The sequence below is a fragment of the Hetaerina americana genome, unplaced genomic scaffold, assembly GCF_022747635.1.
Source record: "Hetaerina americana unplaced genomic scaffold, ioHetAmer1.1.p SCAF_14, whole genome shotgun sequence".
NCBI lineage: Eukaryota > Metazoa > Arthropoda > Insecta > Odonata > Calopterygidae > Hetaerina > Hetaerina americana.
The window spans coordinates 12,551,898-12,623,986 of record NW_027286514.1 but is presented as its reverse complement, the minus strand read 5'-3'; the positions used below and the strand labels follow the sequence as shown (position 1 = coordinate 12,623,986).

Genomic DNA, 72,089 nt, shown 5'->3' with positions numbered 1-72,089 from the left:
TGTGATCTCCCAGGTAGGGATATTTTGACACACAACCATTTTCACGGAGGTAAACGTGAAGATCAGCGTAATTTACATTTTAAATTAATACTTATGCATGAAATGTTTTGATGCAGTTCCCGTCGGATGTATGACGTGATGATATCGTTAATCAACATCTCCTGTTCAGGATAAATGAACCCTACCAGTCGTATATTCTTCGCTGTGCAACGTTCAAACTCTATATTATGAAAAAGGGTGCATTGCTTGGAGGGAAGAAGTTTTTGTGCGTTTTTTCAGCTCTTAATTCCTTGCATCGCATGCATATTACATGTGATGATAGGGGTAAAATAGGCAAACACTCAAGGATCTCAAAAAGCTTATAATTTAAACGTGTAAGTGCTTCAATTTCATAAATATGTTTTCCTGTATTAATTTAAGTGGCCCACTTTACAACGGCATGCAATCAAGTTCTTTCAAAATATTTCTATTAATCTTTTGAACTCCAGGGTGCGAATCTTTCTACATGCATTAAAAAAATAAGCATTTCGTTAAGCTAGTCATTAGTTCACTTCAAAAAACATGCCACTGTACATTTTACATTTTTATTGTAAAATTTTCATTTTAATGCTAATGAGCATCCTCATCTAAAGTCTACATTTCCCGTTATCCTAAGAGGTAGTTTCAGTTACAAGTCTGCACACGACGATTTTATTCTCATTTCGTCTGACAAGAACATATTAATCGAAGAATAAATGTAGTTTTAAAAGGAATATATAAACTTATAATTTTACATTTTTATTTTTTTTAAATTCAGATTCATTAAGGGCATTTTACGTTTAGCTGTCTCACCTGACGGCCTCTCAAGCCTTAATTAGCAATTGCATACATGCAACTGAAGCGCAGTGATGTGAAATAGTGCTCTGGCTCACTTTTTCTAGCTTCGCTGGAGTATACGCTTCACGTTCAAGTTATATTAGAGAGAATCAGAAAAAGGATGTAATGTGCGATTGGATTTCAGGAATAAGAAAAAACAAGTTTTTGTGATAATTATGTCAAAACAACAACAAAATATGACATGATAATTAATGAATTGTTATTTTATCAAAGGGTACCACTTTGAACTTGGATCAAAATCATTTACATCATATTTCACGGATTATCCATATTTAATATCGGGACCTGTACTGGAATTATTATATTTTATATTTAATGTCGATAAAAAGGCTCAAGGATCAATTATTTCTATCAGATTCAGTTTCAATATGTTTAAGAGAGATAAGGTGCACAATATACTTATATAACCTATTTAATGCCCCAGGAAATGGCATGCTCAGGGTGATAACTAAGATTGTATGACTAAAAAATGCATTTTTATATAAATGGCTCGGGAGGGCTTTCGATGGCAACATTTGCTGTCTATCTTATCTCTGGTGTTGGTTTCATCTCTGTAGTTTATACGGATTTTGCGTGATTCAAGTGATTTGGTTTTATAATTCATGCTAATCTATTCTCAAATCTTTTTATCTATTTATGTTGTAGTAGACGCCAAAGAACGTGATAAATTTAATATTGTAAATAAGTGTTTAATAATATATATTTTTGGTAGTAATCAACCCGCTATATCAAATGCTTCGAGGTTTGGATGGTGTACTGTGGATATCTTTGCCATCATTTTTCATCAAACCTAAGATCACTTTGCAGCAAATCTCCAGTCACTCAGTCCTTATATCGGCTATCCTCTTCTCGTCAATATATTTTATCTCTTTGGCGGCAGGCATTTTTTGCTATATGTACGTAAGTCATCGTGTGTATTTCTTCCAATCCACTTTACCCTCCTCGACGACTGCCTCCATTAGTCCGAAGTATCTCAAAATGTCTCCGATAAGCTTAACCCTTCCACTTTTCCCTGGCTTTTCCATTAAATGCTCAGAGTGGTAATATCTCTATGATAAATATCCTACACATTTGATGTCATCGTCCATTTAGAATCATGAAGAGTCCAATCTCACCTTTATAGTGCGAATTTAGTGTTTTTATATGAAATTCGATTTCGTTTAAAACACGTTGCAATGTTATTTATCGTCACTTCTCGACTTTGAATTAGCTTCTTACAGCCTAATAGCAGGCGCTCCGGACTGATTGTCGCGGAGTTGTTGTGTGAGAATTCGGTCTTTGGAGAAGAACCAGAAAATCAATTAAATTGTCAATTCCATTCCAGCGTCTATATACGCTCCGACAGCCGGAATGATGTTCTAATGTCAACCTTTTCAAAATACATATTCGAGAGGAGATCCCAACCCGCCATAAATACTTGAATAACCCTTTGAATTGCAGAAATGATTTAAACTATCAAGTCTTCAAAATACGTCCGATGGAAGTTCAGATTTATGGAAATTTTGAGATTAATTCTAAATAGTAGGAAAGAAACGTCTACAGTATATACATCACACGTGTTATTTACAAGTTTTTTGTTTTATACCTACATTGAATTAGTCTGAGCTTGGATTATTGCTTTGGAGGTAAGATGAGTTTTAGGACTTAAGATTCGAGGATATTAGGATTCCGATCGTTTCTCATCCAAGCAGACTGCACAACGTTTTTCATTTCTTTCCCAAAAAAAATTGAAAAGTTCCTCGGAAGTAAGATCCATAAAATAGTGTTGCTAGTTAGCGTGTATTGTTTTGATTCGCGAGCGAAAATTTGCTTTGTGGAAGTTAAGTTTCGATGGAATGAAAGAAAATGAACGGCGCGAAGGATTTCATTGGGAGAGGACAAACGTCATTAATTGTCAGATATCCCCCGTGAGGGAGAGAGAAGCGTGCCATTATTCACCACAGCGTCACGCGTTGACCATTCTTTCCGTTACAGGCGTAATCATATGTACACATGACACTCATCTCCCAGAGACCTCCGGAGAGATTTTTCCATTTTCCAGTTCGTTCGTCATCCTGTAACCACTTCATATATTTTACAGTACTGGACAGCCTGAAACCTTGCATAAAACAACTCTTCATGTATTCAGTATTTTTTAGCCACTCTAGCCATATATTACCGTACGCACACGTGATTGAAATGGCACACGTATCCACTCATGGAAAAGCACGCATGGTTGCAGGCATTTGTTTAGTAAGAGCTCGGATGACCCAGGGTGTTTTCTGGGCGCTCGCATTTGGGAGAGAGGCGGGAGAACGACTGTGAGCCGTGTAAGATCGAATTTTAAAACCCCTACTGATGGGTTTTTTAACTCAAATTCTGCAGCATTAGCATTCATATGCATACTCATGAATGTCGAGGTGAGATAACAGAACACGAAAGAAAATTTACAGTTTTCGGAACTTCACTCGGCCTTCAAGAGGCGGACCCCGAGCCAACACTTCTTTTGATAAGATCCTAACAAAGTGAGAAGAGAAGTGAACGGCACTGATTTTGTTTTCGACGGTCAATGAACGGCTATCTGCCAGTGGTAGTTAAAATAGAGGTTCTTGGAATGGATTTTCATTCCAATTCTAGCTTCCGTGGAGGCAAAAATAGATGGACCATGAGATTAATGAATTACGAGCGTGCTTAAAAATAATGGGTGAAGAGTGAATTCTAGGGTAGGGTCAGTCTGAAAGAATGGCTATTGACTGAAGACTTGAATTGTTCAACTGATTGCGATTGTTGTGAGAAAGTAAAATAGAATGGTGGATAAGCTCAGCAAGTTCTTCCCGAAATACATCAAAATTGGGGGAAAAAGGTAAATTACGAGGAAGCGGTGCGAAGAACTTTGGAGTGGGAATGGCACCATGCCCTCATTTTTCGAGGAGGGGAGAACGCATCAACCGGGAAACTCGGTGCCGGTAGGAAGAACGGTGATTGACTATACGACGCTTCACAATTAGACCCAAATAAACCTACTTATTCTCTCTCCCGTCATCCTAGTCGTTGGCCCTGCAGCGCATAAGTTCATTATTACAGGAAAATCAATCAAGTCAGTTTAGCTGAAACCCGTAGTATATAGTAAACTATAGTTTTATTCCCCGTCATGTCTTGAAATGTTACTCTTAGCGGGTTTCTCTTCTTAAGCGGGTTTCTCTTTTTTTCAACCCTTGGTTCTCGTTTGAAAATTCAAGCTGATTTCAACCACCAGACTAAGGCAAGTAAACTATGGAAAATCGGACGCCTAAATGAAATTTTAGAATTTATACACGCGTCATCGTGAAACCGAATTGCTCTTTTCACATTGAGAAATCACCTCCGTAAGAACAAGACAGAAGTTACTGTGTGACTGGGAGTAACGGGGTGTTTTAAGGGCATCGTGCAAAACTTCCGTCGGTGCAGTAGCCGTGGACCTTTCTAGTGAAGGCCATGCCACCTCTCTTCGAGGGCCATGCCACCTGAGGGCCATACCACCATGGTGCTCCTTTTTGAGAACCTGTTGTGTACCCATACACACACCGCATCATGGTGATCGGTGGCGGTAAAAGGTTCCCCGACACAGAGAGACTGCATACTTACATTAAGAGAAGAGGTGCAGCAAGAGGTCACTTAATGGATATCCACTCTACCTTGACTGTGACATGCGCGAACGGGTAGCTGAGCGCATCCGGAAACAACTTGGCGTTCTTGAAGGAATGCTACGATTGTTTGAGGAAATAACAGTTTGGAAGGATGCTACAAAAAAAATCTTGGATATGTAATCTGTGACGTCGATGACTACTGGGATAAATTACGTCAGTTAAAGTGTATTAGATATCTGCGGGTACGACGCAGGCAAGTTCACTCGCCAGGGAGAAGGATGGGGATAAATGACGTCCTTGTCACCTCATTGTCAAGATTGACATATCGCTCTGGGTGCTAGGCTGTTTGAGATCTCATATGAGAGAAAGAACTGTCTCCGGAAATTCCCATCCATTCTATATCCGAAATGAAACAGAAAAGTTTTTCCTTAGAATGCATTTTCATCCTGAATGTAATCTTCGACGTTAGTCACCCGTGGTTTCTGCACTGTATCGTGGATTTCAAGGGAAATTTGGGTTAATGGAGGCCAACGTTTAGGTTAAGCTTAGAAATAATAGCTTCTTTGGGAGTTTATTTTTAGAGTAGAGGATTTCTACATAAAGCCAGTGCACTTCCCGGGAAGATCAGCGATGGGTAAATATAAAGATTTCTTTTCAAGGCACGTTAATTCGTGAGAATTAGCGACCAAGGGCTCCCTCTAAGGCCCCATTTCATTCGTAATTAATGTCGACCATAGTCGAAACATTTCTGGTGCACAGCATGTCCTTATTCATCAACGTAAAGGGCGTAGATGGGCTACGCTACATCTAAGCTCCTCACAACCCGATCTTGAGTGATGATTTTCACCAATTCCCTCGCGCTCATTAGTGTGGATGGGAAAAATCGCATGCATTCGATTAAGGTTGGAACTATCGTTATGGAAGGTATTGACATCGAAATTATTATCAACCGTTTTTTATCCGAGGATTTGTAACTGATTCCCTCTATTATTCAACCTGTCCCCACCTTATTGGCCCCCATTCCCACGCCTATAATACGTAAGCTATAAGTATCTGTCTCTTGGATTTCCCCTTGTAGACCTCCCTTCCGTTGCGCTCCTGACGAATTCATCGAGTCCAAGGATGAGTTTCAAATAATTTTTTTTTCTTCTTTTCCAAATAGAATCATTCCATATTGCATTCTCCTCGTCTATATCCCTCCTTGTTTTTTTTAATTTTGATTCCCACTTTATTTTAAACTGTCATATCTATTAGCCTATTGAGAATCATTTTCACAGTTTAAATAATTCTAGGATTGTCCCCAGCAGTCCCTCCGTGATTTTGCCGAAACCTTAATCCTTGATAGGCAAGATGTTTCCAAAAAGCAGCCTTATTCGTTTAATATTCGGCCAATTTTATTGTAATATCTTCTTCAGCATCGAAACTCTATCGCTTGTGATCTTCCTTTTTATAAGATGATATTTTCAGGCATCACTTCGTGGCCCTTAATTTTGTGAATGACATAAATGCCCCACAACACTGTTTATTTCCGACCAAGGTTTCGGATTCTACGAAAGTGGTTTTCAAGTCAAAACGTGATCAGAAAATTATAAAAAATATGTTGTGCGCTTTACTAATTTTAGTTTATTCGCTTCAATTTTCTGTGAAAACTATGTTCAGCGTCTCAAAAAGTATAAGCAAGTAATGCCATAATTTTAGATAGCATGAACTGTTTTCAGAGGACATGACTAATATTGTTCATCATAATTAGCTATTACTTCTGCTTCCCTTGCTTTATTTTGCTCCAACTCTTCCGGTTTCCACTTTTTCAAATGGAAATATTTTTGATTCGTGAAACGAAGAGAGACATTTCCATATTCCGCTTAAAATGTTGAGATTTTACCTATTGCGCATGTTATTTCACTGTCTCTTTCTCAGGAAAAGAACCCCTTTCTTCAGGTTTCCCCATCTGAATATTCATCTGCACATTGAAGCTAGAAAGTATTTCTATTTCAAGTGAACATTGCGACAATTTCATTATTCTTCATGTCTCAGCAAAATAAATACAATTGAAAGTTAAATGCACCCGGATGGACGAGTTTGAGGTAATGAAAGTAAATGGAGAAAGGGAACGAGGAAGCCCAGATATTTTGAAAGACGAAGGAAATTGAGGCGAGACGACCCTTGGCCTAGCGATACGTGAGAACCGAGACCGTTCGCTAATATTCAAGGCTCAACCGTTAGATTGAAAACCGCATAGTATTAATTCAAACTTTAAGTTGGGCACAACAAAAAGATGCTGGTCGCAATTAATACTTCGATTTTGTCCATCCGTGCCGCGCTGAAGTCACCGCGGCAATTAAAACCTCCGTCGACGTGGTCACCATATTCTACTGACCCCCCCCCCCCCAGGCCCCCCGCGTCGTTTCCGCCGCTCGCCGTAATGTGGCGCTGCTGCTTCCCGCCCCCTCCCAACCACTCCCCCTTTCCCTGCGCACAGGGAGTCGCCACTTCCCCTCCTTCGGAAACCCTCCCCTCCCTCCGATCCCATTCCCCCTCCTTCCCCACTTCCCTCTTTCTCCATTAATTATGTGCTCTCGCCAGTTATAAATCGCGACCGCCAGGGGGTCGAGGGAGGGAGGGGTGCAGGGCAGGAGGGGGAGGGTAGGGGTCGGAAGGGGGCGGGTAAGTCGACCGCTATGAAATATGGCGGGACGGAAAGGAGATGGCCACGGGGCAAGTAATGAAGATCGAAGGGACAGCCCGGCGCGATGGATTCCGGGCAGGACAGTGTCCTAGACACACTCGGAATATGTTTTGTGGGTCGTATATATCCTCCCCGTTCCATCTTCCCCTCCGTCTTTTTTTTATGTTTCTGCCATTTGCCGCCGCGGGGACCCCTCCCAATCCCCCTCCCTCCCCACCCCAATGTCTCGCTGGCTCCTCGACGCCCTCCCCCCTACCATTCAGCTCCACGACGGGTGCTATCCTCGGGGAAGGGGGTGGGGGAGGAGGAGGGAAACTAGGGACGAGAGGGCGGGGGAAGGAGGCAAATGGGATTTCTGGAGGAGTGAATTTTCGAGAAAATTTGGATCCATCCTCCTCCTTCCCCGTGGATGGATGACCCCTTTGGTAGGGGAAGGGGGTGGAGGGAGGGTGAATGGGGGGGGGGTGAGAGAATGACGTGGAGCTGTGGGCGGCCTAATGGAATGCTGTAAAATAATTTGCGAGTTTTATTTGAGGTGGGCTTTTTTCGATTAGACGGTTGCTTGAGCGTTCCTCATCGTCAGTCAGGAATCACAGCATGTACTCTTGTCTAATTCCGTCTTCTCCTTCTGCTTCATCTCGCCATCCTTTGTTTAAACAATCTTATATGAACGGTTTAATTCAGGAGTGGCTGGTTGGAAAAATGTAACGTGCGGACACCATTACCACCAAAGCAGCCGTTAAGAGGTATTCTAAATCCTGAAACGATCAGATTAAGGTCATAAGTTTATTTGTCCCCTTTAATAAATGTTATCATCTGGCCTGTTGCCAAATAGTAACGCCAAATTTTATATAAATAAAAACATTCAAAGGAAGAACAAAGAATTCGTTCCATTTCGATCCTTTTCCTGCATTTTTACGCGTACGGCCTCCTTTTTTTCGTCTTCGATGAGTTCACGCTGTCCAATATTTCCCCTGAGAGTAACTCTTCTTTTCGTGGTTTTCCAGGGTCCTCCTCACACTGCGCAATACTCCCATCAATTCCACGCTTGATCCAGCCATTACATGATCCATCCATTTCACGATTTTCCCGGAGCGTCACGATCCCACCGCGTCCTCCCATCTCCTCGCCATCGTTACTTAAAGCCTGACAATAGTTTCTCTCTTCAAATTGAAGCGCCTCTGTTAAATTATGACCCGATTTAGGCACCCCTTGCAATTAATCCTCGCAAGAAACCTGGAGGGAGGAGTTGGATTCTACCCGAACAAGGTCCTACACGAGCCACAATCAGTGCATAGATAAAACGCTGGTCAATGAATTCTAATGTAAGCAAATCGGCGCGAAACCAGATCTCTACCTATACCTTTGCCTGAGCCCCTAACAACCTTTTCCTTTTTCCTTGGCCCATTAGACCGTCTGTAACCGTTGGAGATTAGTACGCGAATAACTCGATTTAAGCCGAACAGGAAAATAAAAAGCTTACTCTATAGAGTGAGCCGTCTGCCCCGGTGAAAGGGTTTTGGATGCTTGATAAACAGCATAACGATATCTAGACGGATTTAGGCGTAAACTGATGGGACAGAAGCACATTAATGAGATTAAAAATAACTTCGGAGATCTTATTCGGTTGCTTGCTTATTACTCGCCTACCGGTAATATCCGTCGGAGACATCATGCGCAAAAGCACACATTTGCCGAGAGTGAACAGTTGAGTTACGGAGGGAGTGATGACTTGATGAATACGATTACGGAAAAGATCAATATTAGTATGATTGTGACCTATCTCTGTTCGATGTTTTAATGGATAGAATACATACAGGGGGAACAAATCTCTGTGAAGCATTCAAGTGGAGTGAGTGATGGTGAAGAGGGCAGTCTTTGGCCATGTTTTTTTCTCATCTTGTACAAGGCTCCCATTTATTTCCTCACACCGGCGTCTTTCTGAGTGACTGAATCGGGCGGGGTCCCATATCTGACCTTGCTCGGTTGGGTGGCTCGGAGAATGCGATCCCTCAGTGCGGTCAGCGCTTCTCCCCCCTTTATTAGCTATTTCTTTTGTGGGGGTGGACGGGAGTTGGCGCCGGAGAAATTTCGACTTCACCCAGATGTGTGGGTATTTAGGAGACGAATGGAATAGGGGAAAGAAAATAGGAGGGAGGGGAATGTTGCTGAAACTGCAGACCGACGAAAACTTTCTCGAATGTCACGCTATGCGGAGTATACTATCCATTTGATAACAAGCCTAGCAATGTGGTATTCGTCGCGGTAGGTATTTTGCTTCATAGGTGGGACGTTGCGTGTAAAAAGTTTTTTGTGCCTAGTGGGCAATACCCACAACTTCTAAAGCAGGGCATCTTTCCTGATGAAAGCCATACACATTGACTTGCTGAGGAATTGAAGTCATGTGCTATTAATGATAAGAAACTAATGGTTTTACTAATGTGGGAAAGTATTCGTGAAAATATTGCCTATTATTTCTATATATACTACCTTGATCAAAAATTTCCCGGAATTTATTCAGAAAATTAAAAATACAAGTTTATTCATCTAAATCTATATTGTCCCCTTCAAAGTAATCCCCATCGACTGCAACACACTTATGCCAGCGCTTGATCCAATCCTCGAAACATTTTTTTATATTCGGTTTTCGGTATGTCCATCAGTGCTTCCTGCGATTTTTCCATTACTTCCTCTCGGCTGCTAAAACGCGTTCCCCGTAATGGTTTTTTAACTCGATTGAACAGAAAGAAGTCACAGGGAGCCAAATCAGGTGAATTCGGTGGCTGTTGAATGGTATTTGTTACATTTTTCGTCAAAAAATTACGAATAATGATAGCACTGTGCGACGGTGCGTTATCATGGTGCAAAATCCACGAGTTTTCTGCCCACATTTCTGGTCTCTTTCGGCGAATTGCTTCACGCAAACGTCTCATAACGCCCAAATAATACTCTTTGTTTACTGTCTGGCCTTCTGGCAAAAATTCATGATGCACTACACCGTTGTAATCCATGAAAACCGTCAGCATTGCCTTCTTTTTTGACTGAAAACGACGTGGTTTTTTTGGTCTCGGCTCATTTGGTGAACGCCATTCACTTGCCTGATGTCTGGATTGCGTGTCGTACTCATAAACCCACGTCTCGTCTCCAGTAATGATCCTTTTGATGAATGTGGGATCGGATTCAGCCTCGCAAATCATGTCTTTTGCGACGTCAACACGGTCTCTTTTTTGCATGAAATTGAGGTCTTTCTTTGCTGCTACACGACGGAAACCCAAATCATTAACCACAATGTCTTGGGCGGATCCATAGGCAATGTTCAAGTCCTCCGCTATTTCTCTGATGGTTAATTTGCGGTTATTGACCAACATTTCTTTTACTTTATCAATTTTTTCACCGACTTTCGATGTCGATGGTCTGCCACTGCTTTCATCATCTTCGATTGACTCACGACCACTTCTGAACCGCTCGTGCCACTGGTAAACGACCGTTTTTTTTAGAGAATCGTTGCCGAAACACTTTTCCAATATTTCCAACGTCCGTGCGCCACTAAATCCGTTTTTTACGCAAAATTTAATACAAGTTCGTTGTTGCAAATTTAAATCCATTTCTGAAATTGTAAAAAATCGCCAACACACACAGAGATAGATGTACTCTTGGCTACGTAACTTTTGCAAATGTCAAGTTATGACACTAAGATTTAAAGGGAATATCAACAACAGATGTACCAATTTAACAAAAAAAACAGAACTCAAATCGGAACGATGGGAGCGCCACACGGTGGTTATTCCGGGAACTTTTTGATCAATGGTATATATATATATATATATATATATATATATATATATATACACACACACACATATATGTATATGTGTGTGTGTGTTTGGGTCGCGGTAGCCCATGGGGTAGAGCTGACTTAGAGTTGGACTGCTGACCGGAGGGGCCCGGGTTTGATTCCCGGGCAAGGCACTCTAGGCACCTGCAGCTCCACCCGAGCTATGTGATTTTTCGGGTACCAAGTCTTCCTGGGAAATCATAACCGGCACAGGGAAAGGAACTGGCCCCTCTACCCTGCTGTGTGAATTTCACACGCCGTCGGGCTTAGTACTGGGTGAACTCTGCCATCATCTACCAAACTGAACTTCGGGTTGATTACTGTATTTGGTATTTATATATGGTATATATATATATATATATATATATATATATATATATATTCATTTCAATTCTGTTTGAAGGTAATAATGGAAAACCTTGTCCTTATCCCACTGTTCTTCCTGATTCTCCATCAGATACTCTCACTTGTGCGGTCTGAGATATACTATACAAGTCTTGTCTCTGTTTAGATTCCAAAGTGAAGCGTAATGCTTTCAGAGGCCCTCTGATCCCTATTCGACGGATGCGCCAGGACCAATGCCAGCACTCTTCGTTATTTTTCAAGATAATTGTCGGTCACCGATCACCTTTGGTTAAAAGTAGATCACATCTACATATCGAAGAATTGGAGTCGTCTCTTGAGCTAATAGTGTTTGGTTTTTGGTCTATTCGATTTTAATCATGTGATTTTTGAGAAATTTCAACATTTTTCAAAGAAATAAAAGACTAGAAAATGTTTTCTCAATCACAGGTGTTTGGGGGTTGGCCGTTAGTTTTTCCAGGATAGATACGGTGTTTGGAGATTTTAATATGTATCCATTCTTTTGTAGAGTGACGATGCAGTATGGCTAATTGACAGCTCACAGGAAGGGGGAGTCCAAGAGAACTTGACCGAAATAACGGAGGAAATGGGGTTGAGGACAAACGTAAACAAAAGCAGCTGCGTTTTTGATAATTTGATAATAGAAAAACTTATTGCTAATGGGTGTAAACGTTGAAATAATGAACGATTTGATGCTTTTGCACATTTTGGGAATTGTTCGCGAAATATCTTATGATAGGATAGATTAGGACATCGAAAGACGTATGGACAAGATTCCGGCTTATTCCGGCAGAAAATTTATTGATAGTATATTCGTGCAGCTCAATAAAAATGACGCTTTTTTGTATTTTACTCCGCACTATGTTTCAATATGGATGTACGAAGGTAAGCATAAATTGCGAATAAATGCTGGGTTTTATAGTATTTGATTGCGGAATGTTTGCGATCAAAATGTGAGAGAGGGGGTGAGGAACAAGTCTGTTAATTCCGAAGACTGGTAATTAAATGCACCGGTTATAGACCAATTTAAAATTAGAGTGCCACATTGCGTCATATTGAGAGAATTGATATGGTTCGAGTCACCAAACAGTTATGTGAGAAGAAAGCTAATGGCTTTCAAAGCGGAATGCGGACTGAGAAAGTCCTGGATGGATTTGGTCAAGTGAGCTCCCAAGACGAGTGATATTTGAAACCTCAGTAACAGAAGAGGAGGAAAAATAATGGAACACGAATACTTCAGGCGTAAAAAAAATTCATCGAACTTCGCGCAGCTCGATGCACATCAGCGGACGTCTCCGTTGAATTAATACCGCGACATTTCTAACAATTCTCAGATTTTGCGGAAGCAGTACGCGAGGATAGGCCAGTATGGAATATATTAATTAAAGAGAGCAAGTTTCCTTTCGTAACCTATAAAGATCTTTTCATGAGAGTGCCTTAATCGAAATAGTGACGGGTGAAGAATGTGTCGCGTAATCCACTTCTCTATTTTGATTTGCCGCATAGCCCTTCAGTGGTAGCCATTCTGGAAAATTGCTAATATATATTTTATTAATTTCCAATTTTATTTAAATAGACCGTAATGTATTAAAATCACAAGTATGTTCCACATGCTATTAGTATTAATATTATTAGCATGAATAATAAAAGGTTGTGGAGAATTATTCGGTGTGGTATTATGACATGATTGACCTTTCTAGCAATGTTACCCCTTTGGGTGTGGAAAGTACATAATTTAGTTTTTCAGGCAAATGGAGAAAATATATATTTCTAAAATTCATTTCGCTTTGGCTATGCTCTAGTCTCCTTTCATATAAAAAGTTTACAAGGTTTGTATAAAAAGAATTAGTGATATTTTTTTCCAAAAATGGAACACAAGTACAGGGTGGCACCCAAAAGTGGTAGGACTGATTTTCTCTGGCGCGAACGGAGCGGTGGAGGGGGGTTTGCCTGGCAGGGTAAGGTGGAGGGGGCTCTTAGCAACAGACCGACACCAACCTCAGTCGCCTGCGGGCTGTCGTTGAGTGAGGACACCGTTTTTAGTGAAGCAAGTTTTTTGTCCGCGTCGAAAAACAAAATGAATCTGAATTTAGAGCAACGTTATTCCGTGAAGTTTTGTGCGAAACTCGGGAAGACGGCAACTGAGACCCTCGATATGATCAAGCAGGCTTATTGGGACACTACCTTAAGCCGTTCCACAATATTTGAGTGGCACAAGTTGTTTAAAGAGGGTAGGGAGCTCGTTGAAGACCTCCATCGCTCCGGACGGCCGTCGACGGTAAGAACCGACACGAATGTGGACAGAGACATGAAAGACAGCTCAAGGGACGACGTTTTCACTCGATAAAGGCCGTTCAAGAGGCTTCGACGAGGGTCATCAACGGCATCCCCAAAGAAAATTTCCAGCGGGCGTACGGGGAATGGGAGCAACGTTTTACTAAGTGCGTAGCAGCTCAAGGAGCTTACTTTGAAGATTATTAAGTCGATGTAAGTATATCGTCAATAAAATTCTTGTAAAAAAATCAATCCTACCACTTTTGTGTGCGACCCTGTATATATCAACGTAGTTGTCCCTTCTTAAAATTCCATCCATCCTGTATTATTTTATCCTTGAAATTATACACATATTTTGACCTTAATTTCTTGGATTAAACAGTATATTGACGCAACAGCTCCTGAAATTACCTTTTACTCCTCGATTGAACTCTTCTTACACCTCCTCCCACTCTCCTCCAATTCCATCAGCTGAAAACTGAACATCGTTTAGCAGATTGCTACTACCTACGCTGGTAACGATGCAATCATCGACCATGGTAGAAAAACAAAAACAAATAGACACCAGAATTTCAACTCTTTCACGCCCATAAATTTAAAGGACTATACTCTCTAATCCCAGTTGACCTATTGAGGTACCTTCAGATCAAAAATTACGTATCTCAATCAAATAATTTTAATTACAGATTAACAATTTATAGAATCTCAAACCTTTCCTTTTTCTTGCAAAACTCCATCGACAGTTTGGACCTTTTTTTCGCGCTCGGAAGTGCGTTAGCTCCACTGCACGGATTGCAGTGTAGCGTATTGCGGCAGAACCGGACGCAATTCGCGAATCAGGGTTTAGGAGCTTCCACCCACTTTACACCCCTCTTCTTCATTCGCAAAACATTCATATGAATTCCACCACAGCTCTAATTTTACTACAACAATACTTCACTTCTTAAATCAGTAAAAAAACTCTCCAATTTCTAGAAGAAATGGAGATGGAGTGCTTCACGGCAAAAGTCTCTCTTTCTTACCGAGTGAATGAGTACATTTTCCCCCATTTTTCACCCCTTATGTGTCCCTCCCCCGTCACTAAACATGCTTACTGTCATCACCTACTGTCTCATCTCCCTTTTATCACCCCATTCAACGCCTGCTTCATAACCCTTCTATTACAGCAACTATTACCTCACCTCTGCTCCACCCTCCCCTACTCTCACCTCTCACTCCTGCTATTTTTATGCATATGAGCTGTGTTTAGAACGTATAGAAAACCTGATGATGACGATTAAACGTCGATTGAAGTTTCGTCCTAATATATACAAATTTTTAATTTTATTAAGTTGTAATATCGTTCCTCAAAACATGAGGTATTTCACTTCAAGGCTCCTGCAGTCGACCAGGAGCAATTTTCGCCATATTCCTCCCCTTCAATTTAATCAACATCCATTCCCCTACTTCAGTAACTTACGATGTATCGTGTTGCCTGCCCTAATTTTCTTTTGTTTGTCACCACAACCCAGCCTTTATACCCACCCCTGCCTTATCTTGCCCTCCCACTCCACTCCCTCCCACTTCTTGTTATTCTTTCTTCGTTTTTCCTAATTGGTCACCATTTCTCCATTTTCACTCCAAACATTTCCACACCAACTCTTTCGAATAAATATGCAGGAATTAGTGACAATTATAATCTGAATTCTATACTAATGCTTAAATTTTCAATGTTGAACACGAAAATATTATTTTCTGCCACTGTTTTGAGTGCATACAAACGTCGTTTAGAAAATATTATCAAACGACTATCCAGTCCAGCTACATTAAATCTGATTTCCATATAAAACTAAACACATGGCTAATTTTTCACTGCTGTTTTCTCTCTATACAATGTGGTTCTTTCTTAAAGGACTGTTCACATATTTTGTCATGCGTTTTAGGTTTTTTCAGCCTTATCCCCCCATGTCACACTTTGTCACTTATGTCAGCTACAACAACTCCTAAAACTGCATAAAACTCGTCAGTGTACCTTTCCTCCTTACCACTACAATTTAGGACAGTTATTATTGGTGTCAAATATAATATTAATCATATAATTGATTAATCGTCATTCCACGTCCTGGAGCATGAAATCAACATATTTAATTAGCTTATTGTGTTTATCGTGAAAAGTTCGAGTACTTTTCGTCGACATCACACTCCCTATACCCCTTCTGTTTTACCATTAGTCGTATTTTATATCTATATGTGACGGTAGGTGAATTCAGATAACTCATTGAAACCCACAAATCGTTTCATTTGTGTGTAAACCGCCCCTTACTGATCATCTATCCTAAGATTTGCTCGATGCAGTTTTACACTTAGTATCCTTCTCTCGGCTAATATCATCATTTCTCTGTATCAATACCCTTGGAAATATGACAGTACTTGTTCTATGTAGGCATATAATCTGAGGGTCTTCTTGTGTAGTTCACGAGCATTGACTATGCTCTGTACGACTTACTTCTTCAGACTACCGTGTCTCATGTGATCACATTTTCTTCATTTCAGAGATCGTATCTCTCATCTTCTACTCTTCGTAGGAACATTTACTATACGATCAGTTTATTTAATCATCATTATTGTCAGTAGCACAACATGGTCAATGTTTCCATTCTTTCACCTAAGTGCACTATTTTTTCTTACCACTGTAATAGTTTCCCAAATTAGTATTATTGTACCGAGCTACCTGTCCAAGTCTTAATCTCGTAGTGCATGTACTTTCATCGACTGGTGTCCAAATATTTCCATAAAACACCCTATACCCCGATATGGAGGTTAATATTTGCGGATCTAGATTCAACTCGAAGCTCACGAAGTGCTAATGTGGGTAAGTAACCCGGCTACCCCTGTCTCTTTGGCCTCCAGGGGTGTGTCCCATTTGCCACTCCCGATCCTTCTTCCCTCTTTCCCCGCCTCCTTTCCTTCCCCTCCCCTCCTGCGCCCTCTTCCCCCCACCCTATCTCCTCCCTATCCCAAAGCTCCCGCAATGGGAAGAATGATGGCCACTCACTTAGTGTTTCCACGATTTCTAAATCAAGTGGGTTCGTTTTCCCCGGACTAGGGATTTCGTTCTTTCTTCTCGAGGTCGTAACGTCTTAAAAAGAGAAGATGTATGGAAGGTTTTAAGAGGTCCCTAGCAATATCGGAAAATGTGCTGCGAAAACAGTCAGCCGGGCTTAAATAAGTTTTGGTGTGCTTGGAAGGGCGTGTTCTCGTAAGCAGTTCACTGGTAAGCCAGTACGTGAATGTACAATGTGGCGAATTATTGAAAGGGATTCGGATGAGAGATAGTACTCATCTAAGTACCCACTATAGTACCAACTATAGTACCCACTATTCTGTATTAATTGAGCCAATGAAAGTTGTCCTTTTTTCCCAATTTTATAGTTGTTTAGTCGTGGAATGCAATTGCAAATATTTTGATTATTATTTAAATTTTGCATCGTAACAGCGCCTCACTCATTTGCTAATGTAACTAGCGTCAGCTCTTTTTTTCGTTCTATCACCCACCAATTTGTAAATTATTACAGCGATATAAGCACATAAAGAGTACTGATGGGTTCTTCCAAACTGCACAGGATAGCTATTAGGAAACTTTTATTTTCTTAAACGCGTATTAGACCGATCATGGTGCTCTATTTTATCGGCGTCAGTTCAGTTTCTAAATATCTCATAACACTTTACATATGTCATTAGAAACTTGAATTGAGGCATTTAAAAAATTGCTTCAAATAATTTTTCATTAAAATTCTATCATTTCACGAATTGAACTGATTCTTCTGACCAATCGTAACGTCATCAAGTCGTTGGTTTCCTTGATTTTGAGTTCAGAGTTACTTTCTGGGATTGCGAGTCAATAAAAAATACCTATTGCATTACGCTCGGTCACAATTCTCGAAATCACTTGAAAAATATGTATTTAAAGGTTTTTGAATTGAAATTAGGATCAACAGAAAGAGAGAAAAGGAACAAAAAAGCTACACTTCAGGTAGGACTTTGCGATAATGCGATGAATTGAACGTTCACATGATTTATCGTAATGCCCCGATGGATTTCTAAGCAATGTGATTCATCGCATCGTGCTATTTTACATGGGGTTATTCTACATTCATCAATCAATGTAAGCTTTTGATACAATAAATAATATGCTAAGTATATAGCGCTGTTATATAGGATTCATTGTATACATTCTTCCAAGAGTCTTTGGAGACGAGCAAATTGGCATGCCATAGATATTTCGTTAATAATAACTTCCTAAGCCCTATTACAGACAAGACCTGACTCGTAACTAATCAATTTTGATTGATTCCAACACCAGATATATTCAAGTTTTAATAAAAAATCCTGTTTATGTATTCGATATGATCAACGGATGAGTATACATTACCTCAAGTAACTATGGTTCCACAGCGCAGAATCTACATAAAAAATTATATCCTTTATTAAATTATGATTAAATGAAGATGTAAAGGTATTTTACTTAATACTCGCAATGAAAAAATAACATTTTCATGTAAGTTCTGTTTACTAATCCAATCCGAAGAATTCGGTCTAAAATAAACGAGCTCACTCGGATAACCTCCAGAAAGCGACTTCTACGTCCAAGTATTGAACTCGAACATGATCGATAGTGCATTCAGATAGGAGTGGTTACGTAATACACGTAAAAGTCGATCTTCCAAGTGGATTGCTCAATGGGTAAACTCCTGTGCGCGCCGATTTATTGTGCGACATGCGATTTGATTCCGATGCCGTTCATAAATATCGCACCGTCCTTGCATCGACACCTTTGCGATATTCAATTCATCAATTTATTTAATTTGCGATATTCATCGCACGGCCCGAGTGTCACGTCGCACCGAGCTTTTCCAGTTGCGGTAATTGGAATAGGGAGGAGTGGGAGAGGGTGAGAGAGGGAGGGGAAGAGGGAGGGGGAGAGAGACGGAGTTGACGTAGTGCGTTGTCATGGCCAAAACGCCAAAGTCCACCAAAAAGGAGAAGGAGCCACGGCGTCCTCCCCTTTCCTCCCAACCCCTCCCTCCACCCCCAATCCTCGGGAGCGCCATGTTCTCCATTGGAAGCGAAAGATGATTAGAGGAGAAGGGCCAGATGGATGCCCAGGCGCGCGAAGTCCGATTGCCGTGTCCAGCTTGCGAGGAGACGAGGTGGGAGGGCGGGAGGAGGAGGTGGGGGTGTGGCATTGGGAGGGGACTCTGGGGGGGGGCGCAGGAGAGGAGAGAGATCGGTGGCGGTGGGAGAGATGAGAAAGACGGCTTTTTGGGTGGGAAGGGCGAGATGCAGTGGCCGTTCGGATATGGGGGAGGAGGGGGAGAGGAGGAGGAGGGCCCGCCGAGCGAGGACAAGGGCACTGCATCATCGCCGTAATCGGTTTAAGTCGGCCCCTCCAACGCCAGCCCCTTCCACCCTCCCCCTTCCGCCTACGCTGACCTCCCTGCGCTGACCCCAACCACACCCCATATCGACACGGGGGCCTCAAAAATTTAGCAAGGCCATCGATCCAACTCCGTGACTTCCCAGGAGCGGATACCACTCCTTACGACTGATGTCTCTGGAAGTGGGGCTCGAAGAGGCTGAAGAGTAGGGTGGGGGGGGGGTGGCCGGCACTCTTTTGTCTTCTTGCTCGAGACCAGGAGGGGACGGTCGAAACGTTTCGGATTCCTCCCGCGCAATTAACCCTCGAAGTCGGGCTCCCTCCTCTCGGGAAGTTTACCGTGAAGTGATGAGGGGTGATTGGGGTGGTGTCGTGTCAGGAATGTGGTGGGTTGATGTGCACGGACAGCTGTCGTCATATGTAGTTACACGGATATCAAACAGATGAGCCAAAAATTTGAAGGCTTCGGAGTGATGAGCCACTGTCACTTAATTCGGAGATGATCACAAATATAAATGTAATGTTTGCTTGAAAATCAGCAATCAAAACTGGAAACATTTTTATCGTATTATGTGATACTTTCATACGTGTTAACACATAGCATATGGATCGTTTTATTTATTCTTTACATAGTTTATATATTAGTTTATTTGTGTCCTGTAAATAATTTTTCGAGAATATAAAATTAATACTCATTTATTGAATACCATAAAACTGAATTGTAAAACTAATATGGAGAAAGCGGGAGTGGATTGGTCCGTGAGTGGTTGGTCTGGCATGAAGCATGGTCTGAATTAAGAATGAGCAATACCACCACGGCTAACCGTGGTTGTTCAATGTTTTTGGACAACTTTGAGAGTTAATTGATGCAAGACTATGAAGGGGCTAGAGATGTAAACAAATCTTATTGAAGAATGTGACCTTCACTTGCCCCAGAGTAATTTTTCCCATATTTCGTTGACCATATATACCATTAATAGGATGCTGGGCTGTCAACGTATGAATGAGAAACATTTTATTTTTACTCATTGCAATTATACTTGTACAGTAATCATATGAATGTTCCTAGGCTGTGAATCTAAAGCTGAATTTATCTTAAATATGCAATATTTATAAAATGTATTCTTAAGTGTATACCCATGAGAAAAAACAAACCTCTACTTTTTCGGGATTATCTCTGTGCTTTTCATCAAATAAATATTATAGGCCTCAGAATTTTTTATTTCCAACATATAATGAAATTTTCTCCTGCATATCTTACTATAAACGGTATAAAATTATTAGAACAATCGTTGGTAGTTTCTAAATGAACTACGTCAATGTTATTTGTTGTTTTGATTGCCACTTACTGCTGATGAATATATTGAATATATATTGTATTACGACGTAATTTGGCCTTCTTTCTTTCGCGTTTATCAAGTAGGATCTTAATTTTCATTATAAATGTGCTTTTTATGAGTCTTTGCATGTACTTTTAATTTCAAGCTATAATATTTAGAGCATTAATAATTATTCTTTTTCTTTATTTGAAAATAGTTTATATAAAATACGCAATGGTTTTTTTTATATTGTGAGCATGATTTACTGCATAGATTGCCACGTACTCCATCATGCATCGCGGTTGTTATTACGTCTTCTTTCATGCAACACTTTAAAGACAGTATTAATAATACAAATTGAATGATTTAAACATTACATTCACAACTAGTCCTCTTTGCATTAATTTTAGAAAACATTATTAAAGTATTATTATGTATGTCTTAAACCAGACATGTTATTCTACTGCCTCTTATTTAGGCTAATTACATGATTATTAAACTAGAAGGAATTGAGTAGCTTCAGGCGTGATGTGGTGGAAGTCGAACACAATGAAAAACTGATCGAAGCACTTTTCCACTTGATAAGTGGAAACTATCAAGTGGAAAAGTGCTTCGATCATTTATTCATTGAAGGTATTGCCTATAATTAAGTCTGAATATGTATATATTTTTATAAAAGTAAACTTGTGCAAAATGTATTATATTTTGCAATTGTTTGGGACTTGTGTGCCACCTGACAGTGTCTATTAGCACATGTGTATTTATAATAATAAAATAATAAAAAACATTTATATTCGTGCATGTAAACAATCATGTGTGTGCTTATTCATTTTTTTACACCTTTTTGAAAGTGTTGGCACAACATGTATTAGCCCCATAGAGTTCGCATGAGAAATGTACACATAAACATGTTGAACTTCTGATTGATTTCGCAAGAAATGTTTAAAAAAATGCTATTATTAAGACAAGCGTTCATATAATGTATTTCAGTTGCGAAATATCATATTGATGTACTTCAATTATTACAATTGGAGTAATTTCCAAAGGAAGAGAGAAAACGTCGACGCCATAACGGAATATTGGTAATCAGTAATACATTCATATATTTTACTTAGTAATGTGTCACTTGGACCAGAATGAGATGGCTATCAGGAGGTAGGTTTACGTCTACGAGCAAACCTTATCCAAGCAAGGGCGTGTGGCAGTTTAAAGATTGAAATGAAATAATTTCAGAAATGGCAAGAAGGTGGTTGATGGTTAATCGTAAATTGAATCAATTCAATACGCATATGATTTATAGAGAATACTATCCTTCAGGGACAATAAATCTCATGGGACGGTGATAAAATCTCATGGAATCTCATAGCGGTTGTAAGTATACCCGCCAGGAGTGCCCAAGCGCCGTGAAAAGGATCGGTTCGACCGATTCTCTGAAAAACACTTCAATGTCGCTTATTGCTTTGAATCTACGTCACAGATTGAAAAAGAGAAAAATATGGGTGTTTTTTTTGTTTTTTTTAGCTTTAAATAGGGTATACAAAGTAATGAACGAACGTATAATATTTACCTCAATACGTGTTGGCCCTTGCGGAGTACCTGATTTTTTTTTTGTTAAATGCTTGGTTGTGTTCTGAAAAATTAATAAATTGAAACCTGTTAAGTTTTTCGAAGAGTTCAAAGGAAGCTTTGATGGTCAAAAGTATTTTAAACGTGTTTGTTTTCACAGACTCGTAAATTCGTGGTGTAATCAGCCCAACCATTTAAGTGTTGGTTTTGAAATTTGGAGTTGGCATGTGAAATTCGCCCCAAAATTGTTTCTGATATCAGATTTTGTAGATAAATTTACGACATATGTGTACGTGCGGGGGAATTATTCTTATTCCTCAAAACGCCAAAGTTCTCAACGATGGGTAATTTTTACCTTCAAGCGGGTTGGAAAATATGAAAATCATTGAGCTCAATGCATGTATTTCCTTGCGTTTCATAGTATGTGCAGTCTCAAACTTGGTTTGAATAACTCTTATCTTAACCTGAGTAATTATGAAATCGATATAATACCTAAGAGTTGAAAATATGAAGTATCTTCACAATCCACGGAAACATCGGCATATCCACACTGTTGCAATTGGCTTGCATCCTCGGCCTGCTAAAATTTAATTGGCACCCATAATTTCCAAACGAACCATTGTTTACAAACAATCATTGTTGAAGCATCTTGGATGGAAATTGCAAAATTTTAAGTATGGAAACATGTTTCATTAATCTCATTTCCAAGCAGCCTTTGGTGAAGGTAGGCTATTCCTTTCTCTTTTTCAAATCGAAAAGTGTTGCGTATCTTACTCTCCAATTAATATATAGTCAAGATAAAAAACAGTATGTACTGTCTTATAGTATACATCATGTTGCCATTTTTGTTTTTGTTCTTATTGACTAATCATGACGCTATATTCGGTATAATAAAAGCGTTCTTAAACTATTCTCACTTCATTATTTATTAACATAAAATGATTACGAATTATTATTCATGTTTAAAGAAACAAGAAATATTGTGTGGTAGTTACGCATCTGAAATTTCCCTGTCCAACGTTTCTTTTGAATTGTGTTAGTTACCCGTCATAAACGAAGTTTGTTGCTTAATAAAATAAACTTTTGGGATGGACACCACCTAAAATTGAAATCATTTAGGTGTATATTTTTATGAAACACCATTCAGATCAACTAAATTAGCTTGTCAGGAAAGTAATCATTGATTAACATTATAATACTTTAAGAGCATGCATAGATATCCGTTGTGAATGGTCGATTGACACTGGATATACTATAGTAATAATACGTCTCTTCTCCTAAAAAGAAGTAAACGCTAATTCATTTTTCATCAATCTAGGAATTCCACATTATGTATATATCATTAGTACTCTCATTCCTTATTACTTTAGAAGTCATTAAATGCCTGCATGAAAAACTTAGATTAAGAGACTCTCGTTACTTAAGGGCAGATTAGCTGTTAATTTTTTGGAAACAGATAATAATTATCATTCGGCTTAGTCATTTTATTGATTAAAACTAAGTTTACGCTCGCACTTATTAATGTTTTTCTCGAGAAGTTTACATCTTGATTGTTGCAGCCGTGGTGTTTCCATATTTTCTCATGGGTAATGACTTCACGATTATATTTATGTAGTAAATATCATGAAAGCTTCGGTAGACACATCAGTCGTCTATACGATACATTAGAGGCGTGTCTTCTTAGTTTTTGAGTTCAGGAATTGAAGATTACTGAGTTTCTTTGGTGTTAATAGCTGTTTTGCTGGTTCCAATTATTCCATTCTTTCTCTCGAAGTGAATTTTTGCAACAAATACTTTGTTTAAATCTTGCTTTAGGTCGTTTATATCATGATTTAAAAGACTTTTACCTCTATATGTTTATAAGTATCCTGGCTATCTGGCAAAAGTCTTCTGTGTCTTTGAAAAATCAAAAAACTACTGCGTAAAATTTTGAGTATGCAGATAGCACAAGCAATATTTATCGTGAAATCTACACCGAGACTAAGTTTATACCTTCAGTGAATGAGAGGTTGACACCACTGGTTCATTATCATAAAATATCGACTCAAGGTGATGTTAGTTAGACTCTTTCAAAATTTTCGTGTACATGATCACGGTTATCGAAGTAAAATATGGAGTATTGTGTGTTTACTTAATATGTATAATTTATACATCTTCTGGTGTCATCGACAACGTTCACAAGTTTGAACATTGGATAAACTGCCCCTGTAACTCCTGTTACCGACCAGGGCCCTGATGTAAGTCTTGTCACAGTACCATCAGTTTCCTCTTTGAAGCATGAAACTGAAGGCATCATTGACGTAGACGGCAAACTGTAAACGGCTGGCGCTGAAGTCACACCCGTTCGATGGATGAGACTGTCCATCAGAGAAATATTTCAATGGCGCAATATCATTCAATGTATGTAATATAATTGGTGCCATTAGCGGCCTTGTTACCCGTTGAAAAGATCATAATTGTATCCTACAATCCGATCTTTATCATTCGAAGTTCGAGTCGTATTTGTGATTATTTATATTTTTTTGGTTCCTTTACGCCAGCCGTGTATTGTTTGAAAACTGTCCTTACCCTTATGGAGCACTCCATTAAATTTTTGGGGAATAGCCAATGCAAGAAACATCAACTCAAGCATCCTCTAAACTGCGGTGATTTCGACACCCATTGCTTTTAATGGAATCAATAACATATGTGATCATATAATTATTTTAGTGGAATTCCACTAATTTCGGTGGAGACTTTTAAATATGAGATCGTCTACTCCTCAATTTTATTTGAAATCCCCTAATGTACATGGATTCACTGAAATATGTGGCCACCTTCTACTTAAAATTTTGTGGCGTTTTCAGCGATTTTCCATTGAAATTAATGAAAATTTCATGATATATCAGTCAAATTTTTGCGTGGAGTTTAATCCATGGGTGGTGACGCTTTGATATGCTAGCGTTTGCGTCATTAGTGGGGGAAAAGAAACAAAAGTCCGGTCGTGCAATAATCATGCCAGCGATGCCTCGTTCGTCCTCCGCGACCGTGGGGAGGGGGAGAGGAGGCCATCGTTCTGTTTCCCCTGGTATTTCCGAACATCTTCCGTGAGAGTTAATCCATTGCGATTCAATTAGAGGAGGAGGGATGGGCGTTCGAAGGTGAACCAGGGGCGTGAGGATGAGGGTGGGGTAGAAGGAGGGGTGGGGTAAGGAGAAGAAGAAGAAAGGATTCGCTCCATTTCCGCGGAGGCACTCCCTCGTTCCGGGTTCTTGAGCTCTTCCCACCTCCCAGGGAACGTAGCGGGGAAGGTTCCGAGAAAGCTTTTAATGAACGAATCAGGCGAAGTGCCCACTTTACGACTCGCACATGCGATGAAGAGGGATAGAATGAAAGCTGCTGCCGCCTTGCGGCCAGGGGAGGAATGAGTTGGAAAAGAGGCAGGCAAGTCCGTTTCCCTTCGGGACAATTCATTCTCCCCGCCCCGTAATGCATTTCCAATAGTCGAAAGTGGGGAGGTTTTTCGATTCCACCGGTAGCACATCCTATCTAACATTTATAATCCAGTCTCACATAGTGCCTCTCCTGAGATTTCCGTAGTTTCACCCCTTGTCCCTTGACTAGAACATGAAAAAATCGATGTCCATGCATTGTCATTGTTCGTATTAACATTCCCTAATGTTTAATGATATTCCTCAATGAAAGGTGACTGCCTTTCACCCTAATTTCTGTAATATTATTGAGAACTTCAACATTCACTTTAACTTTTTTATAAACTATTTTAACTTTTATTTTACTATTTGAAGGGACATGATAGTTTAGTGGGTAGAGCGTTGGGTTTCTGACCAGAGGACCAGATTGGTTCCGAGTGATGTCTCTGGGAATCCTGTGGGGTTTTGTGGGTTTTAGATATTCCAGGGGCCGGTGGCTCAGGAAAAGGAACTAGCCCCCCCTACCTGCCACGTTGTGTAAATTTTACACATTATTGGGCTCAGTACCAGGTGCTCTCTCTCTCTCTCCTCACCTATTAAACTGACTTCCGGGTTAATTACTCTAGTGTTACGACAATAATTTATACTAACCCAATTACTTTTGTAACTCAAGCAAAGTTTTAAAAGGTGGTAATCTTTTTTTTTGGTCCTAGAAATTTATGGATAATCATAGTTTTTTAACTAAGCCATTTTTTCTTACTAAGAATATTTCGTAATTATTGCAATATAATTCTTCATAATGTATGAATAAGATTTTTACATGAAATAATTGATACACTTATGTGAGATTAATTATCAAGAAATGAATTAGGGAATTACATATGCAAATCTGTTACATGCAGCGGAGTCAATGTGTATGGGGACAGAAGGTGAAAATGATGCATAATAAAAACATAGTCCTTACTCCTATAAATCACTGATATATCATTCAGTATGTGATTGGCAGGTTCGGTTGGTGAGGACTGGTATTGAGAAGGCATTCTGGTGACATCAGGTTGGGTGGTCAGTAGGTGGTATCACCAATCAGGCTTATATATTCTTTGTGTTCAAATGAATAGATCACAAAGGAAATCTTGTAGTACTTCTATAGATGATAGTTTATATCACATTATTTGGTGATGGAGAACATTTTATTAAAACTTAGGGATGCCATTTTGAATTTATTTTTTCACTGCTATCAGCTTTACTACTTCTCTTAATTGTTTCAGGAAAATAACCAATAAAGTACCAATATATATATATCTATATATATATATATATATATATATATATATATATATATATATATATATATATATATATATATATATATATATATATATATATATATAGTTGTAAATAAAACATGTTTAATTGTTTCTTATACTTGATATAAGATTTTTGACCACCTGTTCAGTTATATAGCTGGAGGCATAATCTATAGGGACTAATTGATAGTTATTAGGGAACAATTAATTAAAAGGTATTATCAAAGTATTAAGTAAATTTTTCAGTTGATATAGCAATTCTTATTTGAGTGCCATGGGTGGAAGTCAATGCATTTGATTATCTCTTGGATGAAATGTTAGCCTTCCTCAATGAAATACACGATTCATTCAAAGTGGGCCAATGCCATCACTGGAGATTTGCTTTGCTGGATGCGATTTATTCCAAAAGACAGTAACTTAAAAGTGGTGAGCACTCCGGGCAGGCTCTGCCCTCTGGCTTCTCTGTTTAGGAGCACTATTTAGTGTATGCTCAAGTGACATTATCAATAGTACCATAAGAAACTAATGCATGTTTGTTTTCACATTGCCTGATTGATAGGAATATTTAATTGAATAAAGCAAATTAGCCAGTCCCTGATATTGTGTTGTATAAAAATTTGGTTTCTCTACAGCATTCAAATCTATTGGTATTTTTTGAGTGTTTGAGTTGATTTGATAATTTTATGAATGCATTCTTACGTGAAAAGTATTTTGGAATGTTTCTAATTAATAAAGGATTGAGCTGTCGGCAGTAGCCATGAATATAAGTTGGATTTCTCTTGGAAAAATTTTGCTTGGACTTGGAATCAATCATTTCCAAGGGTTGGACATTAGTCCATGCATTTGCCTGACAAGCAAAAGGGCTTTGCTTTGCTTCCTAACTTGATGACATTTTTGTCAATGTTTATCTAACCTTGATATTTTTTTTCTTTCTGCTTGGTGGTTAAGTACCTTATTAATGCTCAATGATAGACCTTAGTGGTGATTTAACTTCAGATAACTTGATGATGACCTTGCTAATACCTACTAACCAGGGCATGCCAGCAACACATATGTAGTATATTAGGAAGGGCATAATTTATAATTACCCTTACAGCATTAGTTTTAATATTTGCCTGAAACATTTCAAAAGTAAATTTTAAACAAATTGTTCTTGTTTTATTAAATCATTTCTTTTCCATGATCAGTGCATACTGTGGCAGAGAACTTCTGCTTCAATTGGGTGCTTGGGAGGAGGTGGAAAATGCTTGACAGAGGCACCCCACTTCATTTATGCCCCAAAAACTCCTTTTATATGTAAACTCAAACAGTATGAAACTCCAGAAGTAACTCCAACTACTGATTTGATAAAACACCCAGATCCATGGCAGAAACAGGTATGAAAAATGAAGATAGTGCATAAGAACACATTTCTTCAGGATCTCTTTCAAATTAAGAATGAATCTGGACTCAAAGATGTCATTTATTTATTAAGTGGTAGCTATTAGCTATATTAGGATCTAATCTACAGCTTGCAATTCCTGATAAGAGTAATGCGCATTTTTAACTTTTAATCTATATATATGATCAATCACTGAAAACTTGAATGTAAATTTAATGAAACAAAATATTTATTTTGGCTAAACATGTTATATCTTTGATTAAAATTGCTATGAGTATAAAATAGGTATTTGGCTTTTATATTCCTACAGTATAATATTTATGCAAACTGGATTATACTAGAATTGGGTTTTTAATTAACTATTGAGTCATTATTAAAAATGTATTTAGCTATTGCAAAATAATATTGCTAGAAGGAATCAAGTAGAAATATATTCAATAAAATATATTCTTTTCCTGGTTTCGGAACAGAAAATGGTATTGATTTCTCACAGTTTCAAAAAATTTGTCTGTACTAAATGACCAGTTGAAGAAGATAGGTATTGTACTTTCTCTCCTTTAGAATCATTGACCCATTAATGCTTATGTTCTATTTTCTTAGGAATCAATTTCTTTTCAAGTTCCTAATTATTTGAAACCCTTTTATTTTCAATTAAACTAAAAGATTTGCATATTATGCTGTGCAGTAATTTGTTGCATACTATATAGTAGATGTTATTCGATTTCACTTCAATAGTTGAATAATCTATTTCCTGACTTACAGAAACTTAGTGACTTAGTGCTTTAAAATATTCTACCCAGGTATTCTTTCAGAACCCAATTTGCGTTCTAATTCCTAACCTGGTCCAATTTTGATTTTCTTTAGATTTGCCTAAGTTTACCCTCTGTTCTACTATTCAGGTTAAGCTTTTCATGATTTTTACTTTACTCCTGATATCGTTCTGGGGATCATGTTGGTGTGATGGCTAATGTTATTGCTTCCCACCTCGCGGGCCCAGATTTGAATCCTGGAGGTGACAGGATTTTTCAGTGTTATCCCAATCCCTACTTGGGGTGCTTTGTGGAGAGCACCTCAAGTGAATATACCTTGATCAAAAAGTTCCCGGAATAACCACCGTGTGGCGCTCCCATCGTTCCGATTTGAGTTCTGTTTTTTTTGTTAAATTGGTACATCTGTTGTTGATATTCCCTTTAAATCTTAGTGTCATAACTTGACATTTGCAAAAGTTACGGTCGGTTTTCGGTATGTCCATCAGTGCTTCCTGCGATTTTTCCATTACTTCCTCTCGGCTGCTAAAACGCATTCCCCGTAATGGTTTTTTAACTCGATTGAACAGAAAGAAGTCACAGGGAGCCAAATCAGGTGAATTCGGTGGCTGTTGGATGGTATTTGTTGCATTTTTCGTCAAAAAATTACGAATAATGATAGCACTGTGCGACGGTGCGTTATCATGGTGCAAAATCCACGAGTTTTCTGCCCACATTTCTGGTCTCTTTCGGCGAATTGCTTCACGCAAACGTCTCATAACGCCCAAATAATACTCTTTGTTTACTGTCTGGCCTTCTGGCAAAAATTCATGATGCACTACACCGTTGTAATCCTTGAAAACCGTCAGCATTGCCTTCTTTTTTGACTGAAAACGACGTGGTTTTTTTGGTCTCGGCTCATTTGGTGAACGCCATTCACTTGCCTGATGTCTGGATTGCGTGTCGTACTCATAAACCCACGTCTCGTCTCCAGTAATGATCCTTTTGATGAATGTGGGATCGGATTCAGCCTCGCAAATCATGTCTTTTGCGACGTCAACACGGTCTCTTTTTTGCATGAAATTGAGGTCTTTCTTTGCTGCTACACGACGGAAACCCAAATCATTAACCACAATGTCTTGGGCGGATCCATAGGCAATGTTCAAGTCCTCCGCTATTTCTCTGATGGTTAATTTGCGGTTATTGACCAACATTTCTTTTACTTTATCAATTTTTTCACCGACTTTCGATGTCGATGGTCTGCCACTGCGTTCATCATCTTCGATTGACTCACGACCACTTCTGAACCGCTCGTGCCACTGGTAAACGACCGTTTTTTTTAGAGAATCGTTGCCGAAACACTTTTCCAACATTTCCAACGTCCGTGCGCCACTAAATCCGTTTTTACGCAAAATTTAATACAAGTTCGTTGTTGCAAATTTAAATCCATTTCTGAAATTGTAAAAAATCGCCAACACACACAGAGATAGATGTACTCTTGGCTACGTAACTTTTGCAAATGTCAAGTTATGACACTAAGATTTAAAGGGAATATCAACAACAGATGTACCAATTTAACAAAAAAAACAGAACTCAAATCGGAACGATGGGAGCGCCACACGGTGGTTATTCCGGGAACTTTTTGATCGAGGTAGTATGTCATCCTTTGGATGGAACATTAAACTATGAACTCCTTGGTACCTAATGAATAACTGATTGAAGCACTTTTCCACTTGATAAAATTTAAATATTTACGACCGGGTTTCGATGTATTACATCATCATCAGGCCTAGACCTGATGATGATGTAATACATCGAAACCCAGTCGTAAATATAAAAATTTTATCAAGTGGAAAAGTGCTTCAATCAGTTATTCATTATGTTCGACTTCCACCACATCACGCAAGAAGCTACTCAATTTATCCTCGGTACCTATTTTTAATGGTAAGTTAATGCTATTGCTGGGTTTCTCTCCACCCTTCCTACATGCCCTGAGCATCCTACCCTTACTAAATTAGCCAACTATCCCTAATGATGCAAATTACCTTTCCTAATGACTAATACTACTAATGCTGTCACTTAAGTTTACCATTAGCCAATGGTATATTCATACCAGCGGCTACTCATATCATGATTAGTGAGTGAAAACAGTGCAAATTTAGACAAAATTTCATGGTATTATTGAATGCCTTATCAAGCACAATTGGGACATGAAAACAAACATACGAGTGGCACAGATACAGTGACAGTTGCTTCTTCCTAACTGGCTTATTTTGGGCAAGGATGTCCTAGAGCTTCACTTAATTGAAAGAGCTGGAATAAGTGTCCTTCAATCATTATTCTGATGGTATATGATAGGACAAGATTCCCTATCTATTGCAAAGTGACCGATAACCCATAGAAATAGCACACAACTATGTTGTTGGTAAAATATAGGTAATAATTTACACACATTCTTTAAGCATTATTACTATTGATGGCATTGCAAGTAAATAATAGCATTGAAGAATCATTCTAGCAAGGTATAAAGAAGAATTTCAGAAATAGTTAAATGATATAGTATTATGCCCTTCTGTATGAATTGAAATTGACCTATAATCTTCATTTTCAGTATGCTACAGCAAACCCAGTCAGTCTCTATTCAACTTGTCTCATGTACAACTCACAATGTACATCAGGCAAGTGTTCAACCCCTTTTTATGAAACAATTGTTGGAGAGCCGCGTGCAGTTTTCCTTGATCAACCCACAATGGGTAGTTCTGGAGTTACAGATCTGGAAGATTTGCCTCCCTACACAATGGTAAGTTAAATGTATTAAAGTAATTTTTAAGACCCGTGAATTAAAATCAGAGCAGTAAGTTGACAAATAATTAAAATGGGAGAGCTTTAAGGAGGCAAACCAAAATGCTTTCAATTAGATGACTAGAATTTTGCAATACTTAATCTCATTTCCTTATTTCTTCACACCTTACATTGCCATCCATCTCATCAACCCATTATCTGCTCAGTGTATTCCATTCTCTCCTGTGCCTCATATCATTCTACCCCTCCATAGAGTTCTGATGAAGTTGGGAAGTTAGGAAGCATGTAAGGTTAGCTCTCAATATTTGCAATATTTCCAAAGAAACAAAATTCCAGAATCTCCTAATTTCTGAATGAGTTTAATTGGTGATTCATCCTGTTGATTTAGTTGTGATTGTTCTAGTGTTAAAATAAGTTCCTTATAATCTTATCTTTCTGCCTACTCCTGTCCTACGCACCTATCTCTCTACCATGGAATAGCTTATTTCATTTATATATTTTGTTGAGGCTTGTGTTCCAAGCTGTTGGTAGATTTTTCCTCTGGTAATATGCCTTTTTTATCAATTGATTTTGCTTACTATATACTTTAGATCATCTATCATTGTAGCTTAGTGAATTGGAAATTCAGTGCGAAAGGCATGGGATGAGAATCAATATTAATAAAACGAAGGTTATGCGATTTTCTAGAAAGAAAAAGGCTAAGCTTAACATTAAAATAGAAGGGAAAAAACTAGAGCAGATAGAACAGTTTACGCATCTTGGAAGTGTTTTGGACCAACACTGTCAAAGTAGTAGGGACGTAAGGAAAAGAATTGTGCTGGGCAAAGAGGCTTTCACCAGGAGGAGGGAGTAGATGACGGGGACGTTGAGTAAGGATGTTAAGAAAAGACTCGTAAAAACTTTGATATGGAGCTATGTACGGTGCAGAAAGGTGGTCATTGAAGCAGGAGGATAGATGTAGATTGGAGGCTTTTGAAATGTGGGTGTGGAGAAGAATGGAGAAGGTGAAATGGACAGAGAAGAAAACAAACGAGGAAGTACTTGGTATGGTGGACAAGGAGAGGAGTTTGTTGGGAGAAATCCTATGGAAGTAGGAAAAGTGGATGAAGGGGGTGTTGACTGGCAGTGGGATGTTGAAGATTGTGATAGAGGGGAGAATGTTAGGCAAACGAGGAAAGGGAAGGAACAGGATAGGGATGTTGGACGGGATGAAGGGAAGAAGAAAGTACTTGGAGATGAAGAGGGGTCTAATGTAGAGTAGGATACTGGATTTTGTATTTTGTTAGGAATCACAAAATATTTATTTAGTGGCTGTGTCAATCCAAAAACCTACCTTAACCGGTAGATTACCTAATAATAATAATAATAATCTATCATCGGCAAACTTGCTTCCTGGGGGACAAAATTCTTTTGTTCCAATTTTTGCCTCTGTAATCTCATCTAGACTTATCTTCTTCAAAAATCATTCATTTGATTTTATTGACAGTGATCCTGGTGTATTTTTGATCAGCTTTTCCAATGAGGTCAACGTTCTCATCACATCTTATTTATTCTCTTTCAAAACTGCTCATGTCATGGACATAACATGGTGATTTTTTCTTAATATATATAAATTATTCCAATTTTTACTTTCCTTCATTTCTGCAAAAACCTAATGCCAAACATGCTCTCATTTTCTTCCACCTTTTTTCCTATCCTCCAATATTCAATTCATCAAAAAAATATTATTCTGCTGTAAAGTTAGATGCTCTTAAATTTTCATATTCAACTGTCTCCTTCCTGGAAGTCTGTTTATATTTCTGTAATTAGGTTACTGTTGCATAGATATTTAGTACAATCTCCTCTAGTACATTGTTTCAGTATATTCGTAACTCCAAAAACATATATATTCAACTCCTGTGTTTCTGCTTTCGTATACATACTGAGTTTCCCTGAGGCATCACAATTTGATCTTAATATATGGCTATTTTTAATTTTCATCCATCTGTATTATTTTTTTCATGTATTTTCCATTGTTAGGGGTCTTTGAGTAACCATTCCACTTTTATTTCAGTGAGAAAAATACCCTTTACACACCATATGTTGTTGCCTCTTCCAAGGGATCCTTTAAAATTACATCTTAATTTAATAGGTGAGTTTAACTTTTCCTATGATAAGCCTTTTTACACTTCTTCATATATATATATATATATATATATATATATATATATATATATATATATATATATATATATATATATATATATATATATATATATATATATATATATATATATATATATATATATATATATATATATATATATATATATATATATATATATATATATATATATATATATATATATATATATATATATATATATATATATATATATATATATATATATATATATATATATATATATATATATATATATATATATATATATATATATATATATATATATATATATATATATATATATATATATATATATATATATATATTTTTTTTTTTTTTAAAAAGGACACAACTACCAAAAAAACATTTTATTATTCCTAACAAAACACAAAATCCATCATCCTACTCTATATCAGGTCCCTCTTCATCTCTGAGTACTTTCTTTCTCCCTTTATCCCGTCCAACATCCCTATCCTGTTCCTTCCCTTTCCTCGTTTGCCCAACATTCTACCCTCTATCACAGTCTTCAACATCCCACTGCCGGTCAACACCCCCTTCATCCACTTTTCCTACCTCCATAGGATTGCTCCCAACAAACCCCTCTCTTCGCCCACCATACCAAGTACTTCCTCATTTGTTTTCTTCTCTGTCCATTTCACCTTCTCCATTCTTCTCCACACCCACATTTCAAAAGCCTCCAATCTACGTCTATCCTCCTGCTTCAATGACCACGTTTCTGCGCCGTACATAGCTACGCTCCACATCAAAGTTTTCGAGTCTTTTCTTAACATCCTTACTCAACGTCCCCGTCATCAACTCCCTCCTCCTTGTGAAAGCCTCTTTGCCTAGCGCAATTCTTCGCCTTACGTCCCTACTACTTTGACCGTGTTGGTCCAAAACACTACCGAGATACGTTAACTGTTCTACCTGCTCTAGTTTTTTCCCTCCTACTTTAATGTTAAGCTTAGCCTTTTTCTTTCTAGAAAATCGCATAACCTTTGTTTTATTAATATTGATTCTCATCCCATACCTGTCGCACTGAATTTCCAATTCACTCAGCAATGCTTGCAGCCCCTTGGCTGACTGACAAACTAAAGCTTGGTCATCAGCAAACCTAACTGATTTTACGAATTCCCCGCACACCTTCATTCCTACCTCCAGTTCTTCCCATGCCTCTTTGATCATTTACTCTGCATACAGGTTGAACAGCAACGGTGATAATGGGCAACCCTGCCTTACACCCCTTCCTAACACTGCCCAACCGGACTCCCCGTTCCCCACTCGCACCTGAGCAGTCTGAGACATGTACAGGTTGCGGATTAGCCTCCTTTCCCTCCAATCTATTCCTATTTTCTGCAATATACTCATTAGTTTTTCCCAATTCACTCTATCAAACGCTTTTTTGAAATCTACGAAACAGGCAAATACCTCCTGGTTGTGTTCTATATCCTTCTTGATTAATAATCTCATTACTGCAATGGCATCAAGCGTACCTCTCCCCTTCCTAAACCCCAACTGATCATCCCCTAAGTAATCATTTGCCCTACTCTCTATCCTTTTGTTTATGATCCTGAGAACAACTTTAGCTGCGTGAGATATCAAACTTATTGTCATATAGTCCTCACATGACGTGGCCTTTACCTTTTTTGGAATAGGGACTATAACTGATCTCACAAAGTCTTCCAGCCAGATGCCCTCCTCATAAATACTAAGGATTAGCCCATATAGCCTCTTCCTCCCACACTTTCCTAAGCATTTTAAAAGTTCCACGGGAATGTTATCCACCCCCACGGCCTTATTTAGTTTCATCTCCCTTAATGCCCTTTCTATCTCATTGTCTAGTATGCCTGGACCTAAGCTGTCTTCCTCTACGTCATTTTCTTTTTCAATGTCTAACTTTGTTGGTCTGAGTTCTTTACTATACAGTTCTTCTATATACTCCTTCCATCTCTCTTGGATCTTTCCTGCATCAACTATTACCTTATCCGCCTTATCTCTAACTGTTAGCATAGGTCTTCCTTTCTTACTTCCCGATAACGATTTAACTTTTCTGTACAGCGCACCGATTTCACCCTTCCTCTGCAGACTTTCCATATCCTCACACTGCGTCTTCCACCATGCTTCTTTTGCTTTATTTGTTGCCCGCCTCAATTTATTGTTTAATTCTTTGTAATTAATTTTGCCTAATTCTGTATTTACATTCTTCCATTTTCGCCGCTCATCCATCTTTGTAATCATCTCATCCGTGATCCATGGTTTCCTAGTCCTTTTAGCGTTAACGGTTCCAATAGTGTCTTTTGCGGCATTAGACAGCCCTTTCTTGATCCTTTCCCATTTTTCTTCGATGGTACATAGCTCTTTACCATCCTCCATGATTTCCTCTACCGCCTGTTTGTATTCCTTCCTTTTCAAACCATTTAATGCTTCTACATTCCATTTTCTAGCTCGCCACCCCTGCCTTATCTTTTTGAAACGGACTCTACATTTCATAACAACTAAATTGTGGTCAGAGTCCGCATCCGCTCCGGGGAAGCTGTTCGAATTTATCACACACACACACATATATATATATATATATATATATATATATATATATATTTATATATTTATATATTTATATATTTATATATATATATATATATATATATACAAAAATTTTGATTAAGCTTTTTAAACCCAGAAAACCTGAGGCAGAACACTTACATATGTAGTTTTAAGGTATCGACACGGCTGTGGTAATCTCAGAGGAAGAGGGGAGAGAATATGTGTAGGGGGGACAAGGGTAGTAGAGGTAAGGAAAAATATAGAAAGTGCAAGGGGGTGGGCGGAGATTACTAGGCAGCTATTGGATGGATACAATGGGCTTGATTCAGCCTGGGAGGATTAAATCACTGGATGACCCAGATATGTAACATCTCACAGGTTCTCACCTCTATGATACTTCAATATTTTGGAAGGGTTTCAATCACTGAAACAGAGAAACAGTTATTTAAAGAGTGGTGGGAAGCAGTGTGGTAGGAATGGGATAATTAAGGAAGATGGGAGATTTAGTGGTTAGTCATACTGAGGGAAAGGGTGGTGTTGCATTCATCCACCCAGAAGTTACAGGAGAAGCAGTACATATGTTTTTGAGGTGCAGATGGCGTCGGGTTGGGAATTGGTAGTATGGGAGTTATGAATGTCTTGTGTATGAATGTGTGAATTTCACACGCCGCCGGGCTTAGTACTGGGTGAATTCTACCATCACCTTCCAAATCAACCTTCAGGTTGATTACTATGTTCATGGTTTTATTTATACATATATACATATACATATATATATATATATATATATATATATATATATATATATATATTGTGTATAAATATACATGTATCAATGATCTAGAAACACTCATGTGAGTAATATAACATTTGGACAGCACAGGAAAACACAAATATAAAATAGTTAACAAGTAAAAGGGCACTCACATTAGAGAACATTTAAGCTTTCGACTTTCTCTGAAGCCTTTATCAGTCATCAGTGGTATCATATTTCCAGTGCTTCCAGCCGTCTTCTTTCTACTGCTTTTGTAATGGTAATAAAAAAAGACTAATTTAATGCACATTGAATGGAAATTTTTGTTTTCCTACCCAATTCATTGATTAAATCTTAAGCAAATAGGACAAGTATGCAAGTATTTTCCCTTGCTTCTTGCTCATGCAATTTTCCTGGGACACACTACAGAGTAAAAAATAAATTCAGTATCTATATCAATGTAAGATATTATTTCCATTTAAAATTCATCACTCACATAATTTCACAAGGTAGCTCTCATTAATTTACTTTTTCTTTATTTTGATTATCTTAAATATTTGAAATAATATATTTTTACTATTGGAACGTTACACATGCATCTTACGTTTCCTAACACTTTATATTTATCCAAGAGAGTTAGATATGTCACACATTTCAAAGAATATGTTTGATATTAAACAGTGCTTTGAACTATGAGTGTTGATAATAGGTGGATGTTTATCAAGTAGAGTGGTACAAATGCTGCATTTGGTGTAATCACTGTCATTTCCACTGAAGATTACTTTGATTTCCACCATTCAGTACCTAGTTTTTCAGACAATTAGTTTTTGGAAAACAAGCATCTAATTTACCACTGATTTAATTCCACCTATATGGACCAAATACATGCATATTTTGGTCCATAAATGGCAATTTTTTGCAGCAAGGTACTAAATTATCAATTTTACATCAGTATGAACATTTAAGGAGGCACTGTAAGGAACATTGTGGCAAGCCCTTGTACGTACACCAAACAAATAATGAATAGTGCCTAATGTTTCCACTAGCTCTATTTCAATGTGATTCTCCATAGCTAATTTTTTATTTATATTCAGGTAATAATATAGTGTAATGTGGGTTTTCAGAAATTAACACTGCCATGTTTCCAGTCAAACGGAGCACTATCAAATCATGTATTGCATGTCTAAAGATAGCTAGATAAGAAGTTTTGGTGGTCCGATTGATGGCTAATCCTATTCCCATTATAAAATATCTTTGGATTTTTTCCTTTGTTATTCCTAAAAAGCTTGTTTAGGCAGAGGTTCCCTTAAAATCATGGCCTTGAAACAAAATAAAGAGCTTGGGGCAAAGCTAACACCAACCTTCAACATAATGGAAGATAATCAGCTAAATAGGTTATGGTGAAACATCATCCTATGATATGTAATCAAAAGCAAGGACTCGATTTTCAACAATTGTTACAAGATGCATGTTGTCAACTACAAAGGCTTTTGTTCTTCATAGTTCTTTGTTTCCCTTTTCATTACAACCTTCAAATGCATTGATCTAACCATTACCAATTGATATTAATAGATTTCATCTTTAAATTTGAGATAAATTTGCCTTTAATCTTGAATCTTAACAATTGTAGGAAAGTATTTTGAAAGCACTCAGTATCTAATATTATGTAAATCAAATTAATTATCCAATGGAATATTTTAATATTCTACCCTCTGGACCAGGTGTCCACATTTATTCAACCAATGACCAATGCTGGGTTTCCATATCTTTGTCGTGTGGAAATGACAACCATTAATCATCTTTTGGAGCTGATTCCGAGTATCAACACTCTCTCTTTGCCTTATTGCCATAGTTACAATGTAGCAATAATTAAGTTACTGTTGATTATATTTTTTAGAATTTTATCTTGTGGCATTCATTTTAAAACATTTTACGTAAATAGATCATATTATGCTACAAACATTGAATAGTGATAAATTTTCAAGAAGAAATTACAGAATCTATTTGCCAATAGAGTTTTTGGGATTCAATTTACCTTCACAATTTAGTTTGAGAAATCATAGTATTGATTTCACAATTTTATTAGCAGTACTTTATTAAACGTCCATTTTTTAAGACTTATGATGGAAGTCCAGGAGAACATGAAAAACTTTTTCAATTACAATGTAGTGGTATTATATCCAAATTTACGTTGATAAATAGAAATGTTTTCATTTAAACACAAATACGAATGTGTTTTTTTAATCTATTTTTGAAAAATGCTGCATGTTATATTATATTAGAGTATGAAAAAATATAGATGTTAATTTTTGAAAAATCAAATTTTTGAAAAAAAATATTATCACTTAACTTCCTTTTTTAGATAAGTTACCCTGTCAATGACTGAGGCTAAAGAATCCGCGAAGATAAAAAAAATCCAAACAGGCATTTTTGCAATGATGGGTGAAGTAACTTGATGCGATTTCAATATGGTTAATTGGCAGTAAAACCATTAAATGCAATATATATGAAAGTTGTTCACAGTTGAATATAATAGTTTTGAATTTCTCTTGTGCAGTGTAAAAAACTATGGCACATGCAAGATTATACAATTCTCACTTGAGAGTAACATTCTCGATGCTGTGAACAACCTCTGTGCTCAGTTGTCCATTTTATCTTGAGAATGATTTTTTGATACTGAAACTAAAGTTGACTGTCATGAAAATAAGCGGAGTACTCAGTAACTTTAGCTTCATCTTAATGCGCGAGACAAGTAGTTTACAAGCATTGGGTTTTCCCTCTGCCTCTCATTCCACTATTTGTATCTGGAAAAAAGCCTCCCCGGCCAAAGCCTAAGAGATGGTGGGAGACGTTCTGCACGTGCAAGTGGGGCGAGAAGGAGGAAGCCGAGGAACCTTGCGGGGAGCCCATATCCTTGACACCCGATCAGGTCGAGGGTGAAGTCCTCAGACTAGCGATGATCCAGCGAGAGACTAGGCACTGCCACCCGCTTGTCGAGAAGCTCGGCCACCGGACCAGCTTCTCCCCCAAAGACATCCCGCCGCCCTTCATCCCTAAGGCAAAGTACTACGACGAAACGCCGCTTCCACCCCCGCGGAAACTGTCCTTCTTCGAGAAGCTATTCCACAAGGAACCCAAGTTGGAAGTGGTCTACCCGGAGACCAATCCCCGCGCTAAGGTAATGTCCTTCAAGGAGGTCTGCACGTCCATCTCCAACTCGCTTCTCACGCCGCCCCGCTTCGAGTGCGCCATGAGGGACCCCTATCTCGTCTTCACCGCTGTCCCTCCACCCTACTTCTCGCATTGCCCGACCGGAGGCTCCCCTCCTTTCCAGCCTTGCCCATCTTCTTCCAAGACGCTGGCGCCGCTTGAAACCTGTGCCAACGCCCCAGGCACGCCTCAATCCCTCAAGCGTCGGACGTGTGTATCCCCGAGCCTGGAGAGAAACGCCCAACTGCCACCCGAGCCCAACTTCCCCTACCCAGAGGCGATGGGCCGTATGTCTCGAATCCAACCGCCGCCCCCGGTTTTGCCCATCATGCAGTCGGTGAAGCCCGTCGTTTCGCCGCCGGCGATGCCCGTCGTCGCGCCGCCGGTGATGCCTGTCATCGCGCCGTCGGCAAGTCCTGGCGCGCAGCCGGAGATGCCGCCCCCTCCGCCGAAGATGGTGTGCGGCGGAACGACGCCGCTCGATGAGATGCCGTCGCCCTTTTACTCGGAGTGCCAGGAGCCGGACTGCGAGTCACAGAAGGAGCCGGAGGTTTGCTACGAAGAGTCGACGGAGAAGCCGTGTAACGTAAACCGTTGCAAGAAGAAGGACTTCGAGGGGGGAGATGAAGAATTGGAGACGCAAGACGGCCTCCCGCAGCCCTTTTACTCGAAGTGTCCGCCCAAGGAACTAAAGAAATTCGAGGAGGCCGATGATTAATAAATTTTGGTCCAAAGCTAGAATTCGGGATGAATCCTAAAGATGTGCTTGAGCCTTTTACCAGCGGGCACTTTCTAAGTGCTTGTACATTCTAATCTTATTTTTCTTTAAAGAAAGAATTATGACATTGCGCATAGCATCGAATATCTTTGATGGTATTTTTAGATATTTTCTCCGTCGCCAAGCCATCTCGGATGCAGAAAGCTTAATGGGTGAATATTATAATTAACCGATTCAAAGTTAAAAATTAACCATTAAACCTATCTGAAGTGCTCCTGACCACCAATACCTTATTTCATTTTGACCTTGGAAAACGTTTATTGGCTGTCATCCATCGTATATACCATGGCGGTAATCTATCTCCCTTTCTTAGTGATCACCTTTTATTCCAGTGGAGAGTGCCAACACGTCCGCATATCATATTTTTATATTCGTCGGAAATACTAACAAAAGTCAACAATGTATGCAATTAGAATTTAAATTGAAATTGTCTTTATAAAAAGGACTATGGAGGGGTCCCCTCCGTCCATCATTGATACTGATCGACATTCCCACCAGATATACAGGTACCTATACGCATAGTGATAATTGTTATAGGCACACTACCTACCCTGTTTCGACCTCTAACACTATTTCGAAGTGCAGATCGTCTGGAATACAAAGATTCTAAATTCTTTTACTTTTACTCTAAATTGTCTCCTTCTCCAAGCTCATCATACTGTTCACCGGACTTGATCAATTCATTGATCAATATCCTTGCCCTTTTATGATAGAAAAAATTTGAATCAGTCTCCGCCAGTAGAAGCACCGACTTTAGCGTTGTTGGAACCCGCGGTAACATCACATTATAGCGTACACGTACTGAAATAATACGTGAAAATAATTTATTTTATTTTGGTGCCTTGCAAGCCACCACTAGGGTGTGTGGCAGGGAGTTAATACACATCAGAATAATTTTGACCCGATTATGACCCTACCGAGGTTGGCCAATGTAATTCTGACCCCTTATCACTCGTAGAAAAAATGGTATCCTAAATCTGTTCTACCTTTAATCTCTCTAATTATGATATATTATGTAAAATGGACCGAAAGGAAAACAAATGAGGAAGTATTTGGTATGGTGGGCGAAGAGAAGGGTTTGTTGGGAGAAATCCTAAAGAGGCAGGATAATTATAATATTAATAATATTCGTCTGATCTTTCCAAAAGAAAGGGATGGGTTGCCGGGGCGAAGCTGATGCCATCGTTCGATGGAGAGTTCCATGGAGGATAACTTAACACCTGTTTGCGTAGGCTGGTCAGCGAAGGGCCCCGTGGAAGGGGAGGTGTGTCTGCGCGAGTGGTTCAAGGGAGGTTGAGTTTTTCCCAGCGGCGAAAAGAAAAGTCAAGCAGGATCCAAGAGGGAAGCTCAGAGCAAATAGACGCTGGCGAGTGCTCTGGTAGGTTTTCTTGTGAGAATATTTCATCGCTTCAAGATTATTCAAGATATTTCTTCTTTATTTGAGACGAAAGAAATATTTTATTTTAGATTGAAGATCGCTGCCTATAATCACGTGAGCATTCGTCACGGCGAAATGTAAAGTCTGTCACAGGCTTTACATTTCGCGCTCATTTTAGAGTGTTAAATTTTTCGTTGTCTCTGTTAAATATTTCTTAGTTTTCATCCGCTAACATAAGCCGCCATATAAATTCTCTCACCGCTGGAAAGTTCGTATACTTGTTACTTCAATCTAATATCGACACCCGTACGGTTTCAACAACAGCAATTTATGCTTTTTCTTGGGTCACAACATAATCATACCATTTTTTAGGTTACTAAAGTGAAACTCGGTAGTATTCCATTGTCAGACTGTCATCAAGTATGCTGGTCAGAGTAATAAGTCATGCATCAGGGAATGTGGATGCCTGTGGTCACTAATTATTAGTAAGAATTACTTAATTATAAGGAATGATTTCCGAGTAAAAGTGTTAAGTGATTGAAATAAATGAAGCGTTGGTGGATACGGACCTAAATTTGGCATATTTTGACTCACGAAAATCCAGCGTGACCTAGTAGACATCAGACGGTACGACGCAAAATTCCAATATTTTCTACTCATAGAAAAACCATAGTTGAAACTGACTTGAAATTTATTTGAATATCACTCAGTTTCATTTAATTCTCGCTTAAATTTACCACCCAAGAATAATCAACATAACGGTTTTAAATTTGCCAAAAACTCTGTTCATAACTGATATATTATTTTTTATTCCTTTGAACATATCAGGGCCCTGCTACATAAGTCAGGAGGGGGGAGAAATTAGAATAATAATCCTAGGTGCTTTTCATTTTACTTGCACTCTCCTTCATTTTTGATTTGCTTCTGAAGGATAGGCACTTAAAATAATAAGCTTATGATAATTGCGAACTCGAGAGCTGGCTTTTTTTTCGCCGAGCTTCTTTGCTGGTTATCAACATTAGCGCTTATTCTCTGCGAGACGGGATATGTGTTATTCTAAAGGAATTTTGATGTCTGCCCAGCCAACTCCGGTGTTTATTTGCAGTTGAGAGAAGGGAGAGAGAGTCGAACCTGATTAGCATATTCAGCGCCTGGGTTCCGTAGCAATACCACCGAGAAGGGAAAAACATTCTCTTGATAAATACGTTTTGATATTCGAACCTTATATTTGAGCGTTAATAATCTCTCCCGGAGAAGATGCCATAAATATCTGCGGGTCATCGCGGCTAAATGTGAGTCTTTACATTCTGCAGTACGGTGTTTTTCCACCTTTGTCTGGCCAACGCCTGCTTTATTTTCCTCATCGAAACAAGTAAAATCACACCAGTGTTATACACACCAGAGTCCCGAATGTCTGTGGAAAATTAGAGTAGAAAATCGATGAAAATAATTAGAAAATTTCTATTGCTTCTTTTTCTGCGAACGCGTGATGGCAAACGTTTCCTCTGAGCAGAGCCACCAAAAGGAGACCATCGCTGGAATTGAAAAGAATATGAACATATCAGTTTCAGATTTAACTTTGGGGACTTCCTTCATTATGAGGGTAAAAAGAAACTTAACATTTCCACCAAAAATATTTAATATTTCACATTTATTGGGTGGTAATTTTAAGTTTCTTTTTATCCTCATAGAAAATAATATGATTTCCACCGGGCGTTGTTCTCCTTGAAGTATTTATAATCGATGAAATTTTATCATTATTGAATCTTAAACTTTGGCTTTCGGTATTGTTCTAAGAACAAGGATTTATTCCGAACGATATTTAAGATGAGAATTGTCGTTTGGATCTAACATGGTGTATTTTACTAGGATTAATTTCCATTATGCGAGCACAAGTTAGATCACATGGAAAGACTGCAGTGAAATAATATGTGATGACAAGTGTAAAATGGACGAAAGAAGAATTGCATATGTAAAGTAAATGCTATCTCTTGATTCAATTGGACGATTGTGATTGAGAGACAGCACGAACCCTATTTCTAGGGCATGTCTTTGCAACGAAAAACCCTGCAAAACGAGCAATCCGCTAGGAATTCTTTATTTATGGATCTGTGCTCCAAAAAATGTTGAACTTCGCGATTTATTACTGAAATACTGTGGATTAATTTTATATAATCTAATTAAACTTTGATCTTACATTAATAGGATATTATTAATCGGGAATTTAGAGATGCAGCGCATATGTTCAAGATGTTATAAGTCATTTAACTAAGGAAATGGGATTACTGAACATGAAATTCATTTCATTGGATTAGATTCGTAAACCTTATCATTATTTTATTGCTTCATATTTGTCGAAACGGAGTCGCGGTAGTCCACGGGTAGAGCGTTGGACTACTGACCGGATGGCTCCTTCGATTCAATTCCTGGGCAAGTCTCTCTGGGTACCCTCAGCTCCAACCAAGCTTTGTGTTTTTTCGGTTAACAGGACTCCATAATCGGCATAGGGAAAGGAACTACCCCTCCCCCCTACCCTGATATGCGAATTTCACTCGCCGTTGGGCTTAGTACTGGGCGAACTCTACCATCACCTACCAAACCGACCTTGGGGTCGATTATTTTGTATCTTTTACTTGTCAAAAACGGTTTTTCTTCTCGTAAAACGTTAAGCTGAGTTCCGTTGCCGTTAAGCTGAGTTCCATCGACCAATTTTGATAGATTTTCCATTGTGTAAACTCGCTGTTAAAAATCGAGCATCAATAATGTAGTCCCAGCCATTTTCCTACCCCCCTACGGTTAATGTACAAGCGTTTCTCGATAAAAGTGGCGAAAAGTAGTCCAAACACAGCATCAAGATCGCATCTTTGTATTGCAGGGCGCCGATTCCCCTGAGAAGAAGGCAACGGAAACACAGTTATGCTCGTGAAGTCTTGTTAAATATCTCACCATGACTACTGTCCGCCTCGCTCTAGAAAAACTCACGGGATACTATACTAGTTGCTGTAGAGCTCATAATATCACGACCATAGGGGTGAGGAGCGAGCCGGCCCGAGTCGTCCGTTCTGGCGTCAGAATTTCTTGCAAAATTTGATTGCCCACAAAAATGTATTCACGCCTCAATACCTAAAACAAAATGCCTTCGTGATGGGACGAATAATTAAGTCGTCCTCACTCGCCCCCTTCACAGTATTACAATAGCCTATGAAATTGTATGCTTGCGTATGATTTAAGGTATTCGTGTGATTGGAAAATAGATAAGCACCTTACAGTATTTCATGTTCCATTTATTGATTATTCACTTACAGTGTGATTGACAAAATTAAAAGCAAAAATATTGAACCAGATCATTTTTCCAAAATTTTCATTCACATTTCCATTGTTTCAAAAACTGGGGAGCATGTATTATTGATGGCAGTCCTTATGCTCCACGTGCTTAAACTCAGATGGGTCGATGTTGTATCCGCTGAACACGTTTATCAAGGTGTTCTTAATGTCCTCGCTCAGCGTCGGCTTTCGGGAGACCACCGCCGCCATATATCGGCGTCCGAATTCGTTGGTGACGGGGTCGAAGGTGGGCCTGCACCCTATGTAGGCAGCATAGGTGTCGTAGTCGGACACAAGAATGGCTTCCTTATACACTCCTAAGAAGGAAAGAAAAAATGTGGTAATGGATTAGAAATTGCGCTCCCTGAAAAGAATCCTATTCGTAGTGTTACATTTTTCTTATTGTGTGAAGATATTAAGCATATGTCATGTTCTACCCGGTGAGATGACGTTGAATTCTTAAGCGTTAAGAATAATCGAGAAGATACAAAGCTTAAAAAAATTGATTAATCAAATATATAGGTGTGAGCGTTTGTTTTATTTTATTTATCGTCAAAGTTTTGCGCTCATTTAAGGACACTTAACTTTAGACGCATGAAGACGAATGTTTAGCACTCTTTAAAGTGACAAAATTAATGGAACTCGCAAATGACCAAGTTAAGTGCTTCTGGGAATCTAATTTCTTCTGAAAATTCCGGTAGGTTAATTTAGAAATTTTTTAGAGATATCATAAAATTTTTCATATGGTTAGTTCAACTGTCTAGTTTAGTAAAATTGGATAAACAAATTTTAATATGTATTGCTACGTTTCCCCAGAAATTAAATTACGTTGGAATTCTTAAAACTGATTATTCCAAGCCATGCTACAATATGATTGCTGGAGCAATTGCTCGACTACGAATTTTTCGTACAAGGTTAAAAGTCATGAATGTTATTCTATTCCAATTAACAAGTAAGAATTTGGGTGATTTTTACCGTAATTTCAATGACTTTTTGTTGCAAAACAAAGCAATAGTTCGCACTGTCAAAGCGTTTTGAAATAATTGTATTGAGTTGAATGTAGTACATCAACGCTTGAGATTTTTGATTTAGTGGAGGAATTCTTCTACAAATATTACCATCATAAGTCTCGGAATCAATTTTCTTCAGTACTCCGAGGAACATGCTCCGCCGCTCACTTCCCTTTGGTCGGCTGATTCCCTCGAACGACATTAACTTCCTTTCCTTGTCCAACCCAGAAAGCTTCACTATGAATTTTGTGTCATCGTCTGATTTTTTATACGTTATGTTGTATCTGGCGCAAGTTCTGGTTGTTATGTCTGGATGGTTGCTTGCGGAGGCAATAACATGCCATATCCCTTCCATCTGCAATGAAAGAGAAAAAGGAGCAATTTTGGTGATCATATCCCAACTAAGGCTTTGTAATAATAACAATAATTATCCTTTATTATGGTATGGGCTGAACAGCAGGACAATTCAATTTGTGGCATATAATATTAAAATGTATCACCAAGAGTTTGAATACAATTTTAGGAGTATCTATGCTGTTTTAATTCGATCATTAAAAGACCTGAGTTATTTATCAAATCATTCTGTTATTACTTTTAAAGTTTGAGTAGCCGAACTCAGAGGAAATGATTTACAGATTAAATCGCTGACCTAGAGGGTTTTGGCCCATTGACGTATTGTGCTACTGAAATTCCTATGAAATTATTTTTCAATTATATTTATATTTCGGTGCCTGGGACCATTGAAATATTAAAGTGAATTATTTTCACTTGTATTATTCTTTTTCAAAAACAATTTTTACACTTCATTCTAAACGCATCTATATGTGTGTGTGTTGATATATATACCCATATATATGGTTAACATATATATATATATATTAACCATATATGTTATATATATATGTTAACCATAAACATAGTAATCAACCCGAAGGTCGGTTTAGTAGGTGATGGTAGAGATCCACCAGTACTAAGCCCTATACGGCGTGTGAAAATTCACACATCAGGGTAGGGGGGCCAGTTCCTTTCCCTGTGCCGGTTATGGTTTCCCAGGAAGACCTGGTTGGGCGGAGCTGCAGGTGCCCAGAGTGCCTTGCCCGGGAATCGAACCCGGGACCCTCTGGTTAGCAGTCCAATGCTCTACCCACTGGACTACCGCGACCCACGTATATATATATATATATATATATATATATATATATATATATATATATATATATATATATATATATATATATATATATATATATATATATATAATCCACGATGATAATAAATAATAAAGTAAAACTGTTTCTGGCGTGACTTGGTGGAACATCTTCATATTGAATTTTAAAAATAACTGACTTGAATGTGAAATGTGGAAAAGCCAAGTTAGTTATATTTCAATTGCAATATTAATAAAGTAATAATTTAATAAAACCTCATTTCCCCTAACTTATCCCATAAAAATAAATAAAGCAATCTATCTGCACAACTTACTGCCCCGCCGTTCAGTCCCTTAAAAGTATTCTTTGAGATATTTTTCCTATCCTCTCCGAAAGCAAAGCCACCGCCAACCTACTCTGCGAACGCCCAACTGTAGCATTTAAACGTCCGGAAAATCTTTCTAATATTCTCAAATCCACAAGACCTCTTTCTAAACCTACTCCAATTCCCAAAACCCCTTCGAATCCATGCAATCATCGATGCAGTTAGCTTAAATGCAGTAGAAGTAACTCCAGGTGTTCCTGAGGGAAGTGCTATTGGACCTCTTTTATTCCTGCTTTACGTTGACGACATTTGCTCCGTAGTCACCAGTGAGATACGTTTCTTTTCCGACGATGCAGTAGTTTAACGTGTAATCCGTGATCCTAAGGACATAGCAGCTTTATCATATAACCTGAATGCTATACAACGCTGATACGACACTTAGCAATTAAAATTAAACTTTAAAAAGTGCGTAGTGATAAAATGGTAAAATAAAAAAATTAATAAAAATGTTATGTAGAGACGCAATTAAATACCTAGGCGTTTTCCACACTCACGACCTCTCCCGGGTGAAACACATACGGGGAATATGTGGACAAGCTAACAAAAAATCAGGATGTATGAGAAGAGTTCTAGGTAAATGTGTATGAAAAGGTCAAAGAGAAATGTTATCTTTCGCTGGTTAGGCCTTATTTAGAATATGCTGCTAGTATATGGGATCCACGTGAAGTTGGAATAATTGCCGAATTGGATCGCATGCTTCATAGAGGAGCCAGTTTTGTAAAACGTCGTTATGATAACTTTAGAAGCGTATCCAAAATATTTGAGCAGATAGGCTGCGAATTACTCACGGAGCGAAGGTTAAATTAGAGATTTAATCTCTTGCATAAATTGAAAGAATGTCTCTTGAGCAGTGATGTTGAAAACTTATTATTGGCCCCATTGTACTACGGTAGGAGATATGATGCCAATCAAATTAGAGAGATTAAATGTAGAACAGATGGATTTAAAAATTCACTTTTTCTACGAAATATAAGGGATCAGAATAAAATTGTCCCACCGCGGTATGGTCATATTCGGGTTAAAATTAGTCTGGTGTGTATTCACCCCCTGCCGCACGTCCTAGCGCTGGCTTTCAGGGTACTAAAAGAACTAAATAAAAATAATATGCCCTATGTGAGTGAGTGGTTGCATATCTTTTTTCATCCCCTGTTATCCCAAAAGAATGCTAAAAGATGCTAAAAGAATGAAGAACACCCTCCTCAATATGCGATGCTGGTTTATATGGATCGTCAGAGTAATGAGTTCCTCTTTGAAATAACGTTTTATAAGCTTCCTTCAGCTGCAGATTCCCCTTGCAGCATAACGCCGCAGTCATCAACCGACAGGCCGATCGTCTCAGACGAGGATTGAATTCCCTTTTATTAAGCGATAGGGCGTGTATGAATCACCATTCTCATTCAAGTTCCAATTCCAATGCTGTCCGTGAAGGTCTGTGGGACTACGAGACTTTATTTACTGATAAGATGGCGAGATTAGTCAATGGATATGCAGCAAGATTCGTCTTGCGTAATGGAACTTGGCTGCATGGTGTTAATTGATGACATACTACACGTATTTCGATTACGATCGAACCAAAGATATCAAAAACCCTCTATTCCTTAATATTTTGAAGTAAATCTTTAGGGACACTTGACACATACTCATTTTACCTCATTGTGCGATGCAATCATACGCACACGAAGGATCCGGTTAAAATCAGTCAAGAAATTGTATTCGTCTTAAAATGCATGTATGATAAGCAAGAGGACATATAGTACATCACTGAGTAAACATGCATGATCGAATAAGTTGAGGGCACGCGGGTTCTACATTCATTATCCTCAATTCAGCACTTACACCTATGCCTCCTTTTTTGCCACCACATTTTACCACCAAACCAAGTGATTGACTCGTAACTATTGTATTAATAATAATATAGACGCGAAGAGGCGCTTAAAGCATAAAAATAATATAGGAACCACCAACCGATAGCGAGACTCAGCGTTTACAGGCGAATGGGTGAGACATTACGAGAGAGGACCCTGATAGCTTCTCCTCATCGTACTCCTTACCCTTTTCTCTTCAAATGGGTGTTTCCCGACAAACCACGAGCACTGGTCTTTGATGTTCGCCTGGGCGCCAACCGCGACGAGCACCGCCACCACCAGAGAGAAGAAAACCTTGGCCATGACCGTGTTTGGACGACAGAGTGGACGTTAAGTGCTGCTTGCTCCGGCCGGCGCTGTGATTTGAGTGCAGTTGCATCCTCTCAGTGCGAGGAACCCCTCTTTTATACCAATGGAGACGGAGACACCGGGGTGGTGGGACGAAGGAGGGGAATCGGCCTTGAATGCACCAGTACACCCTTTCGGGTGCAATTCCCCTTAAGAGGGAAAAATGCGAAAGAAATTTGAGGAGGGAGGGAGGATTGGTGTCGGGAAGGACGTGCTGGTGGAAGATGGAGCTGGAATGGGGAATGTCTCTTCTTTTGTACTCTTTTCGGAGAGAAGAAGTGATAACAGGTTTTTTTTCTCCGTAGTAGTAGTAGTTTTGAGGGGAGGCGACCGACAGCTAAGGTCATTTGCGCCATAGGGGATGGATAGGAAAGGATGAAGGGTGGAGAGAAACCCGGCGTCGGCATTATCCTACTCTTTACGAAAGGCGCCAAGGGGTCCACAGTTTAACGTCCCATCCGACGGACGGCGTACTCACTCAAAGTGCCCTCCACAAAGCACCTCAAGTAGGGATCGAGATACCTCTGAAAAATATTCAACACCGCCGGGATTTGAACCCGCGCCCTCAGGGTGGGAAGCCAGTACGTTAGCCCCCGCACCATCTCGATCCCCTTTTTCTCCGTATCATGCATCTTGTTCCCTAATGCGCTGGAAATGTACGCAATCAATAAAAACACGCATCAATCCAAAACGATCCCGACCCAAGGAGCTACAGCACAAAAAACAAACCAGAAACAGCCATATCGAAACTCAACCGAGGGATATTCCTAGACGACTTTTTCAGGGTCTATCAGGGGTGAATAAGTCTATTTTCATTATCAAGGACACTCACTAGCGGGAACTCAAGGACGCTCAAGGACGACCATTTGGCTTAGAAATCCGTCACAGGATGCACTTTATAACACACTGTGTACTGCATGTTACATGGATCGTATGCAATTATTTTTCTCAGCAATACAACTGCATGCAAATCACCCTTACCAGGCCTCTTTTAGTGAACATATTTGGTTTGGATTTCTACAATAATTTCAAAGAAAAATACCAGTCCGGAACACATACAAGCAGAGGATCTCACTCTAACCGAAGTAAACTCTTTCATCCTGAACGAGGGAGTTAACGAATATACTGATAAAATAAATTCTTGATGAAGAAATCCAAGGTATTCCTCCGAGATTTTGTCAAATCAGAGAAACAGAAAATAAATATTTTAACCACAACCTCGCACACGTGGAGGATTCTGTTTTATTTAGGCAAGAAGATGAAATCTTCTTAAAACGCATATACGAGTATTATAAGCAAGAGGACATGCATTACCGAATAAGTGAGGGCACACAGGCTCTACTTCTCATAATAATAACACAGCTATTATTGGAGTGCATAATCTGAAAGCTTCATTTTATTTTCTTCGTGCACTGCATTCCTTTCATTTCCATAGTTCTTACCAGGACGGGTTGTTTTGCTATTTTAGATGAGTGATTAGGGGATAAATGGCTACTTCCTACTAGATAGTGTACGATGGACGCTTTAGAAAGAAAACTCCCATTTTTGTTTTTTGTCTAATGAATTTCAGAAATGAAAATTTTCAATTTGATTGAAATAATTATTTTAGACTATATTTAAATTTTAAAGAAATAACTAGGCAGCACCCTAGTCCTTTTTTATGCATTCGTTTATTTATTTAGTGAGTTAAATGATTATATTATAATCGTTTATCGAAAGATAGGATGAACTTAACAGTACATAAGTCTCTTAACTGTTATCTTTGTCAATTTAAAATAAATCCTTGCTGTAATCTACGCAATATAAAACTTTGCAGGGTGTTAATGCCATCAATTAATTCTCGGAATGATATTTCACGCAGCTATATATGCCTCGAGGTCACTTGCGATATTGTTTCATTTAAACAATAAGACTTTCTCCTTTATCTCCTCGCTTACCCAACATTCTCCTTCAGTCAAGGTTTTCAACAACCGATTCTCTCCTTCCCAGTATCCCCTGTATTTCCATCCACCATTTTTTTCTGCCATCTCCGTGTTTCACCCGAAGTTTCATCTCTTTCCTCACCATCTACCAAGCTTTGTCGCTAATATTCCTCTCTATTGAGCTAATTTTCTCCATTATTCTCGAAACGAACACTCCTTAAGAATCTACGCTTATCCTATTGCCTTTAATACAAGTTTCGGAATACATCCAATGCCACGCTCCGTATTTTATAATATCTCCCCCAATGATTATACCTTAGAACTTCAGTTGCAGCTGTATCTTTCTCTGAAGCAGTTATTTTCATAATGTCCTATCGCGACGATTTTCCAAAATACTGCGTCAATACGTGAACTGCCTCACCCAATGTTTTTGAAAAAATTACACATTATTTATTCCTACTAATATTTTCAATACAAGCGTTGTCCAATAAAGAATGGTCATACTTTTTAGCGTCATTCCCTCCAACTCTACTCAGCCTACAGATTTTGATGATAATTTCGAAGTAGTCCTCATTGGATGAAATACAATTACTCCATCGTTTTTTTCCAGTCTTCCAAGACATGATGGTAGCCATTTTTTCATAGATCTATCAAAAATTACCTCACCATTGCTTTTGATGATGAAATATAATTTACACGAATGCGTAGATTTGCATTGAGGAATGGAACAAGGGACATGGGGTTAGGTCTGGAATATAAGGAAGATGAGAATCACACTTTACATTTATTTTCGCGAGATATTCGGCAGTGACATTTTCGATGCGCGGCCGTTTATTAATGTGGAGTAGTATCCAGCCTGTTACTTTTAAATATGGTCTTAAGTAATTGATCTGACCTTGGATAATTTTCAGTTTATCCCTTTAGTATTGCCCGTTTACACATGTTTTGTGATGGTATGATATATTGACCCCACATTCCTTGAATATCGAACTTCCCTGAATATGACCTTAACTTTACCAGTACTTTGGATTATTTTTGGTTTTGGTGATGCCGTACATTCCTAAATAGAGTTTTGCTGTTCGCTCTCAAGATCGAAATAATGTGGCCAAGTTTGTTTCATTTGCAACGATAAACTTCGAAAGAAGCTCCTCCCCCCTGTCTCGCGCATAATTTTTCTATTACCAACATTTGGATGCAAATAATGAACTTTTAAATACAAGTATTTTGTATTTCTGGTAATGCTCTCTATGTCATTTGACGATCTTCTCTCGCAACGGCAGCACGGTGTTGGTGTTTACTTCCGTAAGAGCTGTGAGCTCCGTCTCCACCTTTGAAATTTATTGTCTCCCCTCTTTGAACATTTGAGTATTTTCTGAGCGCGGCATGGGGAAGGAGAGACTCTCAATAAACCGAATATAGGCCTCAGCTGACGATATATCCAGACAAAAGCAAATTTTCAGTGTATTTTCGTGTAGTGTACATATGCCTCCATCGTTTCCATAGGCGAACCGAGCATGTTTCAACTTGAAACGGATGCCCCTGACGCAATGCTGGATTCAAATTGATAAAATTTATACTGCATGTACATTACACATAAATCTAACCATATAACATAAAATAAAACTTCTACGCAATGAATAATGTAAATAAAATATTTACTATCGAATCTCCATTGTATATAACCCTAGTACCTATCCTCCCTACTTTATGAGAATCTCATTACTTCCGTTTTCGTGTAATTAATCTTCTTTCTATGCAATTAATGAAGTTAATTTCCTTTTCTGAATAAATTTATAAAAATACGAGGGGTTCAAATTACGACTGAAAAGCAAATTTAATGTAAACCGTCACCCCGACAAGTTGAACGTTCGCTTATCCCGCTGATATTCCACTGCAGTTTTTTTATCTCTCTTCGGCCTCTGATAACTCCACTCTGCTTTCATTTTCTGTCTGAGTTAGTTTTTTTTATTGTTGCGTGGCAGTTAGTCTCAGCATCGCTGACCTGCGGGGTGAAATTTAATAAAATATATGTTGGAAACCAATTTTTTTAAACTTTTCAAGAATTTTATATCTGAATACAATTAGCCACCATTAGATCTTCCTGGAGGGTTTTTGTGTGAGTATCTGTTGAGTTATTTGCGAAGTATGAATTGTGCTAGATAATTAGAGTATGAAAATCTTATCTTATATTAATGTGAGCATCATTTTGGATTACTCGATAATTTTTTAAGTTTTCACAGAAGATTTCTCAATATTTATTTTCCAATACCGTTTAGGTAAAGTTCTTCCTCTTCAAAAGATGCATTGTTATCTATTCTTACCGAAGAAGACGCAGAGCACTTTGAGAAAATGTAATTCACGCAAAACTTGGGAATCCGTGATCCCCGAGGGCACCTCCACCCTCATGGGCACCGAAATATTTTAAATTTTACGACTAAAATTCGAGAGGTGTAATTTTACGTTCTTTAGATCTGATCTTGTGTTCATTGAACATTTGGCACCCAGCGTGCATGCATTTAATTTATGAATTAAACAATTCAGGAAGTAATGCTGCTTGGGTCATCAAAATGTAATGTTGACACAACACACAATGTAGGTCCTGATATAAGTACAAATACGCATAGCATGAATTTTAATAACATTATTAATGTATTGATAAATTTCAAATGTAACTGGTTGGCGGAGTCTTCATGATAATAACTTTGTAATTTCCACTGATTTCAATTTTAAAAACGACCGGTTTCATAAAATAAGTGACCTGATAATGTCAACTAATCGACGAAACCGGTCTTTTTAAAAAATCAGTGGAAATGACAAAGCTATTATTATTCGCTTTCCGTCTTTTGGTTTTTGAAATTGTTATCACAAACTATGCGCGTGAAAAAGGATGCCTTATGCCCACCGTGCGACGGAAAAGTTCTTCCCGAAACTTCCCCACGAGACCCCGCCAACCAGTTACATTTGAAATTAATTATTACATTAATAATATTATTAAAATTCATGCTATGCGTATTTTACTTATATCAGGACCTAAACTGTCTGTTCTTTCAACATTACATTTTGATGACTCAAGCAGCATTACTTCCTGAATTGTTTAATTCATAAATTAAATACATGCACACTGGGTGCCAAATGTTCAATGAACACAAAGTCAGTTCTAAAGAACGCAAAATTATACCTCTCGAATTTTAGTCGTAAAATTTAAAATATTTCGTTGCCCATGAGGGTGAGGGGGGGGGGAGGGTCCTCGGGGATCACGGATTCCCAAGTTTTACGTGATCTACATTTTCTCAAAGTGCCCCGCGTCTACTTCGGCAAGAATAAATAACGATAAATCTTTTGAAGAGGAAGAATTCTGGAAGTAATGCTGCTTGATTCATAAAAATGTAATGCTGAAAAAACAGACAGCGTAGGTCCTGATATGAGTATAAATACGCATAGCATGAATTTTAATAATATTATTAATGTATTGATAAATTTCAAATGTAACTGCCTGGCGGGGTCTCATGGGGAAGCTTCGGGAAGGAATTTTCCGTCGTACTGCGGGCATAAGGCATCCTTTTTTATGCGCATTATCCGTGATAACAATTTAAAAAATCAAAAGACGGAAAGTGAATAATAATAGCTTTGTAATTTCCACTGATTTTTTAAAAAAGACCGCTTTCTTCGAATAGTCGGCATTATCAGCTCACTTATTTTACGAAACCAGTCGTTTTTTAGATAAAAGCAGTGGAACTTACGAAGTTACTATCAATGATAATAACTTCGTAATTTCCACTGAAGTTTATTTTAAAAACGACCGGTTTCGTCGAATAGTCGACATTATCAGGTCACTTATTTTACGAAACCGGTCATTTAAAAAATAAAAATCAGTGGAACTTACAAAGCTATTATCATTCACTTTTCGTCATAAAGTTCCATCAAGTTGAACCGTAAACCATAGAATTCATCAATAGACGGTTTTATATTTTCTTACTTGTTCGCAATTTAATGATTAATTTGCAAATTCTTCTAATGGCTTGTGGCCCACCCATCCCTTGTTCCTGAGCGGCTTACAGATTAATAAGCAGTTCCCACGTACTTTTTCAATTGAAATATCAAATTTGCAATATTCAATTTTCGTCAGTTATTTCAATGTTGTAAATTCATATTCTTCGTCATTGTATGTTAAATGACGCCGTCACTTAAATTGTTGCCCCACTGAGATTAGACGCCATTGAAACCAGCTTACTGAGGCACCAACACTGCATGACCTATCGTTCGTCTGATTTCTACCATTCGACCTATCTGACAAGAGTGCCCTTACCAGAAGCAGTTGTTAATGAGGTGAGGGGGGTGGCAGTCAAGCCCCAGGGTTGATCGGAACACGCAGATCCTTCCACCACGCCAAGGTCGTAGTCCATGGGGAGTACAGTTTAAATCATATATTCAAATTTTATGTAAATGTGTTGAAAATCACCATCGATCCTTAAATTAGAGGTCACTGATGTCATAAAATAAATGGATGCTACTGCCAAGGGGGCAAAATAGGCAGAAAAAGACCCGTCCTTTGGGGTACACATTTGCCTTACTGAAGGGAGTAAATAAAGGTCCATCGAGAAAGTGACATGAAATCCTCAGGAGAAGACACCTAATGGCATGCAAACAGAAGGCGTGTTTGACCGAGAAAGTGACATAAAATCCTCAGAAGAGGACACCTAATGGCTAGCAAACAGAACCCTTGTTTGACATGTCATCATGATGAGTGTTCACTTTGCCGTTGCAGGAACGAAGGGACTTAAATTTCTGGAGAAAATCTCAAATAATCCTTTTTAAGGGGAGGGAGTCCTGGGCCACATGTAATAACATTTGGGCCGCTTATCCCGCGACCCAAGCAATGTTCTTGCATTCGGCTCATAAGGTTGGCATCTAAAGATCTTAACAACTCCAGGGTCAAGACAATTTCACCCGTATCCACTTAAGTCCTAAATTTAAGAGCGCATATAAAGGTGAGCGTAAGCGCAGATAATAATGAATACATGATTGGCGCTTGTGTTTTATATGGCTTTTATAATTCATTCTACACAAAGTGTAAACCGCAATCCTAATCGCAGCAAGATCTATGTAGATCTCATTATCATTTGATTTTACTTGGTGCAAGTCCGGATGGTTTCTTGTGTAGAGTATTAGATGCAAGACGCTATACATTTGTAATTAAAGAAATGATGAGTTATCGTGTTGAGCATATCCGAGCTATCAATATTATGTTCGTGCATTCTACGTGTATTATTCCTTTCCGTTTGTTTTTGAAGTTAATGGAAGTAATTTGCAGACTATTTGGCTAGTAAGCATTTTTCAACTAACAATTCTTTATTAACTAATATTTCGATTGCATTTTATATTAAACAGAATTGGCGTAAATAATATCAGATTCTATCCTTAGTCTTTGGTACACACACAAGTGCATATACGATCAGTGTATTCCTGTAACCATGTGAGAAACTTTATGATTTCTGTCATCCATGCCATTGGATTGGACCCTCTTCCAAATAACCATATTTCCCTCCAAATCAATTTTTTACAAACCTAAACAGAGTGCACCCTTCGATTCGTTTATTAATGGATTATAGAGCGTTTCTGTCATGGGATTAACTGTGGAAAATCTTCCAGTAACTGACCTATATTAGTGGTCTCCTTTTCTTTCCCGTAAAATTTAGGAAAATAAGAAGCACTCTCCCCACTTCTCACGTAATTCCATGATGTCGGTTAGCTTAGATTGCCACGGTAAATGCAGACTCGTTTGTTTGAAGAAGTGTCTCACCAAATATCTCATTTTCATCCTTCACAGTGCCGTAGTAATCAACTGAATGGCTGGCGTTCATATGGAGGGTGGAGATCACCTTCAAAGCCCTCCCTTCGTAATTCCTATGGTGCTCCTCATTCCCATTCAAATCCTAGCCCCTCAGCTGTTTGCGGTTTACCACAAAGGTCTGGCTCACAGGAAACCGCAGTGCATCATTATGTCACACTGCGTGTTGATACGCATCGAGCACATTTTGTCTCTCGACAATCTGCCCTTTGGTAGAACACTAGGCTTTAACAATATCCTAAACTACGCGAGAAACCACTCGATCGTAATGTTTACATTGTTTCGCAGAAAATATTTAAATTAAGATAGTACAAATAATTATGTCATAGTCTAAAGTTCAAATGTTTCAAAGCCCGAATTTTAGGATCCACGGAGTAAAATATAGACTGAACACCCTGGATTTTATGACTTTCAATTAAGAAATACAATTTCTAAAATGTAATAGGGAACTAACCATCTTTTCTAACATCCCGTCCAAATTTCTCGTCATAGTTTGCAATATTATTTTTTAATGATTTTTGGAAAAACTTTTTTATCGCTTTACCGTTGAACTTGCGTAAATTTCAGGCAGGAGGAAAAGTTACGAGGAGGATAGGAAAGGCAGAGGAAATGTTACGCTAAAGAACATAACGTATGGGTGTAAGCTAATTAATTTGTAATTAATTGTAATTCGACCAAAATTTTCCCGATGCATTGGGAAGGGATATAAAAAGGGGGGGCCTAAGGATTGTGAAAAGTGATCCCTTCAATTCCAAATTTTCTGTTTGGGCACAACTTCAGAATATTTAAAATGGAACTCAGCGAAATTAAAAGTGTAGATATCAAAAAAATGCGTGAGAAGAAAAAGGTTGCAAAATTAAGTGAGTTAAAGTTATCATATGCCCTTCCACATGTGCCCTCAGTTTTTCGATATTATTTCACCAAGACAAATGTACATATGATTTTTCCGAAACACCTCTAAAGAAAATGTACGTAACCACTTAAGGAACGCCTGTGATAAAACCTCTTTTCTGTTATCTTAATTTTATTATAGTTACGTAACTGTTATGTTGTATATGACTTATTTATTTGTCTTTAATGACTCATGTCAGCATTTCAGTAAAAGTTATGTTAACAATCTAAAACACATATCAATTTTATGTGATTGTTCGAATTATACAGTGTAGTTGGAGAATGTCAACTTAAGTGTAAATATAATCCTAAGGCTTCCGCGACGTCTATTTGATGAATTCATTAAGTGTAAATATAGAATGATAAAAAATATAATAAAATGGGGTTCTTGAAATCTCATGATAACACGAAATAGGTAGCATTATATTTGCTTCTCAGGTATGGAAAACGTTGACATCTGAATGATTGGTAGAATTCAGCTCTCAAATGTATTACCCAAACTACGATGGAAATTGTTACCTTTTAAATGTCGAGGCGCAACTTTTGGTTCCTGGATTGTAATCGAAAATTATCATAACAGCATACCATGCGATTACAACGACTGAGAAGAAGTTTATACACAAACATATTTCAGCATTACTCTGGGTCATTGATTTCGAATGTCGAGGGTAATCGGCATTCTCAGTTGAAGGTTCCGTAGCTCGAAAATAAAAAAAATGGTTGCATTCATAAAAAATGACAAATTCGATGTGAATATTGTCATGCTCTCTATCGTTGATTAATTTAATCAATAAATTACCGGATGGCGTTGGAAGTAGGCTGAAATTACCAAAATATTCTCTTCAAAAATTTATTCTCAACTTAAGAGCTCACGATAAAATACCTACACCGGTCACGGGACTGCTTGCTGGGACTGAGGCGTCCATTCTTATACCAGTCCTGGAATATTATTATTTTTAGTTGTCTACTAGCTTAGGGTAGGTTTTGAATGAACCTCGGCACTTAACACTATTGTATTCCTAACCCTGGCTAACATAACACAAACTATCCTTAAACCCCGTAATGCATATTGCAATAACTCATTCTTTAGCTCTGCATACTTTCTACGCCCCTCAATTCCATCCAAAATGCCAATTCTTTTCCTCCCTTAACTTTGCTTTCTCCCCTCTATTACCTTCAGTCTATCATCATTACCTCTCAGTATCCCCTGCATCCATTTGTACTGCCTTGTTCAAATTTCTCGCAGCAACTGTTTCACTTCCTCTACCGTACCTAGAAGTTCGTCATTTGTTTACCTTTCCGTCTACTTTATTTTATCCATTTTTCTCGATTCCCACATCTAAAAAGCCTCCAATAATTACATTTAATACGCAGTAGTCCAGGGGTAGAGCGCAGGGCTATTGACCGGAGGGCCCAGGTTCGATTCTTGCGCAAGCCTCTCTGGAGACACTCACCTCCAATTTAGCTGTGTGATTTTGGGTGCCAGGTCATCCTGGGAAACCATATCTGGAACAGGGAAAGTCACAGGCTCCCCTACCCTGATGTGCGGATTTCACTGGAAGTCTGGCTTAATAATGGATGAACTCTATCCTAACTTATCAAACCGATCTTTGGATTAATTACTGTGTGTATGGTTTATGTATATATATATATATATATATATATATATATATATATATATATATATATAGACATATATTATATTTTTTCTATATATATATATCACATTAATGTTGATTCCTACACTTAGGCACCTAAATGGTGCATAAATAACAAACTCATAATTCATTATGCTTTTTATATATTTATTTAAATTTTCTACAGTAAACAAAATTGGATAAAAAAATTTTGCCAAAATCATGTCTCCACACATTTGTTCTAAATTTCGTAGGTCTTATTTTATGTTAGGCCTCTCAATTTCAAAAAAATATAGTCGTCTCGCCTTTATTGAGGACAGTCTACATGTTCCACAGTCTTAAAGTTGGTTGGCTCGATGTCGTATCCGCTAAGTACGTTTATCAAAGTGTTCTTAATGTCCTCATTCAGCGTTGGCCGGCGGGAGAGTACGGCAGCCACAAATCGGCGTCCGAACTCATTGGTGGTAGAGTCGAAGATGGGCTTGCACCCTACGTAGACGGCGTAGGTGTCGTAGTCGGTGGCAACGATGGCTTCATTATATATACCTGAATGGGAAAGGAAAAATGAGAACATGAGTAAGCTCTTGCACAGGAGTGTCATTGGCGGAGGTATTACTCTTCGTTTATGAGAGGAAGGAGATGAAGTCAGGCCATGAGAGATGGGGATGGATTTGAGAGTTTCAAATGAAATGAGAAGACACTATGCATTCAGCTCAGACATAGATTCGTGCGATCATTATTTTATACGATTTTAGCATTGAATTTTTTATACAATGAATGCATACTGTGACATGACCTCTCGGTCAAATGATAAAATTCAAGATATTTCATGAATGCTAGCATAACTTTCATTTAAAACGTATTTTTCTTATGATAGAATTAATTTGTTTGCAATTTTTAAAAATTAGATGACTTTTGCCTGTATTTATTTCAGCTGTCGGTTGAGTAGAGCTTGATTCAGCATGAGCGCAATAATTAGCACATTAGGTGCTTATTCTATTTTCTTCAATATGTTTTAAGTTTTCAATATCTTCTATGCCAACTTGCACTGGCTTGACCGAATTTCTCGACGGAAAAATTTTTAATTGAGTTTGTTGAGCGCATCTCACAATGTTAAAAACTCTTCATTCTCTTTTAAATGCGCCATTTACTCATATGATCGCCATTGAATACACCAATAGTTATATAATATCGTAGCGATTGGACGAAATTGTGATACATTTAATTTCGTAACTTGACCCTCGTGACGCTAGTACTTATAATGAATTTTAGAAGGGATAGAAGTAATATTAATAATGAATTGCGTCCAATATTTACTGGTGTGGTGTTGCCTACCGAAGTAGCTTCAAATATTGATGGCATTAATGAAAAGAGAATAAATGAAAAAATCCCATAGCCGTAAACAGTTTACCTTTCAAAACAACGGGATAAGAAAGGTGAATACGAATACGCGTATTTCGGCCACAAAGTATTCGTAATCACCTTTCTTATCTCTTTCCTTATTTATCACTTACCCCCATTCTTTTACTCGTGGCGTTAGCCAACTAATCACATTTGTACATTGTTTTGAAAGGTAAACTGTTTACGGCTATTGGAGTTTTTCATTTATTCAATACTACTACCCGTAAGAGCTCAATTCTATCAATAATGAAAAGAGAAATTAAAGAATATGAGATGAAAATAAATTCTCGGGAAAGGTTAATCGAGGAGACAAAATGGAAGAAAGGACATGCACGTCATGTCGTATGAAGGAAAATTGGAACAAGTTAAAAGGTGTACTTAGCTGGGGAGCATGCTAAAAAAGGAATTGCTGAGAGGATAGAAATAAAAATAGCAACATCCATGTCAAACGAAGTCTTTGACAAAAGTAATTCCATATTTTGCAGCAACCTTCAACTGCAATTGAAATAGTAGGCAATCAATGTTATGCGACGTGTTCTGATTTAAGGCTATGAAGCATCGGTCTTGAGAAGGGCAGGATTGCATTGAGGGTGCATATGAGTTTGGAGAAGGCAAAATGGGTGGATAGAGTAAGGGATGAGGTAGTGCTAAACGAGGCTGGGGAGAATGGAACATTTTCCTGGAGAGCATAGAATATTGAACCGTATACACGTATGTGGTCAGATTAGATGTGGTATATACTAAATATTTATATTTATTTTATATATATATATATATATATATATTTTTATATATTTATATATTATTTACTAGGTGTATTGAAAGAAGGGTAGAGGGACGAAAAAGGGTAGAGGCAGGATAAGAAAAGTAAGTTAAGAAGGAATAGTAGGTTGGGACAACTGTGTTGTGCAGGACTTGCCAATTGACAGAATATCTTATGATTATACAATAAAAATGGCGAATATTACCGTCATAAGTCTCGGAACCAGTTTTCTTCATCACACCGAGGAACATACTCCGCCTGTCACTTTTTCTTGGCTTGCTGATTCCCTCGAATGACACCATCTTCTTTTCCTTGTCTAGCGCTGTAAACTTCACTATGTATTTTTCGTCGCCGTTGGATTTGTCATAAGTGACGTTATACTGAGCGCAAGTTTTAGGTTCTTGCTCCGGAGCGTTCTTTGCAACGGCAATTACATGCCACAAGCCGGATATCTGTAATTAAAGAAATAGTAAGCGATTAAGTTCGGTAATTAAGAATTTTGCGATACCGCGAGTGGTTAATGTATCTAATATTTGAACCGTTCCATGCCAGGGAACTAATGTACAGATTCAATTTTTTGTCCATGAGACGCGTTCTGTTGTGACCTCATCAGGAGAAACAGGTGATGATCAATAGCTACTACGCGTGGAAAATACCCCAAATACAAGGATTCTCTTCCCTGTGTTGAATTAAAGGTTCTCCCCTGTTAAATTATCTTATTTTCAGGGGGAATAGGGGTTCGGAAAACATTGGCTATGGCAAAGCTGAGGTAAAGGGTGTTCCTTTCAGTGGGTTCAAGAACAGAGATTAATGGAGTGTGTGGACCCCGATCCTGATCAGCGATCCTCAATATATTTTGATACCCCGGCCCTTATTTCTAAATATAAAGTGATAAATCCACTCCTAGCATATTCCTCCCTTGCCAATTTTTGATGCTTCAACTTTTTCCGCCCGGCATGCCCAATACTTGCGTATAATACAGAATTTCCTATTTTAAGTAGGTCTTGTGTTCTGATGACGATAATTTAACCTTTTCCACCACATTTAATGTAAACACCACTATGGGTCAACATCACAGAGTTTAACCAATGTTATGATCTAATTATTCAGTTGAAATGAATTGCGTCAGATTTCAATATAAGTGGTATTTTCCTCGTATAAAGTAAATATTTTTTGAAAATATAATGAATACATAGCTGAACTTTTTGAGATTTTAACATTAGCATAAATTATATAATAGTAATAGTGCAATGACTGAAGACGATTTAATGGGAATTCATCGTCGAATATTTCACACGTCTAGTTATTGTCTCTTTTAAAACAGCCTTGTCACTTGATGAGCCTATAATATTCGGCTATTAATTACTGCACAAAAGATTCACATCAAAAATTGTTCCCTTGCGTATGAAAATTTGACTCGTGGATTGAAAGTGAAAATTCCAATTCCAGAAGAACGTTCCCTCGTGGAATTACGTGCCATCGCAACTCAAGGAAGAGGTCAAATCTTTCGCATTGTCCTAGGTCGCTGATTCAACAGATTAGCGATGAACCACGCGCACTTTCATTTAATGGTTCCCGTGCTCGTGAATGAAATTTATTCAAATTGATGCGCGAAATAAAATAACCGGTTCTTAGCGAGCTGATTGGCGTTCTTTTTTTTCCGCAATAAAACGATCTCATCCGAAAATAACGCAATAACTTAACTAAGATTTGGCCTCGATAAAAAATGTTCCATCGAAGTGATTGTTTCATTTGTTTAAAATACATATATCTTTCCACGCAAAACGTAAGGATCCAATGAGCCAAAGGTCCTATATCTGGAGGGAACCTGGGGCAACATTTGAGCAATAGATGTGACTGGAATGTTTTCAAAGAAGTCTCCGAAAAGACTTTAGAAGGGCAGTAAGTAGGCTGTGGGTGTGTAGGTGAATCAAACCTCAGTATGCGAATTTGGTGAAATGAGTTACATTTCCCTATCGATGGAAATAATTGTGACATTTTCTGTAATGATGGTGGAATTTCAATGGTACGTAATGATTGCATTGAATTGTTGAAACCGTATTATAAGATTAAATCCACCAGTGAAAATGAATACTCAATAAGATATTTTTACCAATAGTTTACAATTCCAACAAAATCATGTCAAATGATTTGATATACTTGTGATTTTCATCCCACGTTTCCAAGGAGGAATATGCAAATCTTTTTTATGAAAATAAACGTTAAGGCGCTTAAAACAGAGAATATTTATTATGACACCTGCGGTTGACAGGGGTATTCCTATTAAAGGAAACCCCAGGAGTAACACACCATGATGGTGTACTGGTGAATTCAGCAAAGCAGTAAGACAGTAGATAAAAACTCTAATTAAAAAAACATTAATATATGTTCGGTATTCATTGATAAAGTGCAGTAAAAAGACCTGAGACAAAGAACAGAATAAATTAAGAGTTCAATCCGCCCCTTGAATATTTCATAGGTAAGATAAAATCGGCGGTTTGTGCGATATTATTGATAAAAATATTTGAAGGAATGTCCAAAGTCCAGGAATTAAAGGATCAATGTTTGTCTGTTGAATCCCAAATGGATCCTAATTCAAGATTGATTACTGAGGGAGTAATCAAGACTGATGGAGAGTAAACAAAGGCGAAACTCCTAGAAGATTTTCACTTAACAGTTTACACAGCCACCCTCAGTATGCCAACGGAAGGGCTCCTCGTACCTAATGCGTGAGGGAATAATATTATCTAATAGCTTAAAGGTGTTATTCAACAAACTCCGCATTAAATCTCATGCACGTGCTGAACCGGAAGAGCTACCGTCGAGAATTCTCAAAGAGCTCGCTAATGACGTTGCACCTTTCGTTGAATCCCTGCATATTTGGCAAGTCGAGTTCCTTATGGGCATTGCTCCCTTGATCTGGAAGAGAATAAATGTCACCCCAATTTTTAAGCAGGGTAATTAAAAATATCAGAGTAATTAGAGGCTTGCCAGACTAACATTCAGGTACCACAGAATGTAATACACATCCCCGCAAGAAACGCAACAATATTCTTTGACATTCACGACTTTGCATCAACCAAACTGTAACTGTATTGGCAAAATTAATCATGAGCGACGCTGGGAACCTTTTACACATGATGCTTCGAACTCGCGGGAAAAATCCTGAAAAGCGGGAGAGATATTTCTGTAGTCGAATAGTACGTTCAGTGCAACGCTCTACATGCCAAGTCAATATGAAACTAGTAGAGTATGAAATAAATGAACCAATAATTAACCAGATTCAGGGATTTATTCCCGGCCCAGAAGTAAGGATGGCGGTATATGCTCCATTTTCCAACTACGCGTAAGTAATATCTAGACTCCCTCAGGCAAGGGCCCTTTTCGCTCCACATGTGCTTCATCATTGATATCAATTCTAAGACAAAATCAGTGCCAGACTACTCACCGACGACACCTACATTGATAGAAAAATTACGATTCTTTGGGTGCAAAATACTATCAAACATTGTACCTCATATTCGCAAATAGTATCAAGATTAAATAAGTACTCAATTATGAACGGTAACACACTTGCCTAAGTAAGAAAAAAATTCAACACACCAGGAGTTAAAATGAGCGTTGAAGGAAAAATTCACCTCGACGGCGCCATCACATCGGACCGAAATAAAGGATAAAAATGCATTGAATGTGCAACGTGCATATACAATGCCGCTGTGAAGACATCAGCATTTATGCCATGGAACTAGTGGTACGTAGAGTTGAAATTAGAGCAGTCATAAAGTAAAATAAAAATCCTGCCATTCTCCTTGGTTAGGCATATGGATTATGGGTGATCATTTGGGACCTATTCGTGAAAACACTGATACGAGAAGTGAATAACATAGTAAACTTGCCCAGTTTGTGAAAAAATGCCGTAAAAGAACACAAAGCATCGCGTAAAATAAAGAGACCTATGCGGTCGAAAGGATTAATTCAAAGATTTTTTTATCTCTTGCTCAGTGCGTGATCACAACCCAAAGATAGATGATACATTGAAAGATTAATTCCAGGCTCCCCTGTACACGTTTCTTCCTCTTCTGTTAGCTGGTGGCCGGTGCCTTAAGACTACCAGCCACACTAAGCCTGTGGTGACTGATGAGGTCTAGTGCATAGATGACTTTTTGGATTGCAAACGTACCGAAGGAACACATAAAACTCTATGGAATAATTGAAAAGGTAAATTTAAACTTCAAGGAAAAAATTAATTTCAAAGATATCGATATATCCTTATGAATTTCAATTGGAAAAATGGAGAGCAAAATTCAGTTGATTTGATCCAATTATCTGATAGTTAATGCATATACTGTTGCCAAAGAAGTACTCCATGAAAACAATGACATAGGAACTACCAACAGCCGGAGGAAATTGGCTCGCCATGAAAAGTTACGAAATTAAAAGTGCTTATCCTTAAATGACACTCCTTACCCTTTCTTCGTCGAATGGATGTTTCCCTATGATCCATGAGCACTGCTCTTTGATGATCGCCTGGGCGCCAACCACGACCAGAGCCGCCGCCAAAAGAGAGAACACGAGCTTGGTCATGATGCAAGTGGGATGTACGAAGATGGATTCCGTTGGTTCCTGCCACCGAGATAATTTGAGTGCGGATGACTCCTTCCGTGAGATGACCCCTGCCTTTATACTAATGGAGGCGGAGGCCCAGCGGCGGGTGGGTGGGTTGGCCTTGAACGCCAAGACACCACGCTCTTTCGGCTGCCATGGCCCCGAGGGCGGAAGATGAGGGATGTGAGGGAGGGAGGGGGAAGTGGGGCGCTGGAGAGGGCGTCTCCACTCCTCCTTCCGGGAAAAGCAACAACAATTATTAAGATGAAAAGGCCTTTGTCTCTTTACCACGCAGCTGGTCGTTGAATACGCTGTAATGTTTACGAAACATATGATACCCCCTGTCCTAAGTCATAACAACTCGAAGAGCAACTGCGCACTTAAAAAGAAACCGAAATCAGGGAAAGAAATCAAGATCGAGAGAGCGGCATTGCAAGATGACGTTCAGAGTGTCCTGTGGTATTGAGTAGATTCATCCATCATCAACCACGCCCAACATCAAAATCAGTGTGCGGCTTTGGAATTCAACGTGAATTAAACCTTAACTATGTAGTTACTCCAGCATCACCAATTTATATAAGAACTGAAGGCACACTCAAATATTCCAGGAAAATCCACAAAAGACGCTCGCGTGGAACTGGTTTTAGCAAATTTTTAGATCATATTTAGGAAAAAATGGAGGAATATTTATATTTTGATTAGGAAAACCACCGGAACATATAAATTTATGGAACTGGAAGAAACATAAATGTTAATAAACTTTGCAGGGTCAAGTTTCACCTCGTGGAAGTTTTATCCATCCATCAAATGAAAGAATAAGATAAAAAACATGTCCTTTCTTTCATTTTATGGATACGTATATATCGTACTTGTAAATACTTGTAGTGCAACTGTAAATCACTCCGAAGAAAATGCAGACTCAGTTTCTCACTTGGAATAAAATCAATGCGTTAATCTAAAGAAAATATAGGAAGGATAGAGGACTAATCAATTCCCTAGTAGTTTTAACACAATAAACTATAGACACAGTAATTAACCCAAAGGCCGGTTTGGTAGGTGATGGTAGATTTCACCCAGTATTAAGTCCGACGGCATGTGAAATTCTCACATCTATGTAGGGGGGCCATGTGCAGATTATGGATTCCCAAGAAGAATTGCATAGCTTGGGTGGAGCCGAGGGCTCAGAGTGGCTTGCCCGGGAATCGAATTCGGGCCCTCCGGTCAATAGTCCAACGTTCTACTCCTGGACTACCGTGGCCTACAGTATACAGGTACAATTTTTGTGTGCGGAGTTATCCTAGGTCCCGTTATAACTAAAATAAATTACACTATTAGATACATTTCTAAAAAACACGTAAGAAACATTTCTGAATGCCACCATTCCAGTAATATACGGTCAAAAAATACTTATAGAAACGTAGCAATTCATTGAGCACTAGGATATAAGAATAAATAACAAATTACACAATATAAGAGAATGAGGAGATGGTATAGGAGTGGCAAATCCTCAAATTTACGGATAAGTAACGAGCTAGTTGAAAATCTGTTTCGACTTCAAACAGAGAAACCTTTTTATAGTAGTACATCTATATCAATACTCTGCAAGCCACCAAAAAGGTGTGTGGCAGGGGGTGCAACACCAGGAGGAAAGGGTATTAGGAGTAATAAGAGTATTCGTTTCACGATGGACGCCATCACTGGCGATGTCATATAATTACGTCAAAGGGCTCACACGAGAGAAACGAAGCAATAAAGGCTGTCCCAAAAGTAGCATGACTTTCATGCATTTTTTGGACACAAGTTGTTTCATGAGGGTAGAGATGTTGAAGACGCCGAATGTTCAGGACGCCCTTCGACCTCAAAAAGTGACGAAAATCTTGCAGGAGTGAAGGCTTTGTTGTGGACAGGGATCGCAGATTAAGTGTTCACATGGTTTCTGATGAACTTGGCATCCCTAAAATTATTGTGAAATGACTTGTGAGCGAAAATATGGACATAAAAAAATTGTGTGCCAATTCGGGGGACGTGAGTGGTCTCGGACGAACAAAAGGAAACTCACACGCGGATCTGCCAAGAACTTCTGCGCTGCGTCAGCCCCCCCCCCCCCCCACAGTCCTGACGTTGCCCCACCAGACTTCTTCCTCTTCCTCCACCTCAAATCCGTGCTCAATGGACGTCACCATGGGCTCGGTGGAAGCGTTTAAACAGGCCGTAACGAGGAAACTTAGTAGAATTCCGGGCACCACCTTCCAGAAGGCGTATGAGGCGTGAAAACCCCGCTGGCAGCGGTGTGTGGACGCTTAAGGGTGCTACTTCGAAGACTTTTGAGTATATATGGATCAATTCTGGCAATAAATATTTTTAATTGACTCAGTACTACTACTTTTGGGCCAGACCTTGTAAGCCCAGTGATTTTTAAGTGATTTTATAGGCAAATATATTTTTAGGCAATTACAGTTGTGGTAGAGGGAAGATGTTGGGTGGGCATTGTTCTAATAATGACTAGTCAGACGGCCAAAGAATTAATATCAGGAAGGCCAAGATTTATTTAGGCAAATTATATTCAAAGTGTGAAAGTAGCAATTTACAATAATTGATCGTGGAATATCAATTGTGGCACAAAAAGGAATAAGTGAAAAATTGTGACCTCCACCGCAATGAATGAAATCAAAATATCTTCAGAAATTTAAATAATGCCATGCTGCTGCATATTGCGAATTTTATTGCGATTACTTGGAGACGAGATAGTGGCAATTATTGTGTGCGGTTGGGTGTTGTATCACTTCCAGGATTTGGACCATTTACACCTTAATCAACTTTTATCGTAACTTGGCAGTGATACTTCTTTAAGGGGCCATTCAATATCCCCTAAGACGAATAAAAGGTAGGATGACTGTGGTCTTATTATCCATGCTGTTAAACTATTTTCACGCTCATGAACCAGAAATAGTTGATGTGGTTGTTGTGTTCGCGTTTCCCTTGTGAGTTGAAACTTGCTACGGAACTTACGCCTGTAAATCACCATGTCGGAATTGGATTGACTTTTAATTCTTTAGTTGTACGAGTATTAAATCTTCGCCGTAAATAAAAACACGAAGAATCGTTTAATAAGTGAGAGAAGGGCTTGCCTAGCACTATCAAGACCCCACGGCGTATGAAAGATTCACATCAGGATAGGGGGGCAGTTCATTTCCCCCGATCCTTGCGGTTTCCTCGAAAGTCCTTCAATTTAAGGTATTTTATGTGTAAAATATAGGGTTTGGACCGTCCCTAACGACTTATAACTTAAACCCATCAAGAGAATTTCTTTTTTTTGTCTTAAATTATTTATTTCGCAATTTCTTTGTAACTTCCACTAACCTTCATGCTGTCTAAATAATCGTATACCTCTTCCTTCAACTACTCTCACCACGCTCATCCAATATTATCTCCTCTGTAACGGCCTCTAAATACCTCTGCTTTACAAAATTTTTCGCCCCCAATTTTTTTATTTCTTTGAATTTCTCCTAACAATTTCTCTCTCTCTATGCTTGAAAGCGTATCATTTGTTTTCTTCTCAGTCCGCATTTCCCTTATTAATCTGCATTCACACCTCTCGAAAGTCTCTAATCCACTCTCCTCTTATCTGAAATACAAGGTTTCATAACAAGCTTAACACCATTTAAGTCGTTAGTAATTATTTCTTAACATTTTCATTAATAGCGTACTCATCATCTCCTCTCGTTAAATACTTCTTTTGCCGACGAAATTATTCTCCTAATGTGTCCACTTTCCTCAAAAATACGGCCCAAATACTTGAACTGCTCCATCAACTCCAGTTTATTCTTTCCTACATCCATATTTGACGTAGCTTTACTACTTCTCGAGATCATCATTACTTTAATTGTCTTGTTCTTGTTATCTAATCTTTTCCCAAATTCCATTTTTCCCAAAACTCTTCCGTAATTCTTCGGGTATATTTCTATTCCTATTACTTTGTTCGACTTAATTTTCCTAAGCGCTTTTTCGTCTGCCCATCTATTGCTCCTGGACCTAGGCTACCCTCGTCTACGTCACATAACTTATATATTTCTAATCTGGCTGGCCAGCTTAGAAATCACAAAGCCTGGGTTAAACTTAGGGTGCCTAGAGGCATCACCCGGGAACGAACCAAGGACTTCAGGTCAGTAGCCCATCTATTCACTTGACAACCAACCCATCATTATTTAATAGTCTACCGGTTAAGATAAGTTTTTGATGGATTGAGTAAATAATCTGCACTCTTAAGCCTCGCTTGATACGTCACTGAATGAATGCTCCATACCCTGAGAAACAAAAGCCATTCTTCCACTCCACATACTTTCTTACTCCCTTAATTCCGTCCAAGATGCTTATTACTTTTGTGTCTAACACGTCTATCCAACATTCTCCCCTCTACAACTCCTCTCCTCCCCATATCCAAGTCTAGAGCTTTTTTATTTGTTTTTATTTGTTTTTCTTTTTTCCCGTCATCTTCCACTCATCAAAACCTTCCAAAGAACACCTCTCC

The 72,089-nt window shown here is 38.5% G+C and overlaps 3 protein-coding genes across 3 annotated transcripts; 1 reads left to right on the top strand and 2 right to left on the bottom strand.

Annotated features, from left to right (window-relative positions):
- Positions 1-40,004: 40,004 nt before the first annotated feature.
- On the top strand, positions 40,005-40,976 carry LOC139686400 (uncharacterized). The gene has a single exon (XM_071583593.1). The coding sequence runs from the start codon at positions 40,005-40,007 to the stop codon at positions 40,974-40,976; it is 972 nt and encodes a 323-aa protein (XP_071439694.1).
- Positions 40,977-45,683: 4,707 nt separating this feature from the next.
- LOC139686437 (uncharacterized) lies at positions 45,684-50,534 on the bottom strand. Its single transcript, XM_071583626.1, has 3 exons — positions 50,333-50,534; positions 46,857-47,103; positions 45,684-46,055 (listed from the first exon to the last, which is right to left on the bottom strand). The coding sequence occupies exons 1-3, from the start codon at positions 50,447-50,449 to the stop codon at positions 45,817-45,819; spliced, it is 603 nt and encodes a 200-aa protein (XP_071439727.1). The 5' UTR covers positions 50,450-50,534; the 3' UTR covers positions 45,684-45,816.
- A 10,430-nt stretch (positions 50,535-60,964) lies between these two features.
- On the bottom strand, positions 60,965-67,605 carry LOC139686435 (uncharacterized). Its single transcript, XM_071583625.1, has 3 exons — positions 67,424-67,605; positions 63,162-63,408; positions 60,965-61,338 (listed from the first exon to the last, which is right to left on the bottom strand). Exons 1-3 carry the CDS (start codon positions 67,538-67,540, stop codon positions 61,100-61,102), a joined length of 603 nt encoding a protein of 200 aa, XP_071439726.1. The 5' UTR covers positions 67,541-67,605; the 3' UTR covers positions 60,965-61,099.
- Between the last annotated feature and the right edge of the window lie 4,484 nt (positions 67,606-72,089).

Bases quoted from the DNA above. Each gene is read 5' to 3' on its own strand.
- LOC139686400 (XM_071583593.1), top strand. From the start codon at position 40,005: ATGATCCAGCGAGAGACTAGGCACTGCCACCCGCTTGTCGAGAAGCTC.
- LOC139686437 (XM_071583626.1), bottom strand. From the start codon at position 50,449: ATGGCCAAGGTTTTCTTCTCTCTGGTGGTGGCGGTGCTCGTCGCGGTT. The intron at 47,104-50,332 runs GTAAGGAGTACG...CTTTCATTGCAG, and splicing joins ACCCATTTGAAGAGAAAAGG to ATGGAAGGGATATGGCATGT. The intron at 46,056-46,856 runs GTAATATTTGTA...TTTCCTTCTTAG, and splicing joins TGATTCCGAGACTTATGATG to GAGTGTATAAGGAAGCCATT.
- LOC139686435 (XM_071583625.1), bottom strand. From the start codon at position 67,540: ATGACCAAGCTCGTGTTCTCTCTTTTGGCGGCGGCTCTGGTCGTGGTT. The intron at 63,409-67,423 runs GTAAGGAGTGTC...CTTTAATTACAG, and splicing joins ATCCATTCGACGAAGAAAGG to ATATCCGGCTTGTGGCATGT. The intron at 61,339-63,161 runs GTAATATTCGCC...TTTCCCATTCAG, and splicing joins TGGTTCCGAGACTTATGACG to GTATATATAATGAAGCCATC.